The 56,463-nt window shown below is 42.7% G+C and overlaps 4 protein-coding genes across 6 annotated transcripts; 2 read left to right on the forward strand and 2 right to left on the reverse strand.

Moving 5' to 3' along the window:
- Nucleotides 1-3,454: 3,454 nt before the first annotated feature.
- LOC139374799 (uncharacterized) lies at nucleotides 3,455-6,464 on the reverse strand. Of its 2 annotated transcripts, XM_071115942.1 has the most exons (4): nucleotides 6,026-6,464; nucleotides 5,238-5,368; nucleotides 5,131-5,170; nucleotides 3,455-5,016 (listed from the first exon to the last, which is right to left on the reverse strand). In XM_071115942.1, the coding sequence occupies exons 1-4, from the start codon at nucleotides 6,282-6,284 to the stop codon at nucleotides 3,866-3,868; spliced, it is 1,581 nt and encodes a 526-aa protein (XP_070972043.1). In that variant the 5' UTR covers nucleotides 6,285-6,464; the 3' UTR covers nucleotides 3,455-3,865. The 2 variants fall into 2 exon arrangements, with proteins under 2 accessions (XP_070972043.1, XP_070972044.1); XM_071115943.1 differs by lacking the exon at nucleotides 5,131-5,170 and having other exon boundaries at nucleotides 3,579-5,032; nucleotides 6,026-6,454.
- Nucleotides 6,465-8,236: 1,772 nt separating this feature from the next.
- Nucleotides 8,237-11,077, forward strand: LOC139374809 (uncharacterized). Its single transcript, XM_071115953.1, has 3 exons — nucleotides 8,237-8,727; nucleotides 9,166-9,296; nucleotides 9,501-11,077. Exons 1-3 carry the CDS (start codon nucleotides 8,469-8,471, stop codon nucleotides 10,617-10,619), a joined length of 1,509 nt encoding a protein of 502 aa, XP_070972054.1. The 5' UTR covers nucleotides 8,237-8,468; the 3' UTR covers nucleotides 10,620-11,077.
- Nucleotides 11,078-11,453: 376 nt separating this feature from the next.
- LOC139374812 (uncharacterized) lies at nucleotides 11,454-15,980 on the forward strand. Of its 2 annotated transcripts, XM_071115956.1 has the most exons (5): nucleotides 11,454-11,551; nucleotides 11,793-11,902; nucleotides 12,133-12,256; nucleotides 14,212-14,289; nucleotides 14,818-15,980. In XM_071115956.1, the coding sequence occupies exons 1-5, from the start codon at nucleotides 11,462-11,464 to the stop codon at nucleotides 15,730-15,732; spliced, it is 1,317 nt and encodes a 438-aa protein (XP_070972057.1). In that variant the 5' UTR covers nucleotides 11,454-11,461; the 3' UTR covers nucleotides 15,733-15,980. The 2 variants fall into 2 exon arrangements, with proteins under 2 accessions (XP_070972057.1, XP_070972058.1); XM_071115957.1 differs by lacking the exon at nucleotides 14,212-14,289.
- Nucleotides 15,981-34,953: 18,973 nt separating this feature from the next.
- On the reverse strand, nucleotides 34,954-46,843 carry LOC139374779 (uncharacterized). The gene is made up of 6 exons (XM_071115915.1): nucleotides 46,371-46,843; nucleotides 45,896-46,026; nucleotides 45,552-45,719; nucleotides 42,456-42,608; nucleotides 39,255-39,366; nucleotides 34,954-38,869 (listed from the first exon to the last, which is right to left on the reverse strand). The coding sequence occupies exons 1-6, from the start codon at nucleotides 46,645-46,647 to the stop codon at nucleotides 37,932-37,934; spliced, it is 1,779 nt and encodes a 592-aa protein (XP_070972016.1). The 5' UTR covers nucleotides 46,648-46,843; the 3' UTR covers nucleotides 34,954-37,931.
- Between the last annotated feature and the right edge of the window lie 9,620 nt (nucleotides 46,844-56,463).

Raw genomic sequence — 56,463 nt, forward strand, 5'->3', positions numbered from 1 at the left:
TTTTGTCTCACAACACAAAGCCACAGATATCTCACGTTTTGAGGGAAGATACAATTGGCATGCTGACTGCAGCAATGTCCACCAGAGATGTTGCCAGAGAATTGAATGTTAATTTCTCTACCATAAGCTGCTTCCAATGTCGTTTTAGATAATTTGGCTGTATCCAACTGGCCTCAACCAGACCACGTGTAACCACGCCAGCCCTCCACATCCAGCTTCTCCACCTGCGGGATCATCTGAGACGAGCCACCCGGACAGCTGATGAAACGGAGGATTACTGTCTGTAATAAAGCCCTTTTGTGAGGATAAACTCCTTCTGATTGGCTGGGCCTGGCACCCCAGAGGATTAGCCTGGCTCCCAGGTGGGGAGGCCTATGCCCTCCCAGGCCCATCCATGGCTGCACCCCTGCCCAGTCATGTGAAATCCATAGATTAGGGCCTGATTAATTCATTTCAATTGACTGATTTCCTTATATGAACTGTAACTCACCCAATTGTTGCATGATGCATTTATATTTTTGTTCAGTATAACTAGTACTACATTACATTTCACTATACATGGGCCGTGTGCATTTTCTGCTAGTGTATCCTGAGGTAGCTCCTATCTGAGAACATAGGCAAATGGCCTCTCTCCTGTGTAGATCTTCAGGTGGGGAAGCTGGGGAAGGTGTAGGATTTCTCCCCTGGGTGGACCCTCTTCAGGTTGGTTGAGTCTGAGAAACTAGCCTGGCACAGGTGGCAGCTGAACGATTTCTCCCCTGTGTGCATCCTCTGGAGGATCTCCACCTGTTTGGGGAAACTGAAGGCTTTCCCACAGAATGAAAACGGTAAGAGCTTCTCTTTGGCGCCACCACCTTTACTTATTCCATCTGTATTACTGTCATTTGTCAATGGGCTTGTCTAACCATTTAGTGTTGATGCACTGGCATTTTCTGAGGTCTGGTTAAACATTAGGAGAGTGTGAGGAGGTCGAAGGCCAGGGAGTGTCTGTGTTGTCACAGGGTCCATGTTCCAGTTGATAGATCCTATAGAAGGCAGGCTGAAGGCAGCACCTGTTAGGGGGTCAACCTCATGCGCCATCACTCTGTCTGAAACACAATTATAGGAGCAGGACGGAGCATCGCTTGCCGAGTCTGTGTCTGTTCTCACCCGCTGCATACGGACACTTCCTTGTCCCCGCAGACCAAATCTATGCCTCGCCCTGGTCTCAGCCAGTCTGTTATCATGGAGAGTAAGTTCGGATGTTGATTTCTGTTCGATTGTCTGTTTCTGGTTGTGGTTAACAGTGTTGTTCCCCGGCCCAGAGTTGATTACACTGTCCCATCCACTGACCTCCACTATGTCGCCTCTGGTCCTGGCCTGCTCGGTTATGTTGTCCCCTGGGCCATTGGCTGCACCTGTATGGGAATCCAAGATGGCCTCCCAGTCTCCTCTGTTAGCTTCCAGCCAACCATCTACAGGAAAATGTTACTGTCCAGACTTAACAAACATGACACATGGATGGATTTTTAGACATGGATTTTTAGTGTGTTATTTGCCTGGTGATGTCTGACTTATGTTGAGATACACTGAGTGTACAACACATTAGGAATATCTTCCTAATATTGAGTGACACCCCCATTTCCTTTCAGAACAGCCACAATTTGTTGAGGCATGGACTCTACAAGGTGTCGAAAGCGTTCCACAGGGATGCTGGCCCATGTTGACGCCAATGTTGTGTCAAGTTGGCTGGATGTCCTGTGGGTGGTAGACCATTCTTGATACACTCAGGAAACCATTGAGCATGAAAAACCCAGCAGCGTTGCAGTTCTTGACACACTCAAACCGGTGCGCCTGGCACCTACTACCATAACCTGTTCAAAGGCACTTAAATATTTTGTCTTACCCACCCTCTGAATGGCACACATACACAATTCATGTCTCAATTGTCTCAAGGCTTAAAGAACCCTTCTTTAACCTGTCTCCTCCCTTTATCTACACGGATTAAAGTGGATATAACAGGTGACATCAATAAGGGATCCTAATTTTCACATGGTCAGTCTATATCATGGATAGAGCAGGTGTTCCTAACGATTTGTACACTTGGTGTACACATTTCAGTTTTGTATTTTATACAAATTGAATTGATATTGTTTAATAAATGAAGTACTCATATTGTTTCATATGAGTTTAATAGAAAATGAATAGCCAGGCACATTAGTATTCCCATTGAAGATCTATTACTGTATGTAGGCTATATGTATTTCTCCCTTACCTTGCTCCCCCATCTTTAGTCCACTCAGCAGGTCAATGCTCTCTGGTCCGTCTTCTATTGTCTCCTCTTTGACTAGCAGCAGATCAGGCATCCCATCCTCCATGTTTACTGACTGTAAGAGATACAGAGAGGATGTTAGATCAATAATTCTGATATGAGCACCGTGCTATGGAGCATCTTCTGATTGGGCAATGAGGGATTGCTATTAATACTATGCAAACGTGTTAGTTGATTTGAGTACTTGACACTCTTTAAAGGGATAGTTTGTGATTTTGGAAATTATCTACTTCCTCAGTCAGATTAACCTGTGGATACCATTTTTACGTCTCTGCGTCCAGTATGCAAGAAGTTAGAGGCAATTTCGCGAGCCAGCTTAGCGCAAAGACTGGAAGTCTTCAGGTACAGCTAGCATGTAACTTTAAAGAGTGTCAAGTAATAAAATCAACGAATAATTCAAAGGCATCGTCCCACACTTAAAACAAAAATAATCAAGTCCTGGGCACCTAGTCTCAGAGTACAAGTGATAATCTAGGATCTTTCCAAATAGAAAAGGCAAAACTGCTCCTAGATCTGCAAACCTACTCTGACACATTTTGTGGATATGGGTCCTGACCTAATACCATACAGACAGTAAGTAGTTCACAGTGGGCTCACCTCAGTGTGTGTGGTCCTGTGCTGCTCAGCTAGTTCCTCTGTGGGTTCAGGAGGAGGTGTAGTTTGGTTGTCCTCCATGACCATGTTCCCCAGACCCTCCTCACACCCCTCCTCCTTCATCCGCAGCACCTCTGGACCCTCCTCCTCCTGGAAGAGAGACGTGATGCAGATTACACAGACATACACTCCCTCAGGTACATACACACAGATAATAAACACACTTTCAACATGGAGTGTTTACCCATCCCCACTATTTTTGAGTCCTATACTGTAGTTATATAATGACTTCATTGTTGTTAAACCCATCATGGTGGACATAAATATGATGATGTAGGTAAAAACAAGTCAGCTATGATAAGTCAAAAGTCATCATCAGAAAAACCTGACTAAACTATAATGACGTGTACAGTAGGTGTTTGTTAGTGTGTGGGTATGTGTAGGTATATTTAGTAAGTGTATATTGGTTATAAAGCACTGTTGTATGTATGCAGAATAGGGTGAGATCAGATGTGATGTATACTAAAGAGAGTCTCAATGAAAGTCTTAGAATGAAAAGTCACATTTTGTGTTTATTAAACATAAACAAGTGTTAAATATATCATATGAAAACCACACATACACATCAACAAAAACAACTGCATTCATTCAAGTGTCTTGGGGGGACAAAAATAAGTTGTTGAATGGAAGCAATGAAAAGGGCATTTGTGAAAATCGTATAGACTACACAGTACAAACACAATATGTATCAGACTTTAGGCTTATATGCCTTATATATCACACAATGTCTGGATTCAATATTCTACCCAGTAATATTGAACACTGAAATCTGTTACTCTCATTATTCCAAATTCATCTGTGGATCTTTTCTACTGACAACAATGAAAATAAATCTTTGTCTTTAATGTAGGGTTTGATCTAAAAGTCAGAAGCTGTTGGGTGGAATTTTTACTTTCTATGTTATACAGTGGAATGGTTTTTCTGCTGGTGTGTCCAGAGGCAACTCCTCTCTGAGAACCTCCTCCTGCAGTGCATACAGGTGAAGGGCCTCTCTCCTGTGTGGACCCTCTGGTGCCTCTTCAGGTCACCAGCCTGGGCGAAGCGCATGTGACACTGGGTACAGCTGAATGGTTTCTCACCTGTGTGGACCCTATGATGCCTCTTCAGGGTGCCAGCTTGGCTGAAGCACATGTGACACTGGGTACAGCTGAAGGGTTTCACCCCAGTGTGGATCCTCTGGTGGACCTCCACCTTCTGGAGGCAGCTGAAGCCTTTGTTACAGAACATGCAGAGGAACCGTTTCTCTTTACTATTGCCTGATGTGGCTCCCCCTCCCTGAGCCTGAGCTCGAGCCCTGTTGTTTGAGTTCAATACCTGATTGAAAAGGATGCGGCCGTGTGAATCGGAAGGTGCCATCGACTTAGACACTGGGTCGCGATCCCTGAACGCATGTAAAGGGGAGTTGGTTGCGACATTTAGATTTGTCTCTAAGCTCTCCCTGTAGTTTAAGAAGTCACTAGTGTTGCCCTGCGAGTGTCCTTCTAACTGAGTCTCGTCTGCATTCCATGTCAGAGGAGTGTCGCCCTCCACTTTTACCTCATCTACGACCAGACCCTCCCCTTTCTTATCTAGGCACCCTTCAGAATATACACTACTACTGTACTGGTTCCAGTTCCCTCTCATTGGATTAGTCTGTGTATCTAAGCCCACAGGTATGTCACCAGGTATCATCTCTGTCCCTGTAGAGTATGAACAGGATGGATCATTGCCAGTCTGTAACGAGTCACTTGGGTCCTGATGAGACAAAACTGTCCTCGGGCTCGTGTTACCATAAAGTAAATGCTCTGAGTGGGGAGCAGGAGGACAGCCCAGTCGGTCCAGCACCGTTAGAGTCTCGATATCTGTTTCTGACTTGAGGAAGACGTTCTGCGTTCCACTAACCTCCGGCGTTCCACTGACCTCCGTGATGCTGTGTTGGGTCCTGGGCTGCACTGTGGCGGTGGTGGGGTCCTCTGTGGCTACAGGGTGCACGCCAGCCGTTCCAGTCTGAATGTTTCTACTGTGCCATGGGTCCTCTTCTCCTTCAGACCTCTCCAGCTTGACCGCAGGACCTGCTGCCTCTGCAGACTGACAAGAAGAAAGGAAGTTATTACTGGTACATGAGTTGAATTGGATAACAATGTCATAGGGAAGTCTAACAAACTCCCCGATGGCAGTTAAATTACGATGTAAATGGAAACTAGTAAATAGCTGAGGGGAGCCTTTCTGAAATAAACAGAACACATTTTATTCACAAAGTAACTAATTTTTAATGCAACACTATTTCACTAACCTCTATCATGATAACGTGCTGAGTTGAGGTTCCACTTCCCTCGTCAACAGTGATTGGTTGGTCATCTCTCCATGTACCGTGTCCCGCTGGCTTCACAAAGTTCCTGTGGCCTCCAGTGAGATGTCCTTCACCTGAGAGAATTATTAGGGGTTATAAGCTGGGTGGTTCGAGCCCTGAATGCTGATTGGCTGACAGCCATGTCAGACTGTATACCACAGGTATGGCAAAACATTTACTTCTGTAATTACATTTGTAACCAGTTTATAATTGCAATAAGGCACCTCTGGGGGTTTGTGGTATATGGCCAATATACCACGGCTACGGGCTGTATCCAGACACTCCGTGTTGCATTGTCCATAAGAACAGCCCAGGCACCATGGTATATTGGCCATATACCACATCCCCTCAGGCTTATTGCTTAATTAAAGAAGTGGTTAGGTTAGCTACTGTCAATGCTCAACGGTATATTATAACCTATTGACACGGTCTAGAATTGGCAAGGATGTAAAGTAACACTTTGCATAACTTCTTGATATACTATTTATAGATCAATTGATGATGTTCTAGGCATCATATTGTTTTCAATACATAAATAATAGGAAATGCAGTAAATAAAGAACCTGGTTAGAATATGATATGGTGTGTTTGTGCAAGATAGCTAAGTAATCAGAGGAATTATTGCATACTATCCAAAAACTGACCAAGACCCAATTCTGGTTAACACATCTAAAGTTACACAAGTGCAGTGGGGAGACAGGCCGCGCAGCTCGACCTTCTGCTAAATGTACCTCTTGCCATTCCTCTGTATCGGTCGAGGATCTTGACACTACTGGGACGACTGGCGAGGACGCGCTCCCGTGCCACCTTCAGTTCCAGTTGCTGTAGTTTCCTCCGCAATCCCCTGTTTTCTTTCTGGCTTTGGGAAATTTCCAAACGAAACACTGCATAGTCGTCGTCTACGAGTTTACAGATCTCTGCCACGGCTGCATTCGCTAGCACCTCCATGATGGAGGCTATTTGAGTGTGAAAAACCATACCGTTATCCATTGTTAACAGCTACTAGCTAGCGTTACCTAACATCTATCAACCAAGTCTTGTCTCCAACGCAAATTAAAGACTACCTGGGGCAAATATGTGATGGTGTGCAGTTAAATTAGTCATAGTTTAAGTTCCATTTGTGTTAATGAATCTAACAAAAACGCTAACGTGAAAATTGTTCTTGGTCAACGCTTACTTCCGTTAACTTCTTCTTCTGTGAGGTTTTATGGCGAACTACACGCAAATGGTGTACTGCCGCCACCAACTGGACGGGGGTGGGGGGAAAAAAATCATAAAATAAATGTGAATTCCATTATGGGGATGGGAAAATAACATTTTACAAAACATTTACAAAACTACATTCCCATTTCCTTCAGTCATGAAAAACAAAATACCCTGTTCGGGCTCTGTGGCCTGAGAGGTGGGACTGCATGAGACAGTACTCCATGTAGAGGTGGGACTGCATGAGACAGTACTCCATGTAGAGGTGGGACTGCATGAGACAGTACTCCATGTAGAGGTGGGACTGCATGAGACAGTACTGCATGTAGAGGTGGGACTGCATGAGACAGTACTCCATGTAGAGGTGGGACTGCATGAGACAGTACTCCATGTAGAGCCTCGTCAAATATTTTAATCCTAGAAAGTGTTCCGTTGCAGAAGTGAAGTCTATCTTTCTTGACTTCTTTTCAACTTGTGCAGTGCCATTTACTCCTATCGCTATAAGATCCACAAAATCCACTTTCTTCACATGAATCATTTCTGGGTCCTGCTGCTGGTGATGGGGCCTACTCAGGCTCCTTTCCGTTCACCTTCACACTCCTGGGCCAGACTACACTCAATCATATGACCCACTGAAGAGATGAGTCTTCAGTAAAGACTTAAAGGTTGAGACTGAGTTTGCGTCTCTCACATGGGTAGGCAGACCGTTCCATAAAAATGGAGCTCTATAGGAGAAAGCCCTGGCTCCAGCTGTTTGCTTAGAAATTCTAGGGACAATTAGGAGGCCTGCATCTTGTGACCATAGCGTACGTGTAGGTATGTACGGCAGGACCAAATCAGAGAGATAGGTAGGAGCAAGCCCATGTAATGCTTTGTAGGTTAGCAGTAAAGCCAGTGTAGGGAGGCTAGCACTGGAGTAATATGATACATTTTTTTGGTTCTAGTCAGGATTCTAGCAGCCGTATTTAACACTTACTGAAGTTTATTTAGTGCTTTATCCGGGTAGCCGGAAAGTAGAGCATTGCAGTAGTCTAACCTAGAAGTAACAAAAGCATGGATACATTTTTCTGCATAGTGATATTACGTCTGATCTCACAATGTAATGTATGTTTAGATAGGTGTAATCTAGAGCTAAGCATGTTGATTTTTAACTCGCTCGTTGAATTATGCAAGAGAACGTGACAACGTGACAGTCTAGGTGAGTACAGGTTGGGTAGACGGAGCAAGTGATTGGTGGTTGCAGCCTTGTTCCTCCCTTTTATGTTAATGTTTTAATATATTCAAGAACAATGTTTATTTATGCAAAAAAAAGACATAACATTTGCTTTATTTTAACACAAAATATATTTAAAAAAAATACCCGATACAATAATAAAATGTATATATGAGTACATTGTAAGAAAAACAAGTGAAATGTAATAATACTTTGATGACCTAAATTCCCACAATAAATCCCTGATCTCCATTCATGTTGAACAGAATCATCCCATTGTCTTAATTGCACTGCACAGATGGAACAGAAATTCCAGAAGATTGATTTGGTAGTAGTAGCAGATAACTTTTAGGGCCAAAGTAGTGGGAAGAGGTGGTGGGTTTGTTGGGAATAGTGGCGTGTATGTAGGGTAAGATGGTGGTGCAATTAAATCCCCCCAATCTACTTTTCTGTGAACAAAATGTGAAATTCACACTACGACCGGTGAAAGACAGCAATACGCAACTAAGCGTCTAGTCTGCCGGGAAAGCCACACGAAGAAGAGTGTAAACGGAAGTGAACACTAAGAACATTTTCCACGTTAGCGTTTTTGTTGTTATTTAGATTTTATTAATTATTAACACCCTGGAATACAAAAATAGGAATAATTTAACTGCACAGCATCACATACTTACGACATGTAGTCTTTAATTCGCGTTGGAGACAGGACTTGGTTGATAGGTGTTATCTAGGTAACGCTAGCTAGCTAGCTGCTAACAATGGCTAACTGTATGGTTTTTCAAACTCAAATAGCCTCCATCATGGAGGTGCTAGCGAATGCAGCCGTGGCAGAGATCTGTAAACTTGTAGACGACGACTATGCAGTGTTTCGTTTGGAAATAACTCAAAGCCAGAAAGAAAACAGGTCTTTGCGGAGGAGACTACAGCTACTGGAACTGAAGGTGTCACGGGAGCGCGTCCTCGCCAATCGACCCAGCAGTGTCAAGATCCTCGACAAATACAGAGGAATGTCAAGAGGTAACGTTACGTTTTTCAGAAGGCATGGGTTGTCGCCCCGTTCTCAGCTGCACATGTGTTCATAGGTGTTACCCAGAATTGGGTCTTGGTCCGTTTTTGGATAGTATGCAATAATTCCCCAGATTATTTAGCAAAGAAACAATATATTCTAACCTGATTATTAATTTACAGCATGGCCTATGATTTAATCAATGAAAACAATGTAATACATGGAACATAATACATAGATAGTAAAAACCCTGTTGGCTTGGGTATTCAAACCAGCAACCATCTGGTTACTGGCCCAACGCTCTAACCGCTAGGCTACCTACCGCCCTGTATATCAAGATAAATTACCTTATGTCCTTGCCATTTCTAGACATTGTCAATAATGGACAATATACAGTTGAACATTGACAGTAGCAAACCTAACCACCTCTTTCCCCCAAACGCTCTCAGGTGAAGGACATCTCACTGGAGGCCACAGGAGCTTTGCGAAGCCTGTGGGACACAATACATGGAGAGATGACCAACCAATCACTGTTGATGAGGGGAGTGGAACCTCAACCCAGCACATTATCATGATAGAAGTTAGTGTAATAGTGTTGCATAAAAATGGTGTTATTTGTAAATCAAACGTGGCCTGTTTATTTCAGAAAGGCTCCCCTCAGCTATTCACTTGCTTACGTGTACATCCTAATTAATCTGCCATAGAGGCATTGTTATCTTCCCTACGACATTGTTATCCAACTCAACTCATGTATCGGTAATAAACTCCTCTCTTCTTATGTCAGTCTGCAGATGCAGAGGATGCAGGTCCTGGGGTCAAGCAGGAGAGGTCTGAAGGACAGGAGGACCCACAGCATAGCAGAGACATCCAGACTGGTGCGGCTAGAGAGCCCCCTGTAGCCATGGATGAACCCACCACTGCCCCAGTGCAGCCCAGGACCCAACGAAGTGGCACGGAGGTCAGTGGAACGCCGAACGCCGTCCTCAAGTCAGACACAAAGACTTTAACGGGCCTGGGGCGACTGGGCTGTCCCCCTGCTCCCTGCACAGAGTATATACTTTACGGTAGCTCGAGGACGGTTTTGTCCCATCAGGACTCAGGTAACTCGTTACAGACTCACAATGATCCGTCCTGTTCATATGCTACAGGGACACAGATGATGTCTGGTGACTTGCCTATGGGCTTAGATACACAGACTAATCCAATGAGAGGGGACTGGAACCAGTACAGTAGTAGTGTAAACTCTGAAGGGTTCCTAGATAAGAAAGGGGAGGGTCTGGTCGTAGATGAGGTGACTGTGAAAGTGGAGGATGACGCTCCTCTGACATGGAATGCAGACGAGACTCACTTAGGAAAAGGACACTCGCAGGGCAACACAAGTGACTTCTTATACTACAGGGAAAGCTTAGAGACCAATCTAAATGTCGCAACCCACTCCCCTTTACACCGAGTGACCATGTTGATGGCACCTTCCAATTCACAAGGCAGCGTCCTTTTCGAACAGGTATCGAACTCAAATGATCAAAAGGCCAAGGAGCGGGAAGGGGCAACAACAACGGGTGGTAAAGAGAAGCGGTTTCTCTGCATGTTCTGTAACAAAGGCTTCAGCTGTTCCCAGAAGGTGGAGATCCATCAGAGGGTCCACACAGGGGTGAAACCCTTCACCTGTATCCAGTGTCACATGCGCTTTGCCCATGCGGGCAACCTGAAGAGGCACCAGAGGGTCCACACAGGGGTGAAACCCTTCAGCTGTACCCAGTGTCACATGTGCTTCGCCCAGGCTGGTGACCTGAAGCGGCACCAGAGGGTGCACACAGGGGAGAAACCCTACAGCTGTACCCAGTGTCCCATGCGCTTCGCCCAGGCAGGTGACCTGAAAAGGCACCTGAAGGTCCACACGTGAGGAGGCCATTTGCCTGTACGCACTGCAGGAAGAGGTTCTCGGAAAGGAGCTACCTCAGTATACACCAGCAGAAAAACCACTCCACTCCATATCTTCTGACATTTAGATCAAACCCTGCATTAAAGACAAAGATTCATTTTGATTGTTGTCAACAGAAAAGATCAGCAGATGCATTTGGAATAACGAGAGTAACCGATTTCAGTGTTTAATATTCCTGGGTAGAATATTGCATCCAGACATTGTGTGACATATATATATAAGCCTAAAAAGTCTGTTACATATTGTGTTTGTACTGTGTAGGATATATGATGTCCGCAAATGCATGTTTCATTACTTCCATCGTCAATACATTTTTTCCCAAGACACTTTTAATAAAAAAAGTTCATGCAGATTTTTACGTGTGGTATTCATATGGTGTATTTGACACTTGTTCAATAAACATAAAATTGGACTTTTCATTCTTAGACTTTCATTAAGGAAGCGCTTTATAATCAATATAGACTTAAATATAATAAATATACGTACACATATCCACACACTAACAAACACCTACTGTACATGTCAAAATAGTTTAGTCAGGTTTGTCTGATGATGACATAGCTGACTTATATTTACCCACATCATCATATTTACATCAACCATGATGGGTTTAATAACAATGAAGTCATTCTGTGACTACAGTATAGGACTCAAACGTAGTGGGGATGGGTAAACACTCCAAGTGTTTTGTTATCCGTGTGTGTGTGTGTACGTACCTGAGGGAGTGTATGTCTGTAATCTGTATCACCTGTCTCTTCCAGGAGGAGGAGTGTGAGGAGGGTCTGGGGAACCCTGAGGGGACCATGGTCATGGAGGACAACCAGCCTAAACCTCCTCCTGAACCCACAGAGGACCCAGCTGCGCAACACAGGACCACACACAGTCTCACTGAGGTGAGCCCACTGAACTACTGTCTGAATGATATTCGACTTTGTGGATACGGGCCCAGGTCTTGATATATTTTGTCAAAAGTGTGGGACAATGTCTTTGAGTTATCTAACCAGTAGCAAATTAACTTACATGTTGCATAGTACTCATAGCAATCCTTCATTGCCCAATCAGAAGATGGTCCATAGCAGGGTGCTGATATCAGATGTCTTGATCCAACACCCTCTCACTCTGTATCTCTTACAGTCAGTAGACATTGAGGATGGGAAGCCTCATCTGCTGCTGGTCAAAGAGGAGACAATAGAAGACGGACCAGTGAGCATTGATCTGCTGAGTGGACCTAAGATGGGGGAGCAAGTTAAGAGAGAAATACATATAGCCTACATACAGTAATAGATCTTCAATGGGAAAACTGATGCGCCTGACAATTTTCTTGTCTGTATTTTCTTCATTCATTAAATTAAATCAATACAACTTATGTTTACATACACATAATGTATGAACTTGACCAGGTAATTGACAAAAAAACTCCATATGTAGAGTTTTCTCTGCCATGTTTTTAGTCTATTTTCTGACCTCTTCTTGTAGGTGGGTGGCTGGAGGCTAACAGAGGAGACTGGGCAGTCATCTTGGATTCCCAGACCGGTGCAGCCAAGGACCCAGGGGACAACATCACTGAGCAAGACAGGACCAGCGGTGATATAGTGGAGGTCAGTGGATGGAACAGCGTCCACAACTCTGGGCTGGGGAACAACACTGTTAACCACAACCAGAAACAGACAGTTGAACACAAAACAACATCCGAACTTAGTCTCCATGACAACAGACTGGCTGAGACCAGGACAAGGCGTAGATTCCATCCAGGACAGGGAGGTGTCCGTATGCGGCGGGAGAGAACAGGCGCTGCTCCTATAGTTGTGATTCAGAGAGACTGATGGTGCCTCAGGTTAACCCCCTAACACAGTGGTCACTAACCTTTTCTGAGTAAAGATCACTTTCTGAGTCAAAATGCAAGCTTATGCAACATGAACCTATTAAAAACGGTGAGGTTTGAGGTTTGTGAAGTAGGCTATAGGCCCAATACATTATCACCGCATATTGGCTTTGCTTGACTTTCCCTGCCAATACATTGTTTGGACAATTTGTAAAAAAATATATTTCAACATTTGAGATAGGCTACATGATCACACCGGCAATAGATCAGTTGTTGTATTACTTGTGAGGCACAGCTGAGTGAGCATACATTTAAATAGTTTATTTTTATTTTACTGGGCTGATGGTGCCTGCATCTGATGGTCAGTCTCAGCTGAGGGAGAGAGCAGCAGATGGGCTCTGCCTCCCAGTGTCCTGGCACTCACTCTTTCCGCTGCTGTCACTGACTAAAAAGGTCTGGAGTCGCACCCCATTATGTCTGCCTCATGCACATGTTGTTACCCTTATGAACAGAGAAGGTGAAATATTCTTCGATATGAAAAAACAAAAACAAGCCGCAAATAACAACAACAACGCAAGCCTACCACACTTTCCTACTCATTCATTACAACTACAGTGCTGGTTGTAGTGCTAGTGGAAGTAGGAAGAATGTGCATTTTATGGCTTATAAAAGTGTTGAATACAAAGTGTTGACAGTTCTGAGTAAGAACTTAAACATGAACTCACTCATATAAACAGCAGCTCTTTGCTGTATTCGTTGACAGTCTTTCTCTAGTCATGGTTTGAAACGTTTTGAAATCTCACAGTATCAACTTGGCTGTAGCTTTCTTTTAAGCTTGCTACGTTACTGCAGACACAGTAATCTGAGCCGTCCGATTGGCCGGGGGTAGGCCTATAGTGCTCTGGATTTGCTCTCCGGGCCTGCCGGGATAGCAGAGTTGACCCATTTCATGTGTCTGAAGGTACAGTGGGAACACAGCTGAATCAGTTGCACCTACCACCAACAGCGCGAGACGAATACAAATAAATAGGAACGCAAGGCTTTATCATTGGGTTTTTTACAGAAATGTTTGCCGATCGACCAGTTGGTGACCACTGCCCTAACAGGTGCCGCCTTCAGCCTGCCTTTATATAGGATCTATCAACTGAAACATGGACCCTGCGACAACACAGACACTCCCTGGCCTTCGTCCTCCTCACACTCTCCTGTTAAACCAGACATCAGACAATACCAGTGCCTCAACACTAAATGGCTACACAAGCCCATTGACAAATGACAGTAGTAGTAACGCTATCAGTAGATCCAGTGGCCATAATAAGCACTTCCTGTGTTTGTTCTGTGGGCAAGCCTTCAGTTTCCCCAAACAGGTGGAGATCCACCAGAGGATACACACGGGGGAAAATCTGTTTGGTTGCCATCTGTGCCAAGCAAGTTTCTCTCACTCGTCCAAACTGAACAGGCACCACACAGGTGAGAAACCCTACAGAAACCCTACAGTGAGAAGAGCTTCTCCCACCTGCACCAAGATGCGCCTGTACGCACTGCTACGCAAATGCTTTACTGATAAAAAGTGACAACTATGTCCCTTTAGCTCAGGGGTGGGCAATTACTGTCCTCGAGGACCTGTTTGGTGTCACAGTTTTGCCCCAGCTAACACACCTGACTCCAATAATCACCTAATCATGATCTTCATTTTAGAATGCAATTTGATTAATCAGCTGTGTTTGCTAGGGATGGAGAAAAAGTGTGACACCAATCATGCCCTCGAGGACTGGAGTTGCCCATCCCTGCTTCAGCTTTTATAGTGAGGTAATTATAGTGCCTTAATTAATGTTTACTTAACATGAAGTGGTGAAGATGTGTGCAATGTAACGTTGAACCTTTTCCAAAGTATTCTAAAATGTATTTTATCAAAGTGAGGGTACCAGATTTACAATAAAAGGTCAAGTGTTACCATAGGGAGAAGTTATTCTACTTGTTACATTGTTTTGTGCAATAAAAGGACTGTACTTCAAAGTTATGTCAGTATATGACTATTTTGTTTAAATTAAATACATATTCAACTCTGTGCTGACTGACTTGGTTATTTTTGCATCATTGCAGGGACTGAGTTTCCCTTAACTCAGTCGAACCAAAACATTATACTTAATTCTTGGATCAACACAAATTGACATTTTTTATAATAAACTCCAATGGCTCCATATTGTTACGCACTTGAATCACAGTATTAGAGATGGGCTTGACTGGTTAACATTTTATAATATCATGTTTCTGTTTGTACAGCAAGGCGTTTCTTATATAAACCTTTATGCTCTTTTGTGCAATTTGTTTTTACAGTCTGCAGTCCATGAGGACCTGCTGATATCAGGTGTTGCTGGCGGGAGAGACTGGAACTTTGAGGCGGCTGGCCACAAACCCTGGCCCTGGATCAGAACCCTGGATCAGGAACCATCGCGCTTCCTTCCCGATTTGGAACTAGGACCGAACCATGAGGGACAGAGACTCCACCACACAGAACACAACCAGTGGACAGGTGGACTGAACAACCTCAGTCCTGGTGGTCATCAGAGAGACAGAGGCTCCAGTCAGGGATCCAGTCTGCAGCCCAGACCCTTCTCTTCACAGTCTCAGTGCAGGGATGAAGCAGGGCCTGGAGCTGATAGAGACAGAGATAGACCCTCCTGTTCCTATGATACAAACATCACAGTATCCATGATGAACAGAGCAGGTCACCCTGGGCTTCAGCCTTCACAGAGGGTGGTGGGAGACCCCTCTGGTGGTAGTCTAATAGGAAGTCTCTCTTCCCCTTCAGGATCTCATCATAGAAGACCTGGGTCTAGCCTTCCTCAGCTACCTCAGGTTTACCACACCAATACAGACATGGTCAGGATGGGCGTTCACAACAAGAGGTACCTAGCCCATAACACAGAACACAATCCCAACAACACCCATACAATGGGTAGAGGTCAAGGAAGGAGCTCAAAGACTAACCAACTGAGGGTGGTGGCTCCTGCTTCTACCTCCGGTGTCATTGGCTCACAACGTGGGAGGCCAAGCGTTAGGTCGGACGCAGACAAGCCGCATGCATGTCCCACATGTGGGAAGCGTTTCACTGAGGCGAACTATGTGAAGAGGCACCAGACTGTTCACACCAAGGAGAGGCCCTTCAAGTGTAAATTGTGTTACAAGAGCTTTGCCTTCTTGAGTAACCTTATCAGACATAAGAGTGTCCACAATGGGAAGAAATTGTAGCATTGTTGCTTGAGATGTACAAAAGGGGATATCTGAGAACCATTTTTTAGCTGACATAATATATTTATCATGTGAAATGTCTTGGGGCAAGAGGTTAATTAATCACATACCTCTCCTTAAAACCCTTTGTTAACTTTGTAAATACCTGTTTTTAGAGAGACAATAGCCTAAACATAGTCTAGAACATGGACAGTTGAATATTTACCGTACTGAGGTTGACGTAGATGGAATAAAGTAATTGTATTGTATTAATTTCTACTGTATTTTTACTAACCCAAAGATGAGTCATTTCCTGACAGGCTGCAGGAGTGCTCCACGGGAGATGTGGCATTTGATATAAATATGAGGATGGTTCTTCTAGCCCACGAACTTGGACTTGGTTATGCAGCTCTAAAGAAAATAAGCAAAGTCCTAGGGATTCCTTCCTTGCTTCTCAGCTCATATCAGAGACATGACAGGTGAATAAAAAGGGAGAGTAGGCCATTATTGTCAGGTAACTTGCTGTGTATACATAATATTTATTTCCTTGCTCCAGCAAATGTATTCAAAGTTAAGAAAACAGAGTAATAGGAAGACATAACTATCCAACGAGACTGTCACATAGGCCTACAGTGTCATAGGGCTGTAGCCTAATGTGATTGGTGAGAAATGAGCTTAACATAAAGTAAATACATGCTGATATGCTAATATTTACATAGGGTAACATGCTGATATTTAGTCCTGCAGTTATGTCTGTAATGTCGACAGACATAATAAGTACTTTTCCCCCTACTTTAGTTGCAGAAATTCACAGAGGGCTACTAGTCAACGGAGAGTGCTACAAAGATAATTAGAAGAGCATACGCAATTATAGACCCAGACACAGCAAAGTTTCTGAATGAGGATGCCATCATAGACATTAATGTATCCTTCGATGGCACTTGGAACAAGAGATGATTCACTTCCAACTACGGGATAGGTGTGTGCATTGGTGCTGGTACCAGCGAGCCATAGAAAATGGTGAAGATCGACCCTGTCATAAAAAAACTTGGAGGCCATACATTTTTAATAGAGATGTTTCGCAGAAAATGGCACCTGTATATCATATGTCAAATGATAACGTCCTCAAAAGAATGTAGCACGGAGGAACCCAGAATGCAAATGAATGTCTGAACTCTGTAAATATGGTCACGATGCCCCAAAACTGTCTTCGTGGGCAAAAGACGCATTGACGGAACAGCCAGTACGGCAATACCCACGTTCAATGAGGGAGCCACTGCTATAACAAAGTTGATGAACAAATTGTGGCTTGAAAGCACTTTGGTGACACTGGAGCAATCAGAGAGGAGTTGTGAGAGCTGATGCTGCTTCAATGGAGTGTGCCAAGAGGTCCCATGACACAGTCAAAAAAGTAAAGCGTCACCAGCAATAACTCAAAGAGGGCCTTACATATGGGGCAGGCATAGCTGATTAATGTTCTGCACATTTCAACAGCCATACAGAATCCTTGTATGTGACAAATTGAGCAAAGCGATATGAGAATTTGCCCTAAGACTGCATATTTGCCCAACAGACGAGTATTCAAAGCAAATGCTCTATTGCTTGAAACAAATGTATTAAACGTGCTAATATATTTGTAAAATGTATATTTGATGTTTACTTTTCAGTTTAGAAGTGATATATGAATAAGAGTTTCATTAATGTGACATAAATTGTCATATTTTTGGAAAGTACATTCTAATTGCATTAGCGTCTTTATCGGGCATTTTCTCAAAATGACATGTTCCCGGTACGCAAATTCATTTTCTCAGTCTTCAAAGGACGTACATTCCCATTATTCCACACACAAGTTCTTAGGTCTTTTAGTCAGACTTTTACAGGGGCTTTTTTATATATATCTTGTATCGTTCTGATTTTAAGTGTCATTTTATGTGTAAATATATGCAATATATGCATCCGTCATACTGAAGTGTATTTTAAATAATTCCATGAATTGGCAATATTTTAATAAACTGATCTGTAAAAGACTGACCATTGAGTGTCTTAACACAATAAAACAAAAAAAAACATTCTGCCTTGAAGCAATGTGTTGAAAAACAGATTATCATTATATGCAAATTAGCGCATATTTAAGGACGATTTGCATATTTTAAATTTTAAATAAATAAAACTTGTAATATAATATCTTGTATTTATGTATACTTTCAACTGGTAAAGTTTCAGTCTGATGAGAGTAAAGAAAAAATATCCTTATTAGCCTGTGGTCCCTGGCCTTAAAATTATTATTAACCTTTCTAGGGCAGGCGTTCCGCTAGCGGAACCCCTCGACAACATTCCGCTGAAAAGGTTAATAATAAAAGGCGGAACTTTCACACATTAAGTCCAATACAGCAAATGAAAGATAAACTTCTTGTTAATCTACCCATCGTGTCCGATTTCAAAAATGCTTTGCAGCGAAAGCACAACATATGATTATGTTAGATCACCGACAAGTCAAAAAAACACACCAACATTTTTCCAACCAAAGATAGGAGTCACAAAAAGCAGAAATATAGATCAAATTAATCACTAACCTTTGATGATCTTCATCAGATGACACTCATAGGACATCATGTTAAACAATACATGTATGTTTTGTTTGATAATGTGCATATTTATATCCAAAAATCTCAGTTTACATTGGCGCGTTACGCGCAGTAATGTTTTGATTCCAAAACATCCTGTGATTTTGCAGAAATACTCATAATAAACATTGATAAAAGATACTAGTGTTATTCACAGAATTAAAGATAGACTTCTTCTTAATGTAACCACTGTGTCAGATTTCAAAGAAACTTTACGGAAAAAGCATAATCTGAGAACGGCGCTCAGAGCCCAATCTAGCCAGAGAAATATCCGCCATTTTGGAGTCAACAGAAATTAGAAATAACACTATAAATATTCACTTACCTTTGATGATCTTCATCAGAAGGCACTCCCAGGAATCCCAATTCGACAATAAATGACTGATTTGTTCTATAAAAAGTCCATCATTTATGTCCAAATAGCCACTTGTTGTTAGCGTGTTCAGCCCAGTAATCCATCTTCATGAGGGGCGAGCACTTCGTCCTGACAAAAACTTGAAAAGTTACGTTACAGGTCGTAGAAACAAGTCAAACGATGTATGGAATCAATCTTTAGGATGTTTTTAACATAAAACATCAATAATGTTCCAACCGGAGAATTCCTATGTCTGAAGAAAAGCCATGGAACGAGAGCTAACTCTGTCGGGAGCAAGCGTCACGAGCCTGAGACACTCTGCCAGACCACTGACTCAAACAGGTCTCATGAGCCCCTCCTTTATAGTAGAATCCTCATTGAAGTTTCTAAAGACGGTTGACGTGACTCCATAGACACTGTGTATTTGGTAGGCCAAGCTTTGAAAAACTACAAACCTCAGATTTTCCATTTCCTGGTTGGATTTTTTTCAGGTTTTCGCCTGCCATATGAGTTCTGTTATGCACACAGACATCATTCAAACAGTTTTAGAAACTTCAGAGTGTTTTCTATCCAATACTAATAATAATATTATTAGCATCTGGGACAGAGTAGGAGGCAGTTCACTCTGGGCACACTATTCATCCAAAAGTGAAAATGCTGCCCCCTATCCCAAAAGAGTTTAAACAGTAACATGCAAAACACAAAAAACAGAACAGCCAGAAGGATTACACAAATAAATAATAATACAAATCCACATTATATCAAATCAAATACAGACATGTACCGAATACATTGACATTTTGTTTGGCATACGTTTGAATGATTCTAAATATTTGTCCAAATCCGATTTTGAAAAAGGGGTATTTTTCTTCATACATTTTTAATTTGTATGAAAAATATTCCTAATAAAATAGAGATTTATGACATACTGACATTCAATTGTGGAATTAGTGTAGTAAAATAATATGTCAAACTTAGATATTTCAATGGTTGTATGCATTTCTTTGCCAATATATCGTTTTTACATTGTAAACAATTACTAAATAAGTGTTCAATAGATTCAGTTTATTGATACAAAAACTACATTCACTGGTAACATCAGGTATATATTACGATTATTATATATTTTTTTTAACTAGGCATGTCAGTTAAGAACACATTTTTATTTACAATGACGGCCTACCGGGGTTAACTGCCTTGTTCAGGGGCAGAAAGACAGATGTTTACCTTGTTAGCTCGGGGATTCGATCCAGCAACCTTTCGGTTACTGTCCCAACGCTCTAACCACTAGGCTACCTGCTGAAATCAAGATATTACATGGGTAGAATCTATTGATAATCTTAAAGGAGATTACCTTTACTTTATTGGTCACCATTTGTGTGGAGTGAGCCAAGCACAGCACCAGTTTACATCAAACGATGAAACACAACAAAACACAACAAAAGAAGGAATATAATTCCTGTAGAAAATATCTCTTAATAAATGAATTTCTTATCTAGTAAACTTGTGCCATTCACCTGGATATCGCTTACAAAATGTTAATTGATTCCAATTTATCTTTATCTGTCTGATACCCAGAGGTTGTAAAGTTCTGGTCTTAAATAAAATAGACAGAATTCCCAGCTCACAATTGATCAGATCCAGATTTATTTGCGAGAGCTCTCTCGTGCATTTACAAATACATCTCTTTTATACCATCCTAACCTACGCACATACATACACACCAACATAGGGATGTTCTCATGAGTCTCACCACAGTTTATAACCACTCAGCTGACAGTTCCAGGCTCACCCAGATACTGGAGCTCTGGAGGGGCTCTCCCTGTCCTATTTTATCTCCCTAGATTTACAGCCAGGTCGGTTCAAACATAGGTTAATACTCGTCTTCATTCTCTTTCTACACCCACAAACATTCCTTTCTTCCTAGATCTATGCTATATAACCCCTTCCTAATGAACAAACATTATTTAACACTACTAGAAAGACAGGGTAAAATTATGTTAGTTATAATTCTACATTAAATGTATACATCATTTAGTCATTATTAATAAAAATCCCATAACACTGACCCACTGATTTGACAAAAATGGAACTGTTTGGCCATAATGACCATTGTTATGTTTGGAGGAAAAAGGGGGAGGCTTGCAAGCCGAAGGACACCATCCCAACCGTGAAGCATGGGGTTGGCAGCATCATGTTGTGGGGGTGCTTTGCTGCAGGAGGGACTGGTGCACTTAGCAAAATAGATGGCGTCATGAGGATGGAAAATTATGTGGATATATTGAAGCAACATCTCAAGACACCAGTCAGGAAGTTAAAGCTTGGTCGCAAATGGGTCTTCCACAATGACCACAAATATACTTCCTAAGTTGTGGCAAAATGGCTTGAGGACAACAAAGTCAAGGTATTGGAGTGACCATCACAAAGCCCTGACCTCAATCCTATAGAAAATTTGTGGTCAGAACTGAAAAAGCGTGTGTGAGCAAGTAGGCATTCAAACCTGACTAAGTTACACCAGCTCTGTCAGGTGGAATGGGCCAAAATTCCACCAACTTATTGTGGGAAGCTTGTGGAAGGCTACGTAAAACGTTTGACCCAAGTTAAACAATTTAAAGGCAATGCTACCAAATACTAATTGAGTGTATGTCAACTTCTGACCCTCTGGGAATGTGATGAAAGAAATCAAAGCTGAAAGAAATACTTCTCTCTACTATTATTCTGACATTTCACATTCTTAAAATAAAGTGGTGATCCTAACTGATTTAAGACAGGGAATTTCTACTAGGATTAAATGACAGAAATGGTGAAAAACTGAGTTTAAATGTATTTGGCTAAGGAGGATGTAAACTTCCGACTTCAACTGTAACTAGTCAGACCCTTTGCTTTGAGACTTGAATTTGAGCTCAGGTGCATCCTGTTTCCACCGATCATCCTTAAGATGTTTCTACAACTTGATTGGAGTCCACCCATTAAATTCAATTGATTGGGCATGATTTGGAAAGGCACACACCTGTCTAAGTATTCAGACCCTTTACTCAGTACTTTGATGAAGCACCTTTGGCACAGATTACAGTCTCGAGTCTTCATGGGTATGATGCAACAAGCTTGACACACCTCTATTTGGGGAGTTTCTCCCATTCTTTTCTGCAGATCCTCTCAAGCTCTGTCATGTTGGATGATGAGCGTTGCTGCATAGCTATTTCACGCTCTCTCCAGAGATGTTTGACCGTGTTCAAGTCCGGCCTCTTGCTGGGCCGCTCAAGGACATTCAGAGACTTGTCTCGAAGCCACTTAAGCATGGTATTGGCTGTGTGCTTAGGTTCATTGTCCTGTTGGAAGGTGAACCTTCGCCTCAGTCTGACCCTGGGTCTCGACCCCGCCCTGTGCAACTGGGTACTGGACTTCCTGACGGGCCGCCCCCAGGTGGTGAGGGTAGGTAATAACATCTCCACCCCGCTGATCCTCAACACTGGGGACCCACAAGGGTGCGTTCTGAGCCCTCTCCTGTACTCCCTGTTCACCCACGACTGCGTGGCCATGCACGCCTCCAACTCAATCGTCAAGTTTGCGGACAACACTACAGTGGTAGGCTTGATTACCAACAACGACCAGACAGCCTACAGGGAGGAGGTGAGGCCCCTCGGAGTGTGGTGTCAGGAAAATAACCTCACACTCAACGTCAACAAAACAAAGGAGATGATTGTGGACTTCAGGAAACAGCAGAGCGAGCACTCCCTATCCACATCGACGGGACAGTAGTGGAGAGGGTAGTAAGTTTTAAGTTCTTCGGCGTACACATCACGGACAAACTGAATTGGTCCACCCACACAGACAGCGTCAGAAGAAGGCGCAGCAGCGCCTCTTCAACCTCAGGAGGCTGAAGAAATCCGGCTTGTCACCAAAAGCACTCACAAACTTCTACAGATGCACAATCGAGAGCATCCTGTCGGGCTGTATCACCGCCTGGTACGGCAGCTGCTCCGCTCACAACCTTAAGGCTCTCCAGAGGGTAGTGAGGTCTGCACAACGCATCACCGGGGGCAAACTACCTGCCCTCCAGGACACCTACACCACCCGATGTCACAGGAAGGCCATAAAGATCATCAAGGACAACAACCACCCGAGCCACTGCCTGTTCACCCCGCTATCATCCAGAAGGCGAGGTCAGTACAGGTGCATCAAAGCAGGGACCGAGAGACTGAAAAACAGCTTCTATCTCAAGGCCATCAGACTGTTAAACAGCCACCACTAACATTGAGTGGCTGCTGCCAACACACTGACTCAACTCCAGCCACTTTAATCATGGAAATTGATGTAAAATATATCACTAGCCACTTTAAACAATGCTACTTAATATAATGTTTACACACCCGACATTACTCATCTCATATATATATGTATATACTGTACTCTATATCATCTACTGCATCTTTATGTATCACTAGCCACTTTAACTATGCCACTTTGTTTACATACCCTACATTACTCATCTCATATGTATATACTGTACTCAATACCATCTACTGCATCTTGCCTATGCTGTTCTGTACCATCACTCATTCATATCTTTATGTACATATTCTTTATCCCTTTACACTTGTGTTTATAAGGTAGTAGTTTTGGAATTGTTAAGTTAGATTACTAGTTGGTTATTACTGCATTGTCGGAACTAGAAGCACAAGCATTTCGCTATACTCGCATTAACATCTGCTAACCATGTGTATGTGACAAATACATTTGATTGTATTTGAGATCCTGAACACTCTGGAGCAGGATCTCTCTGTCCTTTGCTCCGTTCATCTTTCCCTCAATTCTTACTAGTCTCCCAGTCCCTGCCGCTGAAAAACACTCCCACAGCATGATGCTGCCACCACCATGCTTCACCGTAGGGATGGTGCAGGGTTCCTCCAGACGTGACACTTGGCATTCAGTCCAAAGTGTTCTATCTTGGTTTCATCAGACCGGACCAATTAAGAATGATGGAGGCCCCTATGTTCTTGGGGACCTTCAATGCTGCAAACATTTTTTGGTACCCTTTCGCAGATCTGTGCCTCAACACAATCCTGTCTCGGAGCTCAACAGACAATTCCTTTGACCTTGTAGCTTGGTTTTTTCTCTGACATGCACTGTCAACTGTGGTACCGTATATAGACAGATGTGCACCTTTCCAAATCATGTCCAATCAATTGAATTTACTACAGGTGGACTCCAATCAAGTTGTAAAAAACATCTCAAGGATGATCAATGGTCTCAGGATGCACCTGAGCTCAATTTCGAGTCTCATAGCAATGGGTCTGAATACTAATTAAGGTATGTTTTTTTGTTTTTTTTAAATTAAATTTGCAAACATTTCTAAAAACCTGTTTTCGCTCTGTCATTATCGGGTGTTGTGTGTAGATAAAACATTTTTTAATCCACTTTAGTATAAGGCTGTAACGTAACAAAATGTGGAAAAAGGGATGGGGTCTGAATACTTTCTGAATGCACTGTACATACTGCACAATACACATTTTCCTATGCATTGTGTCACATTAAAAGAAGGGGTCCATTCTACTCAGGGGGGGTTCCATACTACTTAGGAGCACTCCTAGTTTCCACATTTTTTAATAGGAGAACACAATAGCTCGAACTGCAACCAGGATCCATGCAATTGTCACGCCGAGTCGGATGCACGCTCATGCACAGATAGAGACGATAGCTTCAAATCATTCCAAGCAAACAGTTTAAAGCACACTTACTCAATCTTCCAGAATGAAAATGATACCTAATCGTTTATTTCATTTTCGCGCCTTATAAAAAATAACTTTGATATCACAGGTAGAGAGAGGCTGCAGTAGCATAACGTTGGTGCTGTTGAGCAAATGTTAAATTGTTTAAGCAAGATGTGTTTACAGTCATGACAGAAGAACACAGTACATACAGACACACAGCTTCACAGCAAGATCTAATGATTTAATTTCATTAAAGAGAGATTATAAACATTTTCTTTGTCTTAAAGTTTATATTACAGTGAACTTTGACCCCTATGTAATAAATAAACCTGTAAAAATAGCTGGTAAATTTGTATATTTTTTTATGTGTACCACTAGTAGATCAATAATCCATTGTTATTAACATGGCAAAGCATAACATGCCCATACTGTGCCAGCTCCAAGATTGGAAAAAGACTTCTTTACTGTATATTAGGGAACCTAATTAAATTTTAACAATCAAATTTGATGTTAAACATTTTGTCACGTGCTAGATCAGTAATACATTGTCATTAACAATGCAAAGCATAACATCGCCATATTATGACAGCTACAAGGTAGGAAAAACACTAGTTTATTGTATATTATAAACTGGGTGGTTCTTAAAGGCTGATTGGCTGACAGCCGTGGTATATCAGACCGTACCTATGTCACAGGTATGACAAAACATTTATTTTTACTTCTCTAATCACGATGGTAACCAGTTTATAATAGTAATAAGGCACCTCGGGGGTTTATGGCATATGGTCAATATACCAAGGCTAAGGGCTGTATCTAGGCACTCCACGTTGCGTCGTACGTAGGAACAGCCCTTAGCCGTGGAATTTTGGCCATATACCACACCCCCTCGTGCCTTATAGCTTAATTACAGGAAACTTTGAGGGATTATAATTCAATTTCAACACAATTTAAACATTTTGTCACATGACACCAGTAGATCAATAATAGAGTGATTAACAGGACACACCGTTGCTTCCTTGTGATCTTGGGGAAGAAGATGAGAGGAGGATGTACACCATTGAAGCCAACGAACAGAAGAGGAGCAGAAGAGACTCCAACCTGACTGCTGGAAGACAGAACCAACTCAGTGAGGAAAGGACACACCAATTCTATGTAGCCTCTTGCATGGTGTTCGTTTCCATTCTTGCCTCTTGGAACTGTCCCTAAGATGAACCTCTCCTGTCTCTCCATTTCCCTCTCCCTTACAGGTTTCCTAGGGGAACTATGAGGTGCAGACACAGGAGAGGCATCAGGCAGATGACAGGAGAAAAAAGAGGGAGGGGATGGAAGGGAGGAAAAAGAGAGGTGAAAACACGTGCCCAAACCAGCCCCCTGTACAGCTGATCTGAGGATACACATGTTAGTTATTTTTCTTTTTTTTCTTTGTATAGTGTAGTAGAGCTCTTAAGCTATCTAAAATGGTATCATGTCAGGGGTTAATGACCAGAGCAATGAATGCCAAGTAGCCAACCTTACTAAAGCACAAAATGTTTGGATCACTCTGTACTGGCCTACTACTCACATGGATCCTCTCAGACTCCCTCACCCTTTGCACATCCTCATCTACTTTCCTCACTGCCTCAGCATGAAACTTTCTGCACTGCTTGAACCCTGGCAACCTCAAACTGTCTCTCTCACACCAGACACTTCTGATCCCCAGAAATTGACAGAGCTTTTTCCGCTGAAACCCACTTTTTTGTCACATGCCCTCCTGCACACTTCTCACATCTCAGAAGATTCTTCCTACACACTGCTGCAACATGACCATAAAGTTTGACAACTAAAACACTGTAGGTGGTTCGGAAAACAAAAGCTCTCAACTGATAACTTATATATTCTAACATTACTTTATCGTCTAAACACTGAAAAAAAGTACAGACAGGGTCACTTCAGTCTTTCGCTCTTTACCGGTTCTGCATCACACCAAATGGCAAGCCCCGTTTACACTGAAGAAAAGGGATGATATTGGTTGGCATCATAGCTCAAAGTGTGTGGTTAAATTATAAAGCTATGCGTGCTGGTCTTTGAAATATGGTACTGCTAGTGGTGGGGAAAGTACCCAATTGTTGTTCTTGAGTAAAAGTAAAGATAACTGAATAGAAAATGACTCAAGTAAAAGTGAAAGTCACGTAATAATTTTACATTCCAGACTGCACAATTTTCTTGTTTTAAAATGTATGGATAGCCAGGGACACACTCCAACACTCAGACGTAATTGACAAACAAAGCATTCATGAGTCCGCCAGATCAGAGGCAAAGAGACACTGAGTTTAAAGCTTGGCCTTGAAATACATACACAGGTACACCTCCAATTAACTCATGATGTCAATTAGCCTATCAGAAGCTTCTAAAGCCATGACATCATTTTCTGGAATTTTCCAAGCTGTTTAAAGGCACAGTCAACTTAGTGTATGTAAACATCTGGCCCACTGGAATTGTGACACAGTGAAATAATCTGTCTGTCAACAATTGTTGGAAAAATGACTTGTGTCATGCACAAAGTAAATGTCCTAACCGACTTGCCAAAACTATAGTTTGTTAACAAGAAATGTGTGGATTGGTTTAAAAACGAGTTTTAATGACTCCAACCTAAGTGTACGTAATCTTCTGACTTCAACTGTATCTTTGACTGAATTGTTTAAAAGGGGCGTGTTTATCTGCCAGGGGAATAAATATGGAGGTTACATTTTCTAGAGCCAACTCAGGGTAAGGAATACAGGAGATAGTGGCTAAATCAGAATAGAGCATGTCATGTAAAAACCCTGCAGGAGAAAAGCTCTTGGTGTGGTGTATTCATGCATGTCAATTAAAACTGTAACCTAAACGCATTATTACCTCCAACTTGATCCAATTCACATTTCCCATTGCCCACCCTGACATACCAAGCTGGAATGGGCCCTGCATCTCAACCAATAGCCAATGTAGGCTAAATATCCCAATCAAGGCTACAGCAACTTCCAGGGAGGGTCAGGCTCCTTGGGCTTGGCAGGGGCCTGTCTGGTTTGGGTGTCCTCGGCAGAATGCTGTTGCGGTAACCAAATAATTTTGCACGCCCAATTTTTCAGTTTTTGATTTGTTAAAAAAGTTTTAAATATCCAATAAATGTCGTTCCACTTCATGATTGTGTCCCACTTGTTGTTGATTCTTCACAAAAAAATACAGTTTTATATCTTTATGTTTGAAGCCTGAAATGTGGCAAAAGGTCGCAAAGTTCAAGGGGGCCGAATACTTTCGCAAGGCACTGTAGTGGGAAAAGTGCTCTGTGTGGAAAGTGCTCTGCTATAGATTTGATGGTTTTGATTGGGCAGTTTTTTTCCCTTCCGTTTCCTACCATGCAACTGGCTTATATTGAGCTAAAGTATGTTAGCACATATTGTATACAGAAATACAGTTACAAATCAAACATAATGTATAAACCTATTACAATTGGAGCAGGCCAACCTGCTGGATGTCTGCTGGGTGTGCAGGGTTCTGTTTCAGCCCAGCAATAACACACCTGATTCAACTTATCAAATCTAATGAGTTGATAATCAACAATATTTCTACACAAAGAATGTGGGAAACGGTGGGGGGGCTTAAAGAACAATCATGTCAGATAATTTATTGTTTGGTGATATCATTAAAGACGTCATAATGGAAACATTGCAACTTTAAGAGCTTTCACAATGTATATGTCAGAGTTCAAATCAAAACAAATTGATTTATATAGCCCTTCTTACATCAGCTGATATCTCAAAGTGCTGTACAGAAATCTAGCCTAAAACCCCAAACAGCAAGCAATGCAGGTGTAGAAGCATGGTGACTAGGAAAAACTCCCTAGAAAGGCCAAAACCTAGGAAGAAACCTAGAGAGGAACCAGGCTATAAGGGGTGGCCAGTCCTCTTCTGGCTGTGCCGGGTGGAGATTATAACAGAACATGGCCAAGATGTTCAAATGTTCATAAATGACCAGCATGGTCAAATAATTATAATCACAGTAGTTGTCGAGGGTGCAGCAAGTCAGCTCCCCAGGAGTAAATGTCAGTTGGCATTTCATAGCCGATCATTAGGAGTATCTCTACCGCTCCTGCTGTCTCTAGAGAGTTGAAAACAGCAGGTCTGGGACAGGTAGCACGTCCGGTGAACAGGTCAGGGTTCCATAGCCGCAGGCAGAACAGTTGAAACTGGAGCAGCAGCACGGCCAGGTGCTGCTATTCACACCCTTGAGTCAATACTTCATAGAAGCACCTTTGGCAGTGATTACAGCTGAGAGTCTTTTCTTGGTGAGTCTCAAAGAGCTTTCCACACCTGGATTGTGCAACATTTGCCCATTATTCTTAAAATAAAATCTTCAAGCTCTGTCAAAATGGTTGTTGATCATTGCTAGACAACCGTTTTCAGGTCTTGCCACAGATTTTCAAGTAGATTAAAGTCAAAACTGCAGCTCGGCCACTTAGTAACATTCACTGTCGTCTTGGTAAGCAACTCCAGTGTAGATTTGGCTTTGTGAATTAGGTTATTGTCCTGCTGAAAGGTGAATGAATCTCCCAATGTCTGGTGGAAAGCAGACCGAACCAGGTTTTCCTCTAGGATTTTACTTGTGCTTAGCACCATTCCATTTATTTTTTTATCCTGAAAAACTCCCCAGTCCTTAACAATTAAAAGCATACACATAACATGATGCAGCCACGACTATGCTTGAAAATATGGAGGTTTCAGTAATGTCTTGTATTGGATTTGCCCCTGTCGGGGTAGGTTCCTTGTTCCTTGTCAATCATTTGCTTATTGGTGAAATCAGCAATCAGACAATATCTTTAAGTAAATCAATCAAAAACCTTTATTAATGCAATTGCAGACAGAAGTTGACAACGGGAACATAGCACGCATGTTTCCGAGTAAGTTCTGCAAAATAGGAAAGGGTCCAAGTTGCTTTAATACTCTTACAGTCAACCCCTAGTGATGTAACTGCCTACGTCAACACCTTCTACTCATGAGACCAAGCCCATGCATATACAGTTATACAAACCTGCAGGAGAGACAATAGTTCCAGTGTTTTCTAAGGGCTCAGCAGTAATTTTCCACTCCCCAAGTTGCTTTATAGTGGTATGTCTGACTAGTCTCTTATCTCATTCACTACCCTGCAGGGTTCTGCATCTATGAATCTCTTTTAGTCTTGAGGCGCATTCTCACAGACACCCTGTTTTGACTGCAATAACTCACACATCTCTCAGACTGTTTCTTATAAGAAGCAGAGACTAGAAAAGAACCGTGGAACAATATTAAACCTTATAATGCATATATATTGCTAATCTGTATTCCAAGACCCTATAAATGTAGTGGGGGAGGGGTCTTATAGCCCTCCCCTTCTATTAATTCAACATAAGCATAATCAATTATTATAATACATCAATCATTTGGTGCAGCCCCTATCATGACCCCAAGGTGAACCCCATCATTTCCCCCTTTTGCGACTAATTAGTCTCACAGCTTCAATCATAATATTCTCCTCTGAAATCAAACAGATTAGGCAAATCCCCCAGATCCATTTGATCCCAGGGATGGCCTGCTAAAGGGAGAAACTACTGAGGTTCCTGGAATGCTGGTGAGGTGGGGTGAGTCTGTCTATACTCCCATTCCTCCTGAGAAGAGATAGACAATGGGATTAAGAGAAACCATTCTCGGGGCCCTGCTCTCCCTCCCTCTAGTCGCTCATCAATGGCATCCAGGTTGGGAGATGCTTGCAGTGGGAGAGATGATGCCAGCCAGACCTCTCCGCTACCCGGATTGCAGTTGGTGTTGCCATGGTCACCTGGAAGGGTCCCATCCATCTTGGCTGGTTCTATTTTCTTTTTTCTCCCAGTTTCCTACGGAGATGGTCAGAGCATCTGGATCCTCACCTGTGATAGTGTGAGAGTGGAGAAAACTGACAATAGAAGTTAGTTCTTTCATGTACTCAATGTGATCACACTGTGCCTCAGTTATGTCTATCTGTCGGTCAGTCATAGGTCTCGCACACCTAGTGTGTTCATGGGTCATCTTGTTAACATCTCGTAAGGTGTACACTCAACGCCTTTGTTAAGGCTGCTGTGCATTTTCATGAGGACAAGGTGCAATCCCTCTACCTATGTCATTCCTGTGGAATGGCTGGTGGGCAAGGGATTCTTTCAGAGTCTAATTAGCCCTCTCAGTAACTCCCGTTACTCAGCGAGTGATAGATGGACACAAACTTCTGGTCAACACCCATCATTTTGGCCACTTAGGCAATCATATCTCCTATGAGATGGGTCCCATTGTCTGCAGACAAAACCTCAGGCACTCCGAACCGGAGTATAATTTCCCTGACTAGCAATTTTGCAACTGTTCACACATCGCAGTTGGTGGTGGGAAATGCTTCCATCCACCTGGTGAACCTGTCAATTATCACCAGGCAGTATCTCTTTCTTTCTTTTCGCTCTACCATGTCTATGAAATCCATAGCAAGGTGGACAAATGGTCCTTTTGGAGTGGAGAACTTCCCTGGTTGCAGTGGAGTTCCCTTGTCTATGTTATATAACAAACATGTCGCGCAACGATAAATGAACTGTTTTTTACGTGCGGATTCAAATTTTGACAAAAACCATTGGGCCGAAATCTTCTCCTCCTAAATCGTCTCCTCCATATCCCCCCTTGATGAATTGCGCACTCCATGAGCCAATCAGCAAATAGTAGAGATCATGGTTGATGGTAAACAGGGCATGCCAGACAAAAGATGTAGCCATAAGCCAGACCTAGGACAGAGAGCACACCCTCTCTCCCTCCACACATGGTGATTAAGAATATCAGCCTGCTGCTGTTTCTCAAGATCAGTAGCTTCAGATGACACAAACGACTAAAAATAGAATGCGTGTGTGTGACAACGGGAAGCAGCCAATTTGGCCACCTCATTAGCTATGCTGTTACCAATACTAGCATAATCACTCCTCAACCTTAACAATAGCCAATTTGTGAGGTTTTCACATAGTTTCAATCAACTGTTCAACATAAGGTCTGTTTTTAATTGGTGTGCCTGTGGTATAAGTAAACCCTCCTGCTCTCCAAACCCCACACCAGGACAGACAAACCCCAATAGCATATGCCGAGTCTGAGTAGACAGTAAGGGCCTTCCCTTCCCCTAATTCACCAGCTGTGTTCAGAGCTAATAAATCTGCCTGTTGCGCTGATAAATGTTCTGATAGGGGCTGTATAACCTCAATATCACCTTCCACATCTACTACAGCAAATCCTACATGTTTCTTCCCTGTGCTTTGATCTATGTAAGCAGAACCATCAACGCACAGCACCATGTCAGAGTCAAGCAGAGGTACATCAAACAAGTCTTTGTCCAGTACACATTCCTGAGCTGTCCCAATGTCCCTGTTATTGTTACTGATGATTTGCTCAGGGAAGCCCCAACAACTTGTCCAGGTTTGCCTAAACAGGAACAGTGAGCTCTAGTGTCTATTAGAAATGGTAGGTCATATCCATTATTAACATTAAGAGTAACCATTGGCTCTTCCATCATTGAATTCATACTGGGGACACTGGAGCAGGGGAGTCGGGCGCCTTCATTGTTGATTCTGAGGGAAATAAGAACTGTTGGTGTTCTGATTTCACATTGGCCATGGCTGTCCTCTGTCATTAGCAAAGTTTCCTCTTCCAGGCCCAAAGTTTCCTCTTCCAGGCCCAAAGTTTACTCTGCCCCTGTTGTAACCTCTTCCTCTTTCATTTCCCCCACACTGCGAACTCACATGCCCCAACTGCCCACAGGTCCAGCATTGAGTGTTGTTCCAGTCATGAGGGGCTCTGTCGGGCCCACCCACCTCCCACCTCCTCGCACCTGCAGATCTTCAACTTTCTTTCTCTTCTCGAAATGTATACAACTTATTGTATCTATCTTCTCTCTTTCTTTCTTGCCTTTCTCTCTGGCCTCTGAATAGGTCACCAATGGATGGTAACACTGTACTTTTCTTGAACTTCTTTAGTAGATGTCTTGTTTTGCACGCTTTGTACAAAATAATAAAATGCAGTACTACAGGATATTTCTTAACGTAGCTCTTTATTAGCTAGCTATAACTTGCATGTTCACGTATCTCCAACCATGATCAACTGCCATGACCTAACCATCTGGGTGGTCTTAACCAATCATAGCACAGTATGATACGGTGGTAAAATGCATCAAATTATAATTCAGTATGTTTACACATGAATATTACAGTAGTTAGTTTGTTTTCTACAGGCGGCCATATGTCTAGGGTCTTCCAGTCTGTACCTTTTTGTGGAGTGAGTTGGGGTGTCGAGGGAAATTCCCTCCAGGAACTGTTGTTCTCATGCCTCTTTGTTGCTGCTGTTGTGTCATCCACCTCCCTCATCAGAGTCCCCTTGAGGATAATTGCGGTTGCTTCTCCATTTTCTTCTGTCAGTGGTATGAGAGGGTAGATCTGTGTATAGTCACCCGGGGGTCCTTTGGGTTGATATTCACACGGTGCGGGGAGGTGGGGAGTACTCCTGTTCTGCCTCTGTCCTGACTCATTTCTTTCCCTCCCGCACTCTAATTGTTCTCTCCAGCTTTAGTTTGGTCACGGTAGCCTTGTCCATGAAGATCTGTCCTTCCAGCATCATCATTCCTATCACAGTTTGATACAAGAGGACTTTTCTTCTTCCCCTTCTTTTTGTAAATTTTTCTTGTCTGAATTATCTCCTTGACTAAATCCAACCTAGTCTTGTTGAATGAACCATCCATTGGATATCTATTTTCTCCTGCCATCTCTGTCCCGACATGCCATTTCTTAACCTCATTAGGGTAGGGGGCAGCATTTGGAATTTTGGATGAAAAGCATGCCCAAAGTAAACTGCCTGCTACTCAGGTCCAGAAGCTAGGATATGCATATAATTGGTAGATTTGGATAGAAAACACTGACGTTTCCAAAACTGTTAAAATAATGACTGTGAGTATAACAGAACTGATATGGCAGGCGAAAACATGAGGAAAATCCATCCAGGAAGTGCTATTATTTTGAAATGCCTGTTTTTCCATTGAAAGCCTATCCACCATACAAAGACTTATAACCTAGTTCACAATATATATGGCTTCCACTACATGTGGCCAGTCTTTAGGCATTGTTTCAGGCTTTTACTCTGAAAAATGAGGGAGAAACAGCACTTTCAATGAGAGGACAGTGGAAATTTTGAGACATGAGTCCATCGTGTGACCGGGAGCGCGCCTTTCTTGTTTCTCCTTTTCTATTGACGAAGTTTTTGTCCGGTTGAAATATGATCTATTATTTTTTACAAAAACAACTTGATGATTTATTATAAACATTGTTTGACATGTTTCTATGAACTTTTATGGTACTTTTAAGATTTTTTGTCTGTCTGTTGTGACCGCGCTTTGTTCCAATGGATTACTGAACAAAACTGAGGTTTTTGGACTTAAAGAGGGACATTGTCGAACAAAACAAACTTTTATTTTGTAACATGGAGCCTTCGGAGTGCAACCATATGAAGATCATCAAAAGGTATGTGACCAATTTTATCGCTATTTCTGACTTTTGTTACTCCTCTTCTTGGCTGCTAACTGTTTGTCATGATTTGTCTGCTGGGCGCTGTTCTCAGATAATCGCATGGTTTGCTTTTGCCGTAAAGCCTTTTTGAAATCTGACACAGCGGTTGGATTAACAAGAAATTTATCTTTAAACTGGTGTATAACATTTGTATCTTTTATGTATGTTAATTATGAGAATTTCTGTTTTGTTGAGTTTCACGCTCTGCAATTTCACAAGATGTTGTTTGAGAGTGGATTACTGAACAAAACACGCTAACAAAACAGAGGTTTTTGGATATAAAGAGGGACTTGATTGAACAAAACAAACATGTATTGGGTAACTGGGAGTTTTGTGAGTGTAACCATATGAAGAAGGTAAGTGATTAATTTTCTCGCCATTTCTGAGTTTTGTCTACTTGGCTGGTTACTGTTTGTAATGATTTGTATGCTGGGTGCTGTTCTCAGATAATTGCATGGTTTGCTTTCACCGTAAAGTTTTTTTAAAATCTGACACCGTGGTTGGATTAACAAGAAGTCCATCTTCCATTTTTTAAGAAGTCCATCTTTTTTCCCAATTTCTATAGGGTTACCCTAAAGTGGGTGTAATATGTAGACATATGCCTATATAAATGCTTCTCTATCTCCTTTCAGTATGTGTTAAACAACAGTGGATGATACTGTAATCCGAATTCTACTTCACTTAATCAAGGCTACAGTAAATGGTTCTACTAAACTCAAATATATTTCACCCACGGGCCTCACAGAGACAACCGCATATAATATTAAGAATTAAAGTCTATTTTAAGGGTGCAGCGTAACAGTAATGTTATACACCAGTGCCCCCTTGTGATAGCGTCACAAAGTTATTTTCAATTAAAATCTCTTCAGGACTTCCTTGTAATAATTGTATTGGTATACTAAGGGTTTTCTATACTGTCCTATGGTAAGAAGGTGTCACTAACAAATATGTTCAGCCTTTTATTCAAATGACCTTTTATTACCCCAAAACCCCGCCACAATCCACAGACAAACAAACAAATGAAACATACAACGCACTATTCATAAACAACTCAACATTCACTGGGTAAATTTCACATAGAATTACCTCTACAAAAATAAAAAATAAACCACCCTCCCATAGGTCAAGGTGGCCTGGGTAATTGTCGCTGAATTACCTACAAAATAAAAAATAACTTGTATTCAGTAATGGTCGCTGCATTACTACCCAAAATAAAATAGATGATTATCGCTGAACCACCTCTTCAAAACCAAAATAACTAGTATTGGGTAATTGTCACTGAATTACCTCTACAAAATAAAAAATAGATGAGTATTATCGCTGAACCACCTCTCCAAAATAAAAAAAACTATTATTCAGTAATGGTCTCCGCATTAACACCCAAAATAAAATAGATGATTATTACTGAATCACCTCTCAAAAAATAAAATAACTAGTATTCAGTAATGGTCGCTGCATTACCACCCAAACTAAAAATTAAAGTCATCAATCATTAATTTTATTCATCATATATTGACATCATGCATTTCACCAATAGCCCGTTATGTAATTTCTCTAATCTAGAATTCGACTATGTCATATTCAAAGTGTATGTATATATGTTAGAGTGAGTGAGGTGTCACTTACTTGTTAGAGGGAAACCACACCAGTGAATGCCAATTAATTACAGACTTAGATTAAACAGATGTCTGCTTACCTTGTTTATTTTGGAGCTCCGGCACCATGGTGTAGAATCTCCTCCAACCAATGTTGGGGTAGGTTCCTTGTCAATTATTTGCTTATTGGTGAAATTAGCAATCAGACAATATCTTTAAGTAAATCAATCAAAAACCTTTATTAATGCAATTGCAGACAGAAGTTGACAACGGGAACATAGCACGCATGTTTCCGAGTAAGTTCTGCAAAATAGGAAAGGGTCCAAGTTGCTTTAATACTCTTACAGTCAACCCCTAGTGATGTAACTGCCTACCTCAACACCTTCTACTCATGAGACCAAGCCCATGCATATACAGTTATACAAACCTGCAGGAGAGACAAACCTGCAGGAGAGACAATAGTTCCAGTGTTTTCTAAGGGCTCAGCAGTAATTTTCCACTCCCCATAGTGGTATGTCTGACTAGTCTCTTATCTCATTCACTACCCTGCAGCGTTCTGCGTCTATGAATCTCTTTTAGTCTTGAGGCGCTTTCTCACAGACACCCTGTTTTGACTGCAATAACTCACACATCTCTCAGACAGCTTCTTATAAGAAGCAGAGACTAGAAAAGAACTGTGGAACAATATTAAACCTTATAATGCATATTATTGCTAATCTGTATTCCAAGACCCTACAAGTGTAGTGAAGGAGGGGTCTTATAGCCCTCCCCTTCTATTAATACAACATAAGCATAATCAATTATTATAATACATCAATCATTTGGTGCAGCCCCTATCATGACCCCAAGGTGAACCCCATCACCCCAAACATAACACTTTGTATTCAGCAGTAGCGTAAAGTACTTAATAAGTAGAAATAGTTTGAAGTACTACTTAAGCAGTTTTTGGGGGTATTTGTACTTTACTATTTATATTTTTGACAACTTTTACTTTTTACTTCACTACATTCGTAAAGAAAATAATGTACTTTTGACTCCCTACATTTTCCTTGACACCCAAAAGTAATCGTTATATTTTAAATGATGAGCAGGACATGAAGATGGTCCAATTCACACACTTATCAAGATAATACATGGTCATCCCTACTGCCTCTGATCTGGCGGACTCACTGAACGCAAATGCATCGTTTATAAATCATGTTGGAGTGTGCCCCTGGCTATTCGTACATTTTCAAAATCAGGGAAATTGTGCTGTCTGCTTTGCTTAATATAAGGAATATAAGGAATATTATAAGGAATGATTTACACATTTACTTTTGATAGTTAAGTATATTTAGAACCAAATAATTTTACTCAAGTGGTATTTTACTTGAGTAACTTTCTATTAAGGTATCTTTAGTTTATTCAAGTATAACAATTGGATACTTTTTCCACCACTGGTATTCAGGACAAAAAGTTCATTGCTTTGCCACATTTCTTGCAGTATTACTTTAGTGCCTTGTTGCAAACATGATGCATGTTTTGGAATATGTTTATTCTGTACAGGCTTCCTTCTTTTCACTCTGTCAATTAGGTTAGTATTGTGAAGTAACTACAATGTTGTTGTGTCAGTGTTCTCCTATCACAGCCATTAAACTCTGTAACCGTTTTAAAGTCACCATTGGCCTCATGGTGAAATTCCTGAGTGGTTTCCTTCCTCTCCAGCAACTGAGTTAGGAAGGCCATCTGTATCTTTGTTGTGACTAGATGTATTGATACACAATCCAAAGTGTAATGAAAGGGATATTCAATGTCTGCTTTTTTCATTTTTACCCATCTACCAATAGGGGCCCTTCTTTGTGAGGCATTGAAAAACCTCCCTGGTCTTTGTGGTTTAATCTGTGTCTGAAATTCACTGCTTGACTAAGGTAGTCATTCACAAATCAAGTTAAACACTATTATTGCACACAGAGTCTATGCAACTTATTATGTGACTTGTTAAGCACATTTGTACTTCTGAATTTATTTAATCTTGCCATAACAAAGGGTTTGAATACTTTTTGACTCAAGACATTTCAGCTTTTCATTTGTAAAACTTTTGAAGAACATCATTCCACTTTGACATTACGGAGTATTGTGTAGGCGAGTGACAAAAAATATAAATTAAATACATCTTAAATTCAGGCTGTAACACAATATTGTATTACATGCCTTATATTTCACACAATGTATGGCCCTTGCACTTCAACGATTGACCCACAAGTACTGTTTACTGGCTGCATCTATGTCATCTTGCTGCGTCTACCTGTAATGCAGGGTTTGATCTAAACGTCAGAAGCTATCAAGTGGAATGGTTACTTTCTATGTTATAGTGGAATGTTTTTTCTGCTGGTGCATCTTGAGGTATCTCCTCTCCGAGAACCTCTTCCCACACTGAGTACAGGCGAATGGCCTTTCTCCCGTGTGGACCTTGAGGTGCATCTTCAGCTGGTGCTGGCGGGAGAATCTCTTCTCACATTGGGGGCAGCTGTAGGATTTCTCCCCCGTGTGGACTCTCTGGTGCCTGTTCAGGCTGGACGATTGTGAAAAACTGGCCTGGCACAGGTGGCAGCCGAATGGTTTCTCCCCCGTGTGCACCCTCTGGTGGATCACCTGTTTGCAGAAACTGAAGGCTTTCCCACAGAACGAACATGGGAAGAGCTTCTCTTTGCCACCGGATCTAATGAGCGCATCACTACTACTGTCATTTGTCAAGGGGCTTGTGTAGCCATTTAGTGTTGAAGCACTGGCATTGTCTGAGGTCTGGTTTAACATTAGGAGAGTGTGAGGAGGACGAAGGGCAGGGAGGGTCTGTGTTGTCGCAGATTCCATGTTCCAGTTGATAGATCCTATAGAAGGTATGCTGAAGGCAGCACCTGTTAGGAGGTCAACCTGAGGCGCCATCAGTCTCTCTGAATCACAACTATAGGAGCAGGACGGAGCATCGTTTGCAGAGTCTGTTTCTGTTCTCTCCTGCCGCATATGGATACCTACCAGTCCCCGTGGACCAAATCTACACCTCGCACTGTTGTCAAGTTCGGTTGTTGTTTTGTGTTCGACTGTCTGTTTATGGTTGTGGATAACAGTGTTGTTCCCCAGCCCAGAGTTGAGGATGCTGTCCCATCCACTGACCTCCACTATGTCGCTTCTGGTCCTGGCCTGCTCAGTGACATTGTCCCCTGGGCTCTTGGCTGCACCAGTCTGGGTCTGGGAATCCAAAATTGTTGTCCAGTCTCCTCTGTTAGCCTCCAGCCAACCACCTGCAGGAAGAGGTTAAGAAATAGACTTTAAAAACATGGCAGAGAACTCTACATATGGAGTTTTTTTTGTTCATACATTATAATGTCTGTTTTTACACGTAAACATAAGTTCTATTGATTTAATTTCATGAATGAAGAAATTATAGAAGAAAAGAAAATAGCCAGGCGCATCACAATTCCCAATGAAGATCTATTACTGTATGTAGGCAGGTAGCCTAGCGGTTAAGAGCTTTGGGCCAGTAAACAAAGGTTGCTGGTTCGAATACCCGAGCCGTCAAGTTGAAAAATCTGTTGATGTGCCCTTGAGCAAGGTACTTAACCCTAATTGCTCTGGTTAAGAGTGTCTGCTAAATGACTAAAATGTAAATATGCATGTCTCCCTTACCTTGCTCCCCAATCTTTAGTGCACTCAGCAGATCAATGCTCTCTGGTCTGTCCTCTATTGTCTCCTCTTTGACTAGCAACAGATCAGGCTTCCCATCTTCCATGTCTACTGACTGTAAGAGATACAGAGTGAGAGGATGCTGGATCAAGAAATCTGATATCAGAACCCTGCTATGGAGCATCTTCTGATTGGGATATTGAGGGATTGATTGAGAGATTGCTATGAGTATTATGCAAACATATTGGTTGATTTGATTACTTGACACTCTCCAATGATTTGATATTTCAAAGGCATGGTCTCACACTTAAAGGGCAACTCCACCACTTTTCAACCTCACTTTCATTATCTCCAGCACAATATCAGTGTCAACATACACTAAAAGTATGAAGACGCCTGCTCGTAGAACATCTCTTTCCAAAATCATGGGTATTAATATGGAGTTGGTCCCCCCTTTGCTGCGATAACAGCCTCTGCCCTTCTGGGAAGGCTTTCCACTAGCTGTTAGAACATTGCTGTGGGGACTTGCTTCCATTCAGCGACAAGAGCATTAGTGAGGTTGGGCACTGATGTTGGGCGATTAGGCCTGGCTCGCAGTCGGCGTTACAATTCATCCCAAAGGTGTTAGATGAGGTTGAGATCAGGGCTCTGTGCAGGCCTGTCAAGATCTTCCACGTCGATCCCGACAAACCACTTCTGTCTGGACCTCACTTTGTGTATGGGGGCATTGTCATGCTGAAACAAGAAAAGGCCTTCCCCAAACTGTTTTCACAAAGGTGGAAGCACAGAATCTTCTGGAATGTCATTGTCAAATCAAATTTGATTTGTGACATGCGCCGAATACAAAGGGTACACCTTACAGTAAAATGCTTACTTACAAGCCCTTAACCAACAATGCAGTTTTAAGGAAATACCTAAAAAACAAAAGTAAGAGATTAGAACAACAAATAATTAGAGCAGCAGTAAATAACAATAGCGGGGATATATACAGGGGGGTACCGGTACAGAGTCAATGTGCGGGGGCACCGGTGTCGAGGTAATTGAGGTAATATGTACATGTAGATAGAGTTATTTAAGTGACTATGCATAGATAATTACAGAGAGTTACAGCAGTGTAGAAGATACCATTTTTCGAGCCTTCCTTTGACACTGCCTGCTATAGAGGTCCTGGAAGGCAAGAAGCTTGGCCCCGGTGATGTACTGGGCCATACGCACTACCCTCTGTAGTGCCTTGCGGTCAGAGGCCGAGCAGTTGCCATACCAGGCAGTGATGCAACCCGTCAGGATGCTCTCGATGGTGCAGCTGTAAAACCTTTTGAGGATCTGAGGACCCATGTAAAATCTTTTCAGTCTCCTGAAGGGGAATAGGTTTTGTTGTGCCCTCTTCACGACTGTCTTGTGTGCTTGGACCATGTTAGTTTGTTGGTGTGGACGCCAAGGAACTTGAAGCTCTCAACCTGCTCCACTACAGCCCTGTCAATGAGAATGGGGGCATGCTTGGTCCTCCTTTTCCTGTAGTCCACAATCATCTCCTTTGTCTTGATCACGTTGGGGAAGGTTGTTGTCCTTGCACCACACTGTCAGGTCTCTGACCTCCTCCCTATAGGCTGTCTCATCGTTGTTGGTGATCAGGCCTACCACTGTTGTGTCATCAGCAAACTTAATGATGGTGCTGGAGTCGTGCCTGGCGTGCAGTCACGAGTGAACAGGGAGTACAGGAGGGGATAGAGCATGCACCCCTTAGGGGCCCCCCCCATAGAAACGTTCTTGTTTTCGCATATGTAGACACTGATTTGGTGCTGGAAATGATGATTATGAGATTGAAAAGTGACAGAATGGACCTTTAAAATGACATGAACCAAGACCGGGGCCGTATCCACAATAAGTTTCAGAGTAGGAGTACTGATCTAGGATCTTTCCAATAACAATGCATTCGGAAAGTATTCAAACCCCTCGACTTTTTCCACATTTTGCTACGTTACAGCCAACTCTTTGGCCTCTTTGATTGAACTCTTTGGTGTCACGTTTGGAGGAAACCTGGCACCATCTCAACAGCGAAGCATGGTGTTGGCAGCATCATGCTGTGGGTATGTTTTTCAGAGGCAGGGATTGGGAGACTAGTCAGGATCAAGGGAAAGATGAACGACGCAAAGTACAGAGAGATTCTTGATGAAAACCTGCTCCAGAGCGCTAAGGACCTCAGACTGGGGCGAAGGTTCACCTTCCAAAAGGACAACGACCCTTTCAGGAGACATGAAAACAGCTGTGCAGCGACGCTCTCCATCCAACCTGGCAAAGCTTGAGAGAATCTTCAGAGAAGAATGGGAGAAACTCCCCAAATACAGGTGTGCCAAACTTGTAGCATCATACCCAAGAAGACTAGAGGCTGTAATCGCTGCCAAAGGTGCTTCATGTACTGAGTAAATGGTTTGAATACTTATGTAAATGTGATATTCCAGCACTGAATTTTTAATACATTTGCAAAAATGTCTAAAAGCTTGATTTACTTTGTCATTATGGGGTATTGTCTGTAGATTGATTTGTAGTAACATCTCAAGGACGATCAATGGAAACACGATGCACCTGAGCTCAATTTCTCATAGCAAAGGATCTGAATACTTACGTAAATAAGGTATTATTATTATTGTTTAGCATTTTTAATTTGCAAACATTTCTAAAAACCTGTTTTCACTTTGTCATTATGGGGTATTATGTGCCGATTGATGAGGAAAACAATACTGTATCAATTTTAGCTACATAGGCAGCAGAGTGGGCAGCAGAGTGGGCAGCAGAGTGGGCAGCAGAGTGGGCAGCAGCTACGTAAAAGAAAATCCAGCACATGCACAGAAATCTCTATCAATACCCACGGCAAGTTGGGTTCCAGATAATCGGGAATAGTGTCTATTTTTGTTTTTGTAATTTTACCCCCCTTTTCGTGATATCCAATTGGTAGTTACGATCTTGTCTCATCGCTGCAACTCCCCAACGGGCTCGGGAGAGGCGAAGGTCGAGTCATGCTTCCTCGAACCCCAGGCTGTAGTGACGCCTCAACACTGCGATGCAATGCCTTAGACAGCTGTTCCACTCTGGAGGCCCCATAACAGGCTTTTAAAATGTAATATTGGTGGACAATTTCAACTTAAAAAAAACGTTTTTTAAAAAGGCACTCATTTCGTGGAACAACCCAGTTCACAGAGGGCTCACCTCAGTGAGATTGTGTGTGGTCCTGTACAGCTCAGCTGGTTCCTCTTTGGGTTCAGGAGGAGTTGTCTGGTTGTCCTCCATGACCATGGTCTCCTTAGGGTTCCCCAGGTCCTCCTCCTTCACCAGCAGCACATCTGGACCCTCCTCCTTCTCCTTGAAGAGAGGTGATACAGATTACACTCCTTCAGGTACATACAAACACAGATAATAAAACACACTTTCAGCATGGAGTTATCCAACCCCACTACGTTTGAGTCCTATACTGTAGTTGCAGAATGACTTCATTGTTTTTAAACCCATCATGGTGGACATAAGTATGTTGTGGGTAAATAGAAGTCAGATATGACCTGACTAAACTACTTTAACATGTACAGTAGGCGTTTGTTAGTGTCTGGGTATGTGTAGGTATTAGGCCTGTCAAACGATAACAATAATCAAGTTAATGGCATTAGTAAATCGTATTAGTCAACATTTTTAAATGTGCTCAAATTTGTCCCCAAAGAAAGATGTTTCCATTAAAAAAGTAGTGCATTGAGGTACAGGCATACGATGCTTTGATCGCAAGGGAAGGAAACACAAACTGATCTACATCAGAATCTTTTAATAGCATTTTCACCATAAACAACACAAAAGTCACTAACATAGCTACAGCTTGTAATGCTCCCGATGTTTATGTAGGCCTACTCCCCCTTATCAATGTTCTTGAAGTGTAACACTTGTACACAGTACAGACACACTCTCTCTTTCTCTTACACACACCATTTTAAGTACTGTTAAAGCATTCTAGGTAAAAATAACTTGTCTCTTTGGATACAAAGAACAAAGAGCTTTTAAACTGATGAAAGCATTATAACCATCTGTACTGTTCCGATACCTTTACTCACATAGCCCTACGCAGTCTCCCTCCCACTCTCACAATATTGACTATGATATTGTTGACTGCTTTATGGGGAAAGAGGAGGAACGGCATCTCACCGGACTAGTGCACATGACAATAAAAATGTGAAACACCCAACCTCTCTCTCACACATACACACAATCATACACACCCCACTCTTGCATATGCAGCCTAACTTTGATATTTTTGAGGAGCCTATTCCTTTTCAGTTCTTCCTGTGCCATCCAAATGTGCATAGCCTAGTCAGTGGTCAAGTTATCAGGTTGCTAGGTAACATGACTAGCTAGCTAACCAATGGTGTTTGTTGTCAAATCAAAAACAGCAGCTTGTGAGTAGTTTAAAACCAATCCGCGTCTGAAAGAAAAAACATAGCTCCAGTACTATTGGGTATAACTCTCCCATGATTTTGGCTAGAGGCACGCAGTCTTCAGCTATGCAAACGTGCAAGCATTGACTGTAGCTGTGTTCCCTGTTGTGTTCTGCATTTAAAAGCGCCGGTGCGGAAACACAAAAAAAGTTCCATGTGGTGAAGATATGGAATAGCAATTAACGGCAATTAAAAAAATGTACAGAAATAAACATGTCACACGTTAAACGATGGCCCTAGTAGAAATATTTAGTAAGTGTATATTGGTTATAAAGCACTGCTGTGTGTATGCAGAATAGGTTGAGATCATATGTGATGAATATTAAAGAGAATCTCAATAAAAGTCCCATTTCGTGTTTATTAAACATAAGCACGTTTTAAATACACCATATGAAAACCACATATACACATGTCCCAACTAAATATCAGCATTAACTTGTTGAACTGCATTTCTTTTCTAATTAAAAGTGTCTTGGGAAAATATTCAGTAGGTGAATGGAAGTAATCCAGGCATTTGTAAACATATATCCTACACAGTACAAACATAATATGTAACAGACTTTAGGCTTATATATCACACAATGTCTGGATGCAAAATTCTACCCAGGAATATTCAACACTGAAGTCTGTTACTCGTTATTCCAAATGCACCTGTGGATCTTTACTGGTGATAACAATGACAATGTATAAATTTGTCTTTAATGCAGGGTTTGATCTAAACGTCAGAAGCTATCACATGAAATGGTTTCTTTCGATGTTATAGATTGGAATGATTTTTCTGCTGGTGTATTCTGAGGTAGCTCCTCTCTGAGAACCTCTTCCCGCAGTGCATACAGGCAAACAGCGTTTCTCCTGTGTGGATCTTCAGGTGCATCTTCAGCTGGTGCTGACGAGAGAACCTCTTCTCACACTGGGGGCAGCTGTAAGGTTTCTCCCCTGTGTGGACGCTCTGATGCCTCTTCAGGTCACCAGCCTCGGCGAAGCGCATGTGACACTGTGTACAGCTGAAGGGTTTCACCCCTGTGTGGACCCTCTGGTGCCTCTTCAGGTTGCCAGCCTGGGCAAAGCGCATGTGACACTGTGTACAGCTGTAGGGTTTCACTCCGGTGTGGATCCTCTGGTGGATCTCCACATTATGGGGGCAGCTGAAGCCTTTTTTACAGAACATGCAGAGGAACCGTTTCTCTTTACTATTGCACGATGTAGAGTCCCCTCTCTGAGCCTGGGCTCTTGCCCTGTCATTTGAGTTCAATACCTGATCAAAATGGACGCGGCCGTGTGAATCAGAAGACTCCACCGACGTGGACACTGGGTCGCAATCTCTGAACGCACGTAAAGGGGAGTGGGTCACAACATTTCGATTCGTCTCCAAGCTTTCCCTGTAATCTAAGAAGTCACTGGTGTTGTCCAGCGAGAGTACTTCTCTTAAGTGAGTCTCATCTGCATTCCATGTCTGAGGAGAGTTGCGTTCAACTTTCACATTAACCTCATCTACGACAAGACCTTCCCCTTTCTTATCTAGGTACCTTTCAGAGTATACACTACTACTGTACTGGTTCCAGTTCCCTCTCATTGGATTAGTTTGTGTATCTAAGCCCACAGGCATGTCACCAGATATCATCTGTGTCTCTGTAGCGTATGAACAGGACGGATCATTGTGAGTCTGTAATGCATCACCTGAGTCCCGATTGGATAAAACTGTCCTTGGGTTAGCGTAAAGTAAATACTCTGAGTGGGGAGCAGGAGGACAGCCCAGTTGCCCCAGCCTCGTTAAAGTCTCGGTGTCTGTCTCTGACTCTGACTTGAGTGCGGCGTTTGGTGTTCCACTGACCTCCGTGATGCTGTGTCGGGTCCTGGGCTGTGCTGGGGCAGTGGTGGGGTCATCCGTAGCTACAGGGGGCGCTCCAGCCGCTCCAGTCTGGATGTCTGTGCTGTGTCGTGGGTCCTCCTCTCCTTCAGACTGCTCCAGCTTGACCACAGGACCTGCAGCCTCTGCAGACTGACAAAGAGAGGAGGATATTGGATAACAATGTCATAGGGAAGTCTCACAAGCTTCCCTATAGCAGATAAATGAGGATGTACATGTAAGCAAATTAATAGCTGAGGGGAGCCTTTCTGAAATAAATTGGCAACATTTGATGTACTGTAATTTTGATGTAATACTATTACACTAACCTCTATCATGATAATGTGCTGGGTTGAGGTTCCACTCCCCTCATCATCAGTGATTGGTTGGTCATCTCTCCATGTATTGTGTCCCACTGGCTTAACAAAGCTTCTGTAGCCTCCAGTGCGATGTCCTTCAGCTAAGTGAGTGATTGGGCGAAAAGAGGTGGATAGGTTAGGTACTGCTCAACTGTATATTGTACACCAAGGTAACAACTCATAACTTCTTGAAATACTATTTATTGATGGTGTATTATGTTCCATGTGTTACATTGTTTTCATCGCGTAAATAACAGGAAATGCAGTAAATTAATAATCTGGTTAGAATGAGTGTTTTTGCGTAAAAATAGCTAAGTAATCAAGGAAATTATTGCATACTATCCAAAAACTGACCAAGACTAAATTCTGGGTAACACATCTGAACAGATGTCCAGAGGGGAACGGTGCGACAGGCCGCGCATCCTCGGCCTTCTGCAAAATGTACCTCTTGCCATTCCTCTGTATCGGTCGAGGATCTTGACACTACTGGGACGACTGGCGAGGACGCGTTCTGGCATTGTCCTCTCTGCGCGCTCCCGTGCCACCTTTAGTTCCAGTAGTTTCCTCCGTAATGTCCTGTTTTCTTTCTGGCTTTGGGTTATTTCCAAACGAAACACTGCATAGTCATCGTCTACGAGTTTACAGATTTCTGCAACGGCTGCATTCGCTAGCACCTCCATGATGGAGGCTATTTGAGTGTGAAACACCATACAGTTAGCCATTGTTTGCGAACGTTAGTAGCTAGCGTTACCAATATACCTTCTATCAACTAAGTCGTCTCCAACACGAATTATACTCTATATTGGGTGAGAATGTGATGCTGTGCAGTTATGACTACTCATATTTTGAAATCCAGGGTGTTAATGAACGTCTAAGAAATTGTTCATGGTCATTGTGGTTCACTTCCGTTTACTTCTTCATCTTAGGTGGGGTTTAACTGCGGTTGGCATCCAATATTGACGGTGCATTACCGCCACCAACTGTACAGGGGTGAAAAAAGGAAACTGCATACGGTGAGAGGGAGATACTTTTTGATATTATCTCTCTCTCCTTCAGTTCTTCAAACCACTCTGCCGCATCCACAATAATGCCCATCTTCCTTGACTTTCCCTCCACATTAGCTGTGCCATCATCACTGACATTAAAAACACAAAGTCCACCTTCTTTACATACAGCATATCTGGATCCTGCTGGTGGGAGGCCTGCATTCTACTTTTTCTACCCGTTCTACTGCCTCCGCATAGGAGACAGACTGAATTTCCTGATTTTGTCTCTCCATCTCTTTCACCCTATATGGGCATTCCAAGGATGTCGCCTCATGTTCTCTACCACAGTTACAATACTTTATTCCTCTGTAATTCTCTTCTGCTATACAGTCTCCATCAAAGTGGTTTCCCCCACACGTCCCACATCTCGGCTCATTCCGTCTGCAGACACTTTCTGCATGTCCAAACATTTTACATCTGTTACACTGCAAAGGCCTGGATATAAAGGCTCTGACAGGATAATACACATATCCCAGCTGCACTCGGGTTGGGAGGGACTCCACATAAAAAAAAACACAAGGAGAGACGAACTCTTCTCCTTCTTGCCATGAACCACACCATTCATCCAGCGTACATCAACCACTCCAGGAATTTACTTTAGCATATTAATATCAACTTATTATGCAACTCCAGAAATGACTCCTTTAATAAGTGACCTGCTCTGATTTGACTTTACCCAATGCTTTCTCCACCACTTTAGATATCTTCAATGGGTTTACCGACTTGGGTGTACATAGTTCCAGAAAACATACTTCTACCAAGATACGATGGGGAATTATCAACCCTAGCCTTTTCCTTTCCCACATCAATTTAGCTTATTTTTCCATTTGTTTGGACAAATGCCCAGTCGAATCCCTCACCCTTGGGCTAACCGCTACTCTTGTCACTGCCTTAGCATAGGACACTTTCTTCCCCACTCAAACTCTGGAAATCTCAACCTGTCTCTCTCTCACAGGGCAAATCGGATCCCCAGCTGCATGGGCGCCCACACACAGTGCTTTCTCTATCCCAACTTTACACTCACTCTGACTATCCATTTGAGAAAAAAGTATATTTGTATATATTACAAGTATACTGAAGTATACTTAAATATGCTACAAATTCACATAATATACTACAAATACGAGATGTACTTTTTTAGTATATCTAGTACTATCTTTACTATCATTACACTTAACACACATTTTAAATGCATTGTTTTTCTAAGTATACTACCGTAGTGGAGCAGGTTGAGAGCTTCAAGTTCCTTGGTGTCCACATCACCAGCAAACTAACATGGTCAACGCACACCAAGATAGTCATGAAGAGGGCACAACAAAACCTATTCCCCCTCAGGAGACTGAAAAGATTTGGCATGGGTCCTCAGATCCTCAAAAGGTTTTACAGCTGCACCATCGAGAGCATCCTGACGGGTTGCATCACTGCCTGGTATGGCAACTGCTCGGCCTCCGACCGCAAGGCAGAGGGTACCGAGTACAACCCAGTACATCACAGAGGCTAAGCTTCCTTACATCCAGGACCTTTATACCAGGCGGTGTCAGAGGAGATTAATAACTCTATCTACATGCACATATTACCTAATTTACCTCGACACCGGTGCCCCGCACATTGACTCTGTACCAGTACCCCCTGTATATAGCCCCGCTATTGATATTTACTACTAATTATTTGTTATTCTTATCTCTTACTTTTTGGGGGGTATTTTCTTAAAACTGAATGGTTGGTTAATGGCTTGTAAGTAAGCATTTCACACTGTAAGGTCTACCTAAGCCTGTTGCATTCGGCACACGTGACAAATAACATTTGATTTGAAAGAGCAGGTGTTCCTAATGTTTTGTATACTCAGTGTATATGGATCTTTCTAAAAAGAAGGGTACCAAGTCATTAATAAACTTTTGCAATTTTTTCCATGTGAATACATTATGATTTAAAAATGATATAAAAGGGGGAATATAGATACATTCAATTGAATTCATGAGTTGAACCAAACTTATGTTTAAACCCTTTTCCATGCTTGGGAGTCTTCACAGTTTTGGCAAAAATCATGTGACATAAAACACCACCTTTCTTTCCTTACATTTATGATACAGTTGTTTGTTGTTATATCATATACTAAGGATTTACCAATTGAATTACACATTGACATTGATTCTGTGAAATTCGTGGATATTGTTGTCAGACTTTTTTTTATGGAGATCTTGGATTGTGTACTGTAACCTCATAACATTTCGTATCTCTCTCTATGTTATGGTGTGGAAACAGTTTTCATGGGCAACAGTTTTCATGTGATTGCAAAATCCAATGCTTTAAACAGAAAGAGTAACTTTAATATGATTACTAAAACTAAAATTGATACTGAAATTAACGGGGTTCTTTAATATAATTACATATAATAGTTGTTTGAAGTGCGTTTGGTGATGAGCTGTATTCAAAATATATTTGTTTTGCTATTTATCTAATATACTAAGAATATACCTAAGTACAAAAAAAATCACAGACATACTTCTATATAGTTAAATATATTGATATATTCAACAAGAATAAAATCCTGCTTGGGTACATTTCTCACATTTTGGGATCTCCCTCCTACATACTGCACCAAATCCTTGGCACCTACAGCACAGTAGGGTTTCAGAACATAGGCTCTCAGAGAATAGCAAATACACTGCTCAAGAAAATAAAGGGAACACTAAAATAACACATCCTAGATCTGAATGAATGAAATTTTCTTATAAAATACTTTTTTCTTTACATAGTTGAATGTTCTGACAACAAAATCACACAAAAATTATCAATGGAAATCAAATTTATCAACCCATGGAGGTCTGGATTTGGAGTCACACTCAAAATTAAAGTGGAAAACCACACTACAGGCTGATCCAACTTTGATGTAATGTCCTTAAAACAAGTCAAAATGAGGCTCAGTAGTGTGTGTGGCCTCCACGTGCCTGTATGACCTCCCTACAACGCCTGGGCATGCTCCTGATGAGGTGGCGGATGGTCTCCTGAGGGATCTCCTCCCAGACCTGGACTAAAGCATCCGCCAACTCCTGGACAGTCTGTGGTGCAATGTGGCATTGGTGGATGGAGCAAGACATGATGTCCCAGATGTGCTCAATTGGATTCAGGTCTGGGGAACGGGCGGGCCAGTCCATAGCATCAATGCCTTCCTCTTGCAGGAACTGCTGACACACTCCAGCCACATGAGGTCTAGCATTGTCTTGCATTAGGAGGAACCCAGGGCCAACCGCACCAGCATATGGTCTCACAAGGGGTCTGAGGATCTCATCTCGGTACCTAATGGCAGTCAGGCTACCTCTGGCAAGCACATGGAGGGCTGTGCAGCCCCCCAAAGAAATGCCACCCCACACCATGACTGACCCACCGCCAAACCGGTCATGCTGGAGGATGTTGCAGGCAGCAGAACGTTCTCCACGGCGTCTCCAGACTCTCATCTGGAGACTCTCATCTCTCCAGACTCTCGTCTGTCACATGTGCTCAGTGTGAACCTGCTTTAATCTGTGAAGAGCACAGGGCGCCAGTGGCGAATTTGCCAATCTTGGTGTTCTCTGGCAAATGCCAAACGTCCTGCACAATGTTGGGCTGTAAGCACAACCCCCAGCTGTGGACGTCGGGCCCTCATACCACCCTCATGGAGTCTGTTTCTGACCGTTTGAGCAGACACATGCACATTTGTGGCCTGCTGGAGGTCATTTTGCAGGGCTCTGGCAGTGCTCCTCCTGCTCCTCCTTGCACAAAGGTGGAGGTAGCGGTCCTGCTGCTGGGTTGTTGCCCTCCTACGGCCTCCTCCACGTCTCCTGATGTACTGGCCTGTCTCCTGGTAGCGCCTCCATGCTCTGGACACTACGCTGACAGACACAGCAAACCTTCTTGCCACAGCTCGCATTGATGTGCCATCCTGGATGAGCTGCACTACCTGAGCCACTTGTGTGGGTTGTAGACTCCGTCTCATGCTACCACTAGAGTGAAAGCACCGCCAGCATTCAAAAGTGACCAAAACATCAGCCAGGAAGCATAGGAACTGAGAAGTGGTCTGTGGTCACCACCTGCAGAACCACTCCTTTATTGGGGGTGTCTTGCTAATTGCCTATAATTTCCACCTGTTGTCTATTCCATTTGCACAACAGCATGTGAAATTTATTGTTGATCGGTGTTGCTTCCTAAGTGGACAGTTTGATTTCACAGAAGTGTGATTGACTCGGAGTTACATTGTGTTGTTTAAGTGTTCCCTTAATTTTTTTGAGCAGTGTATAACCTAACCTTATCAGGTAGAAACTCTGTGCCAAAGCTCAACAAGACAGACAGGGTATTCTGTCTCGCCATTGCCACCGGGTCTACATCTCACCAAACGGCATGCATCAGAAACACCAGGAAATATTACACTCAATGATACCCCATTGATCACTCCTTTGAGTGGCGTCCTGCACGACACAGGTCAATCCCCGAGGCGCGTGACGCGGAGCGTCCACTGCGTTTGGGCAGAGGATGCAACTGTTATCAGTTTGTCATTCACCCAGCTTGAAACAACATATGGACATTTCCATCTAAAAGGATCCATGAGCACCAACATGTGAAGTTCATAGGAGCATGTCAAATTGGGTGTCAAATGAAAGATAAGAGTCTCTCTCTCTATATATATATATATATATTTGTTTATATTAAGGCATATGTACATTTTAAAACCATTTTTCATCCTAAAAATGTGAAATAAGTGAAGCCTTTGATTTCTGGTCAATCAAATGAAAAGGGGTCTGAGACAACAGCTTCCGGAAACAGTCTTAAAGGCTATTAGAAAAACATCCAAACCCAATAATGTTGAAGTAGAGACCCCTGCCAACTAATATCAACACTTATATTTACACTGAACAAAAATATAAATGCAATATGCAACAATTTCAGAGATTTTACTGAGTTACAGTTCATATAAGGAAATCAGTCCATTTAAATAAATGCATTAGGACCTAACCTATGGATTTCACATGAATGGGAATACTGTTGGTCACAGACGCCTTAAAAAAAGGTAGGGGCGTGGACCAGAAAACCAGTCAGTATCCAGTGTAACCACAATTTGTCCCATGCAGTGCGACACATCTCCTTCACATTGAGTTGATCAGGCTGTTGATTGTGGCCTGTGGAATGTTGTCCCACTCCTCTTCAATGGCTGTGGGAAGTTGCTGGATATCGCCGAGAACTGGAACACGCTGTCGTACACGTCGATCCAGAGCATACCAAACGTGATCAATGGATGACGTGTCTGGTGAGTATACAGGCCATAGAAGAACTGGGACATTTTCAGCTTCAAGGAATTGTGTACAGATCCTTGCAACATGGGGAATTGTGTACAGATCCTTGAAACATGAGGTGATGGCAGCGGATGAATAGCACGACAATGGGCCTCAGAATCTTGTCACGGCATCTCTGTGAATTTAAAATTCCATCCATAACCCCACCGCCACCATGGGGCACTCTGTTCACAACGTTGACATCAACAACCTGCTCGCCCACACGGGGAGGGGACACCATCACGTATGCTCTCTCCGGTGCTCTAGGTAGCCATGCTCCCGCATCTCACGCTATCTGCCTGGTACAGTTGAAAGCGGAATTAATCCGTAAAGAGCTCAATTCTCCAGCGTGCCAGTGACCATCGAAGGTGAACATTTTCCCACTATAGTTGGTTATGACGCCGAACTGCAGTCTGGTCAAGACCCTGGTGAGGATGACGAGCACGCAGATGAGCTTTCCTGAGATTCTAAAGGTTTGTGCAGAAATTCTTCAGTTTTGCAAACCCATAGTTTAATTATCTGTCCAGGTGGCTGATCTCAGATGATCCCGCAGGAAGCCGGATGTGGAGGTCGTGGCTACACGTGGTCTGCGATTGTGAGGCCGGCTGGATGTACTGCCAAATTCTCTAAAACGACATTGGAGGCGGCTTATGGTAGAGAAATGAACATTCAATTATCTGGCAACAGCTCTGGTGGACATTCCTGCAGTCTGCATGCCAATTGCATGCTCCCTCAAAACTTGAGAGATCTGTGGCGTTGTGTTGTTGTCATGTGTGCTCCCTCTCCGGCCTCTAGGTCACCAGGCTGCTCGTTATGGCGCACACCCATCACCATCGTTACGCGCACTAGAGCGTCGTCAGACTCACCTGGACTCCATCACTTCCCTGATTACCTTCCCAAAATATGTCACTGCCTTTCGTTCTTTCCCCAAGTGTCATTGTTTCTGTTCCAGTGTCATGTCTGTGCGTTGTTTGTGTCTCTTGTTTTGTTCATTTGTTTATTGAATTATGCTCTCCTTGAACTTGCTTCCCGACTCTCAGCGCACACGTTACAGAATGACGCCTCATCAAAGGGAAGCATTGTTTTTTGAGTGTTTTTATTAAAAAAATTAAAAATAGTTTAGGTGGGAATGATGTCGGGTCCGGGAGCCACTACAGGCTCTCATGCCTCAGACAGATGCCAGGCTCCCCTGCTTCCGGTTCGTCAGGCTCTCATGCCTCAGCCAGATCACCAGGCTCCCCTGCTATAGCTGGCTCGTCTGGCTTTCATGCCTTCACCGGATCGCCAGGCTCTCCTGCTTCCCCCGGCTCATCAGGCTCTCATGCCTCAGCCGGATCGCCAGGCTCACCTGCCTCAGCCGCTCTGTCAGGTTCCCACGCATCAGCAGGGGTGACCGGTCTGCTCTTGATCCCCGGGATCGTCCCTTTGGTTGGCGTCCTGCGGCTGGAGCCGAATGCGCCGGGGAGGGGACACCGTCACGTATGCTCTCTCCGGTGCTCTAGGTAGCCATGCTCCCGCGTCTCAGCAGGACTGACAGGTTTCCCGCGCCTCAGCAGAGGTGACCGGTCCGCTCCTGATCCCCGGGATCGTCCCTTTGGTTGGCGTCCTGCGGCTGGAGCCGAATGCGCCGGGGAGGGGACACCATCACGTATGCTCTCTCCGGTGCTCTAGGTAGCCATGCTCCCGCATCTCAGCGGGATTGACAGGTTTCCCGTGCTTCAGCAGAGGTGACCGGTCCGCTCCTGATCCCGGGATTGTCATTTTGGTCGGTGTCCTGCGGCCAGAGCCGCACATCGGGGAGGGGGTACTGTCACGTGTGCTCCCTCTCCGGCCTCTAGGTCACCAGGCTGCTCGTTATGGTGCACACCTGTCACCATCGTTGCTCGTCGTCAGACTCACCTGGACTCCATCACTTCCCTGATTACCTTCCCTATATATGTCAATCCCTTTGGTTCCTTCCCCAGGCGTCATTGTTTCTGTTCCAGTGTCATGTCAGTGCGTTGTTCGTGTCTCTTGTTTTGTTCATTTGTTTATTAAATTATGCACTCCCTGAACTTGCTTCCCGACTCCCAGCCCACACACGCTACAGTTGTGTGAAAAAAATCCACATTTTAGGGTGGCCTTTTATTGTCCCCAGCACAGGGTGCACCTGTGTAATGTTAATGGTGTTTAATCAGCCACACCTGTCAAGTGGGTGGATTATCTTGACAAAGGATAAATGCTATGATTTAAACAAATGTGTGCAGCATTTTTAAGAGAAATAAGCTTTTTGTGCACATGGAACATTTCTGGGATCTTTTATTTCATCTCATGAAACGAACCCAGTATCATAGATTATTGTGAAATAGACACATTGCTTATGCAACATTAACCAATTAAAAGCAGTACTGTAGCAATGAGGTTTGTGCAGTAAGCTATAAGCCCAATATATTATCACCGCATATTGACTTTGCTTGAATTGCCCTGCAAATGCATTGTTGTTCGGGCCATTTTTTAAAATTATATTTCAAAATTTGAGGTGGGCTATATGATCACACCGATAATATATCCGTTGTTGTATTACTTGTGAAGCATAGCTGAGTGAGCATACATTTAAATAATTGTATTTTTATTTTACTGGGCTGACATCCCCTTCCTCCACTGACCAAAAAAAACTGATGGCAAACTTCGAGTCGCACTGCATTATTTGTGCCTCATGCACAAATTCATGTTGTTACTCCGATGAACAGAAAAAGTTAAATATTTCTCAATTAAAAAAGACCCAAGCCACTAATAATAACAACGCAGGCCCATTGAAACACTTTCCTACTTTCATTACTGCTGCAGTGCTTGATGAGTGTCTTTAATTCCTTCGACCTCTTGAGAACCAAACCACCGATCAAAAAGACATACCGATCAAAAAGTCATGCTTGTTCCCAGCCTTTCTAGGGAGATTTTTCTAGCCACCGTGCTTCTACATCTGCATTGCTTGCTGTTTGGGGTTTTAGGCTGGGTTTCTGTACAGCACTTTGTGACATCGCTGATGTAAAAAGGGCTTTATAAATCAATTTGATTGACTGGTTGATTGCGAATTCAACATGGCTTTGTGATTCTGTATTTTGTCATTTACAGAACTGTTGTCGTGCCTCAGAAATCAACTCATAAGCGTGAAGGATAGCATCGTTAACAGTGTCCTAATCTGAGCTCTGGTGAAGAGATAAAGCGGATTTCCCACAAGAACACTTTGGAGGAGCAGTGACCAAATACATGGCCAAAAGTATGTTGACACCTGCTCGTCGAACATCTCATTCCAAAATCATGGGCATTAATAAGGATTTGGTCCCCCTTTTGCTGCTATAACAGCTTCCACTCTTCTGGGAAGGCTTTCCACTAGATGTGGAACATTGCTGCAAGGACTTGCTACCATTCAGCTACAAGAGCATTAGTGAGGTCAGGCACTGATGTTGGACGATTAGGCCAATTAGTTGATTTGATACTATACTAATGGTTGGAGAATTCAATGGCATGGTCCCATACTTAAGACAAAATTAATTATGACCTGACCTAATACCATTCAGACAGTAGTTCACAGTGGACTCACCTCAATGAGACTGTGTGTGGTCCTGTGCTGTTCAGCTGGTTCCTCTGGCGGTTCAGGAGGAGGTGTAGTCTGGTTTACCTCCATTACCATGGTCCCATCAGGGTTCCCCAGACCCTCCTCACACCCCTCCTCCTCCTGGAAGAGACAGGTGATACAGATTACACAGACATACACTCCCTCAGGTACGTACACACAGACGTTTGAGTCCTATACCGTAGTTAAATAATTACTGAATTGTTGTTAAACCCATCATGGTGGCCATAAATATGATGTTATGGGTAGAAATAAGTCAGCTATGATAAGTCAAGTCACCATCAGACAAACCTGACTGAACTATTTTGACGTGTACAGTAGGTGTTTGTTAGTGTGTGGGTATGTATACAGTGCCTTGCGAAAGTATTCGGCCCCCTTGAACTTTGCGAACTTTTGCCACATTTCAGGCTTCAAACATAAAGATATAAAACTGTATTTTTTTGTGAAGAATCAACAACAAGTGGGACACAATCATGAAGTGGAACGACATTTATTGAATATTTCAAACTTTTTTAACAAATCAAAAACTGAAAAATTGGGCGTGCAAAATTATTCAGCCCCCTTAAGTTAATACTT

The sequence above is a fragment of the Oncorhynchus clarkii genome, chromosome 19 (assembly GCF_045791955.1).
Source record: "Oncorhynchus clarkii lewisi isolate Uvic-CL-2024 chromosome 19, UVic_Ocla_1.0, whole genome shotgun sequence".
NCBI lineage: Eukaryota > Metazoa > Chordata > Actinopteri > Salmoniformes > Salmonidae > Oncorhynchus > Oncorhynchus clarkii.

What these genes read in the sequence shown, in the direction of transcription:
- LOC139374799 (XM_071115942.1), bottom strand. Translation starts at nt 6,284, where the DNA reads ATGGATAACGGTATGGTTTTTCACACTCAAATAGCCTCCATCATGGAG. An exon ending in AGCACGTTATCATGATAGAG is followed by an intron (nt 5,171 to 5,237) that starts GTTAGTGAAATA and finishes TGTTTATTTCAG; the next exon opens with AAAGGCTCCCCTCAGCTATT. An exon ending in TACTAGTTTCCATTTACATC is followed by an intron (nt 5,017 to 5,130) that starts GTAATTTAACTG and finishes CAGAGGCAGCAG; the next exon opens with GTCCTGCGGTCAAGCTGGAG.
- LOC139374809 (XM_071115953.1), top strand. Translation starts at nt 8,469, where the DNA reads ATGGCTAACTGTATGGTTTTTCAAACTCAAATAGCCTCCATCATGGAG. An exon ending in ATACAGAGGAATGTCAAGAG is followed by an intron (nt 8,728 to 9,165) that starts GTAACGTTACGT and finishes AAACGCTCTCAG; the next exon opens with GTGAAGGACATCTCACTGGA. An exon ending in AGCACATTATCATGATAGAA is followed by an intron (nt 9,297 to 9,500) that starts GTTAGTGTAATA and finishes TTCTTATGTCAG; the next exon opens with TCTGCAGATGCAGAGGATGC.
- LOC139374812 (XM_071115956.1), top strand. Translation starts at nt 11,462, where the DNA reads ATGGTCATGGAGGACAACCAGCCTAAACCTCCTCCTGAACCCACAGAG. An exon ending in GGACCTAAGATGGGGGAGCA is followed by an intron (nt 11,903 to 12,132) that starts AGTTAAGAGAGA and finishes ACCTCTTCTTGT; the next exon opens with AGGTGGGTGGCTGGAGGCTA. An exon ending in CCAGCGGTGATATAGTGGAG is followed by an intron (nt 12,257 to 14,211) that starts GTCAGTGGATGG and finishes TGTGTTTGCTAG; the next exon opens with GGATGGAGAAAAAGTGTGAC.
- LOC139374779 (XM_071115915.1), bottom strand. Translation starts at nt 46,647, where the DNA reads ATGGCTAACTGTATGGTGTTTCACACTCAAATAGCCTCCATCATGGAG. An exon ending in ATACAGAGGAATGGCAAGAG is followed by an intron (nt 46,027 to 46,370) that starts GTACATTTTGCA and finishes TCACTCACTTAG; the next exon opens with CTGAAGGACATCGCACTGGA. An exon ending in CCACACACAATCTCACTGAG is followed by an intron (nt 39,367 to 42,455) that starts GTGAGCCCTCTG and finishes TATCTCTTACAG; the next exon opens with TCAGTAGACATGGAAGATGG.